The following is a 62,406-nucleotide window of genomic DNA, read 5'->3' as shown; positions in this document are numbered from 1 at the left end:
GGTAGCAACCTAGCTGCTTAGATTATAGTCAGTGAATTTAGATCACAATCGTACATTCAGTGTACATCTACGTCTGTAGCCGGAGCCATCGGCCCTGTTTTATGGTGGAAGCTAAAATGAGAGCTAAAAGTCTCTGGTCCTAAAATAAACAAGTCCTAAACAGTATTATTTTAAAGACTTCTTTAAAGTCATTCAGTTTTACTTCTAGAACATTTAGTACAAATTGCCCTTTGAATGGCAACGATTTCCTTTAACATCTCTGTGTCTATGATTTTCAACTGAAACACTGTGCTTTACACAGGCTCAGACAACAGCTTTCAGCTGATATTGAATGAGAGAGAGACTCTTGAGGCATTCAGGACTGGTACACTGCATTCTCATAAACTTTTAACTTCAGACTTTATCTACCATCTTTTTCAACTGTAGCCCATCTTAAGGCATCTTTTCCATGAATTACATGTATTGTAATTTAGACATAATATCCACTCAGAATGAGTCTCTGTTGCACTGAAACTGTGGCAGTTTCAGTCACAGCACATGCCAGATTTAGATAAGCAAACCCTCTTTTAAAATCAACATTAACAAGCCTTTGTTTAATCAAATGCCTTTTACACATTTTACATTTAGCAACTGTTAATCCTGTAACACTGCTTCTGTTTATTTTATCTTAAAGAAATAATAAGAATTATTCTAGGTCTTAATAACGTTGAAAATTTCATTTAAATTTTAGTTGTCAGGTTTTCAATTGCCATAATTTAATACCTGACTTCAATGTTTTCTCTAGGAGTTTATCAATCTGCTTCTATGATTCAACTTTTGAGGCTGCGCTCCCTGCTTGTGATAATTTTTTTGATTATCATTATAAATCATTCATTAGATTTGTCTCTCCATACCATCTAAAACCTTATCAAAGCGTTTCATTCAAGACACAATCATCCTTTTAGTGACCGGTACTTTTAAAATATTTTGCAACTCATTTAGTCTTATCCGTAATTTTACGTCAACCGGTACTTGTTATAGTTCTTTCCTTTCAAAAGGAATTCCTTACACTTAAATCTTTCAATCTTCTTACAACTTTCAAAAGTTCCAACTATCAACTTTATTTCTCCCTCATTTACTTTTACAGTCATACAGTGCGCATACAGTCACTGAATGACCCCGCTGACCGCAATAAAACACTCTCTGTTATTCTGCCTTTTATCTTTCTAACAGCTTCACCCTATTTTGCACTTCTGAAACATTGTGTTGTATTCAGGAAATGCAAACAGAGCCATTGATAAGCAGTTCTCTGTCTTTTCTTTTACAGTCCCAGTTGCAAATTCAATTTCAATAGCTGAAACAATCTTCATCATATTAACATTGATCTACTTTCTAACCCATATTAACACAGACTTTTCTCTAAATTTGTGTCATTTTGGCACTTTCTTTGTTTGGAGCCAGTCAAGTTATTGTTTATCTTTCCAATCACAATCAAACTTTTACAAAACATCATCTGCAAATCTCTGCAGCTGCTTACAGCATTTGCTCTCTTTTATCTCACTATTTATCAGGACTGTTCAGTTACCACCCTAGACTGAATGTCTGGCCTATCCTATTTCAGTCAGCATAACAGTCTATTGCATTGCAAATTGCATAGACGAATCATTCGTGTGCTAATCCCATCAGTCTGAGTGATACTGGGACTCGAAGAGCCATTAAAGACAAAAGGTGTGTCTTGGGGCTACTGGCTCGAGCCATTAACGACAATAGGGTGAATTATAATAGAGAAAACAGCCTGGCAGAAACTGTTGATACCATTATCCTAACCTAACCTTAAAATGCTAACTTCAATGTACTCAACTTTTACTGTTATACTGTATGTTGCAAACTAAATTAAACATTTAATAAATTTGTAATCCAACAATACAGTATTAAAACTTCAACGTGTCATTAATTTCATCAACACTGGTTTTAAAAGCTTATTCTTCTATCAAATGGTTAGTTTGCAGATTCAACTTAAATCACAAGATTGTATTACAATTATTCAGTCCCACTTATCTCTACTGTTTCACAGAAACCACAAGATTCTCTAAATCTTCTCAGTCTCTAAATTACACAGACAGCTATCCTAGCCGCTTGCACCTTCAACTCTTGTTACAAAAATATGGCAATCTATTCTTAAATACCCTTGTTTTCATAACATTAATACAATAAAGCACATTCACATCATTATTATTGGCAGAACATTAATTTTCATAAGCGACACGGAAAATCTAAATATTCTAAATGGGTTTCACAAAGTTTCTGATTAACTTTAGTCACACGTGTCTAGGGAAATTATCTCCAACCCATAATTTCCTTTATAAAACAATATATTTCCTTAAATGGCTTAATATCAACAAAATATCCAATCTTTGGACATTTTCTAATTTGATATTATCATCAACAACACTGATTACAAAACAAGTATACATTTAACATCCAGAAGCTGGTTTGAACAAGCAAGCGCTGTTGCTGTACTCCCAGCATAGCTGGACCCTTTAGGTTCAAAAGACAATCGTTTTACTTAATAAACATTCCTTATCTTTATATCATGTTAATCCCTGTTAATCATACTCAATGCCTTATTTTTATCTAAAACTCACTTTTCATACCATTTCAACTTAATTTACCTTAACAGGCGTTCATAAATAGTTCCATGAATTCTATCTCTTACAGTACATGCCAGTTCTTTCTGCATCGAACTCTGTTCTCTTTTTATCTGCTTCTTTTCCATTCAACAATTCACTGTTTGTAAATTCTATCAAGAAAAACGTTCTAAAAACATTCTATCTTTCCCTAAATGCTAATCCTTTCTGCATTTATTTTCGTTTTCTTCTATCTTCTTCAGTTCAACAAACTACTGTCTGTTCACAGTTTTACACTCATGAACAAAACTACAACAACCCTTTGTTTAACAATTTTCCGTTTCCCAATTTCATGCATGCATTTCTGGCTGTAATTTTTCCCCATTTTACAGAAAAACTGGTGTAGCCTATAAAATTTTGTTCAAGCTTGCTTTGAGATGACCCCATATTGGCTGATTTCTATCTCTTCTGGATTTTCCTTCGACGCGCGTCTAATAATCTGTTAAACGTCTTCAACAGATCCGATTTTGTCACCTCAAATCGGCAAGGTTTAGCAAATATGCTTCCAGTAATTACGGTCTACTCAATCTTTCCGTGAGCACTTTCTAGTGCTCGATTACAGAGATTTTGAGTAAAACTAATTAATCAGGTGTGGCTCTTCCGTCCGTGTGGCTCTTCCGTCCACGTGTGGCTCTTCCGTCCACTTACGAGCTAGTTTTCGGCATAAAATTTGACTTGACTTTTGTGTTTGTGAAGCTGCTTTGATACAATCTGTATTGTGAAAAGCGCTATACAAATATACTTGATTTGACAATCTCCCCCTCGAAAACCTTCTCTGCCCGTACCAAAGAGATAGTTCCAGCCACTATGGTTCACCCACAGTTGTATCAAATTACACCACACAAATTAAAATAATTTTACTGTCTCTTACCCGAGATGCTTTTACTGCCACCGAGTTCTTTCTGATTCCAGTGGGTTCCTCCTGGCCCTGATAGCAGTCTTGGCTCTTCTCTCTCAATTCGGCGAGGTAAGACTAAAGCCTTTTGTGCTTTAGGGTGATCAGTCCGTCAATACGCTTTCTCAGGGCCAGAAGAAACCTCATGGATCGCACTTCTGACACCAATTGTTGTGGCAAAAACAATAACTAACAAAACAGCATCAGGCATAAGAGACATCAGGATTCAAATTGTCCTTAAAAGATATTTATTTCTTGCAAGAAATGTTCCCAGTCTACCCACAGTCCAGCTGCAGGCAGAGTGAGACCCAGAGCAGAGGTTGACCAGCTACTTTATAGTGTTCTATTCAAAGGCTATCTCTTACAGCCCCCACTAAACAAAATAACAAAAGGGACCCCCCCTTGAACCCTCCCCAGCCCGGGGGTCTTCTCACCTCTGAAGTCTCACACACACCTTCCAGCTGTATCAGCATCATAAAAGAAACTCAAAATACATCCAAAGAACGCATGGCATTCATTTGCTAAATCATTGAAAATAAAATACAAAGAAAAGATAAATTTTTTCCACAACAATATCAACATTTATTAATACATTATTTAAATCAAAAGTTGTATTTGTTAATATTATTTAATGGAACCGAGCTATGAACTAAAAATGAGCAGCTTTATTTTGACTAATGTGGAAGATTTCTTTTACGTACCTGGAACCTAATTACCTGGGTAGTCTCCAGTTGACACCCAAGCGTACAGTCGACACTTAATTAAGTGTTATGTAACAAAGTTCGGGAGGAGCACGTTCAGGTAATCAACCAATCAACTCAAGAGGATGTAACGTCTCAAGGTTGAAGAAGATGAAGTTCCAGGCAAAAGATCCAAAATACTCAATATTTATTTAAACTGAAGAATATACAAAAAAGTGTGCGTGCACAGACAAAAGAGTGCTACCACAAACATTGACCGACAACCGAATGATGAACAGAGGGAACTTAAATACACAGACAGATGAACACAAGACAGGTGATGCAAATGATGATGATGATGAACAGGTGGGTAATTGAGGGAGTGAGTTCAGGTGTGGAAACAAGGAGGATTCTGGGAACTGTAGTGCAGACAGGACGATGACAGACGGTGAATGTGACATTACTCCCCCCTCCCGCAAGGCGCGTCCCGCGCCGAAGAAGGCAGCATACGGGAGGGGGGGTGGGCATCCTGGAGTCTGTGACGAGAAGGTGGAACAGGTTCAGAAGGACGGACTCCAGGATGGTGGCAGGACAGACAGAGGAGGAGGTGATCACGACGATGCAGACAGAAGATGGAACCAAGGCGGTGCAGGTTGAAGACAGGACCAAGGCGGTGCAGGTTGAGGATAAGGCCCTGGCGGTGCGGACCCTTTGGGTGGCCATGGCGATGCGGACCCTTCGGGTGGCCATGGCGGTGCGGACCCTTCGGGTGGCCTGGACGACATTGGGAACCGTGTCGGTGAGGCCTCCACGGTCCCCCCAGAGAACTTATAGCCCCCCCCCCCCCCCCCCAAATTTTCTTGGGGAAATTATCAGGCTCTGGCACTGGGCTGATGAGGCAGGGGCAAAAGCGGCTCTGGGCTGGACAGGACCAGTGACGAAGGCGGCTCTGGGCAGGACAGGACCAGCGGCGAAGAGGGCTCTGAGCTGGGCAGGACCAGCGGCGAAGAGGGCTCTGAGCTGGGCAGGACCAGCGGCGATGAGGGCTCCGTGCTGGGCAGCGATGAGGGCTCCGTGCTGGGCAGCGATGAGGGCTCCGTGCTGGGCAGCGATGAGGGCTCCGTGCTGGGCAGGACCAGCGAAGAAGAGGGCTCTGAGCTGGGCGGGACCAGCGATGAAGAGGGCTCTGAGCTGGGCGGAACCCGCGGTGAAGGCTCTGTGCTGGACGGGACCAGCGGCGAAGAGGGCTCTGAGCTGGACGGCACCAGCGGCGAAGAGGGCTCTGAGCTGGACGGAACCAGCGGCGAAGAGGGCTTTGAGCTGGACGGAACCAGCGGCGAAGAGAGCTTCAAGCTCGGCGGGATAAATGAAAACAAAAGTTCTGCGGGCATGACACTGTCAGTCTCTAGCTCAGCGGGCATGGCGCTCACAGTCTCAGGGGCGGCTGGCACGACGCATACTGCTTTGGCTTCGGCAGATCTGGCGTGAAGTGCGGGCTCGGCTGGACTGGCGTGAAGTGCAGGCTCGGCTGGACTGGCGTGAAGTGCAGGCTCGGCTGGACTGGCGTGAAGTTCAGACGGTGACATGGCGTGCCACGGGAGGAAGCTCTCCAGACAACTGGAGAAAGCCTCTCTCCAGTCCTGACCGGAGAGATCTGGAAGCTCCCTCGGGTCGACCTCCTTGGCCCCAAGCCGCTAACACGCCTTGATCGTCTCGTCATCCAGCGAGCAGGAGGCAGCAAGAGGAACAAACGCCCAGGTGAATTGGAACAGATCGCGGCTATCCTGAGCCAAAGCCGCGATCTGTCCAGCGAGCTCCCAGCTAGTGATGGAACATTTGAACAGAGGCGTCAGAGCGTGTGTCGAGAAAAAGTGGGCGTGCCAGATGAAGCCGCGATTCGAGGCTTGTGTTGTTAACGTGAAAATCACGTGACTAATGACAAACGAGGCCTCGGTTTGTGTGGATACGTCATCGGTTCGGTCTGAGTGTCGCTTCCGGATAAAAGGCGGTTCGAAACTCGCGCCTCCTTGTGGGTGTTGTCAGGAGTAGTAGAAGAAGTTGTAGTAGTGTCAGAGAGTCAGAGAGTTAGATGATAACTGTTGTGTCATATGTGAGGGCTGTATATTATTACATTATCAGGTTAGAATAGTTATAGTATATTATTATTATAGTAGGCCTAGCTATATTATAGTCTTGTTATATTAATTAGATAAGATTATTTGGATTGCTCTGGATTTTTGCATCTGGACTGGACTGCTTTTTGATTTGGATTGCCTTTTTGGATGTGTTTGCTTTTTGTGACTCTTCTTTTTCCTGGTAATGGAGCCAGCAAGAAAGAGGGAATCCTCCCCTGTCTGGGCTCAACAGAAGCATCAGTGTCCTCATTTGTACCACTGCCATTTTTACGTTCCCCTTTATCCCCTGTTCCTTGTGAAAGGATATTTTCCAAGGCTAGAGAGATTTTGTCCAAGAAGAGGAATCGTCTAAACCCCAACACACTTGAAATAATTCTGTTTCTCAATAAAAAATATATTGTAATCCTTCCTTTCGGACTAATCTGTTGCAGTTTACTTTAATCTGTTATCTATAATCTGCTAAATGAATAAATTTACTTTATTACACTCCCTCTAACATAAGCACTGCACTCAACACAGTGTCACTGTTGTTGTTCATACTGTCACTATCCAAAAAATGTATGAATAATTAATAAACTGTGTGTGTGACTCTGCACAAGTAAATTCAGACAGAGAAAGATACATATTTTATATTATACACAGTAATGGACAAATGTCTGATCATGTCTTTTTATTATTGCAAATGAAAGGTTACAGACATCAACAGTGAGTAGTATTTGTATTTATAAAAATATTTTTATAAAATATACATTTAAATAAAAATATACAAATAAATATAAATATTTATTTGTATATTTACATTACAAATAAATATTTTTATTTCTAAAAGTATTTTATAAAATATACATTTTTTTATTAAAAAATTTTTTTTTAATAAAATTAGGGAGGGAGGGGGCGTGGCTCTGAACACTGGTTCAGAATGAATTAATTTGTCTGCTATTTCTTTGCACAGTAGCTAGGTGTCACTAGTGAGCAATGCTGAATGAAGCTTCGAGTAATGAACCTTTGGCTGAAGCAATGGACTGCGAGGTCTCAGTGGTTCAGGAAGCCTCATTTTGCCATCACTACTCCCAGCTCATATTGTGGTCGGTCAATCTGTAACGTCTCAAGGTTGAAGAAGATGAAGTTCCAGGCAAAAGATCCAAAATACTCAATATTTATTTAAACTGAAGAATATACGAAACAGTGTGCGTGCACAGACAAAAGAGTGCTACCACAAACATTGACCGACAACTGAATGATGAACAGAGAGAACTTAAATACACAGACAGATGAACACAAGACAGGTGATGCAAATGATGATGATGATGAACAGGTGGGTAATTGAGGGAGTGAGTTCAGGTGTGGAAACAAGGAGGATTCTGGGAACTGTAGTGCAGACAGGACGATGACAGACGGTGAATGTGACAGAGGAAGCCAGTATAAATAAAGCTTTTCCTCATCTTCTGTCTCACGACAAGTTTCTCAGCATCCCTCCACCACCCCATCACCTCACACTCGGCTGGGTCTACCCCAGTAGGGGGAGTACTCTGGGTTCTGGTAAAATTCCGAGCTCGGAGCCCTCCCCTGGACAGCAAGCCAAATACGCATAATACTATTAGATTTCATGTACGTGTGAACTCGTGAAATAATCTTTATACTCTAGCTCTGCATCTACAGTCGATGTTGGAGAATTTCCCTTGTCTCATGTAAAAGTCTGAATGCAGTAATATCAAGCAGAAAATAGGTCACAAGGATAAGAGAATGGAAAAGTACCCAAAAACCTGTAGGAGGGATGCAGGTGGCAAAAAAGGAGTGGCAAAAAAGAAGAGATAGATATGAGGGTGCCCATTGGGCACCTAGCGATAAGAAAAAGGTATAAGACATGGGGACTGGGAATGGCAACTTTAGATGTCCAGATGGTCAGCTGGCATCTGTTGCTTGTCAATAAAGTTAATTCTTCTGAGACCTGGAACTTCGACTCTGTAAGATTTCTTTGAGACCCGAACCAAAAAAACTTTGCATTTGCCACAACATCGACAACTGGCTTCGAGTTTTCTAGCCCTAACTTGCTCCCCTAACTAACTTACTGCACAGCAATAATAACTGACAGACTTCAGACAATGCCTTCGAACATGCTTTAATCACGGCTGGAGGATCTCAGACAAATTTCAGAGAGAATCCCCCGCAAAAGGAATACATCAGGTTTTATAGGATAAAGACAGACACAACAATAAGATCAACGTGACTAACTCATGTCACCTTCTTTCAAAATGATTGGTTCAGTTTGTAAAAGCAAGCCCCCCTCTTTCACCCTCTGTTACTGGTGTGAGCAAAATGATCTCGAATCATCAGAAAAAAGAAAGAAAGGGTTCAGTTGATTACTGTTCAGTTCTCTTCAGTTGAAGAGTTCAGTTGATTACTCAATATGTCATGAGACAATTCAAGACAGTATATTTTTGATATTGTCATGGCCAGCACTTCAGAATTTTCAATGGACACAATATTCAGAGAACATTTTGGTACATTTTGTTCAAATGTTAGAGTGTTAGGCCTAAAAGGGAAGTAAGGTTTAGATGTTAGAATCATGGTTAGTTTAAAAGATAGTTTACTATCTTATCTATTAAAAATTCATCACACTAATATTAACGAATTTTAATAAATACTGTAACAAATGTATTGCTCATTGTTGCTAGTTCATGTTTATTGTTAAGTGTTATAATTTTTTTTATATCATATGGTAAATATGTAAATCAATTCAACCATCTGAACAGCCAGATAGAAATAAAGTAGGTCACGCCCACATTATATCATTAATATCAAATGATTAAAACATGTCTGGAATATATGATCTAATAATTATTCATGACACTTAAAACCTGCATCTAAAGAGTTTATGCTTGAGGAAGAAGGCAGGCTCTAGACTTTGTCACTGTCATTACGTAAACTACACTTCATTGAAATAAACAACGAAACCTTAGACAGAATAGAAACTAGAGAAGAATCCTTAGCTGACGTGTTTAATGACTGTTCCGGTAGAAGATGGTTTTATGAGTGTGATCATTATAAATACAGAACAATCTCTCAGCAACTCGCACGAAGCTCAAATCAGCATTGCTAGAAGGAACATCTCAAACCAAACCACCTCTAACCATTATTATGGAGTAAGTACTTTTCCAATACAAATATGAACAAATAGTCTAATGTAGGAATTTAAAGTGATTTACCAGACTAAACTCAAGATTGTGTAAAAATGTTGTGGATTAGTTGAAACTGTTGATTATCTGTCCCATGACTGCTGCGACATATTTGTATGTAAACCAAAACACAGCATTTGTAATTCTTCATTAATAGATCTTTATTTCTGAATGTGTCAGTAACTCTAGTCTAAAACAACGTCTTGAGAGGCTGGAGTGCCACTTCACCTGGGATCTGGAGTGCAGTACAAATGAACTCAAGGATTTACTGAGCAAGCTGAATTATGAGGACCAGGAAACATGCACTTGGCCGGTTCACTATTACAACCTGCTGGGCTACATCCATCAGACTCTTGGCTCCAACACAGAGGCAGTGAAGCACCTGCACAAAGCAGAAAGTGTGATCCAGGAGCAGGGAACAGAAGAGGCAGGAGTCTAGCTTCAGGTCAATAAAGCAAACCTGGCTTGGGTCTACTTCCATTTGGGAGAGATGGATAAGAGCAGAGGATATCTAGAAGAGGTGGAGAGGCTTCAGCGAATGTATCCTGCTCCACCTGAATGCACTTTACACCCTGAAGTCAGTGGAGAAAAGGCCTGGACGCTGGTGAAGTTTGACATGTCCAAGAAGCGCCAGGCGATTGATTACTTTAAGATGGCTTTAAAAGCAGAACCAGATAGGAAGGAATGGCACAAAGGACTTGCCATTGCCATGAACATGGAATTTGCACAGTCTGAATTCACTCTAGATGAGATTGTAGAGCAACTGAAAATTGCACATGAAAATGAACCAAATAGTTTGTTACTTTATTCTCATTATTTACTAAAACTGTGCAAACAGAAAAAGGTGTGCATTGAAAGGGAGATGCAAGGTTTACTAGAAAGATCTCTTGAAACTGAAACCCTGGAGGGTTTTCATGTTATTCTCCGGTATTATAGGGAACAAGATTCTTTAGATAAAGCTATTCGAATAGCAGAGAAGGCACATGAAAAGTTCCCCTCTTCAGTTAAAGCGTTGAAACAATTGGCAGACTGCTACAAATGGAAGGTTTACAACATGAACGACAGCGAGGAAAGGGAGACTTTGGCTAGGAAATCCATTAAGCTCTTTGAGGAGGATCTTAGATATTACCCTCACTCATACAAAGTAAAGAAAGACCTTGCATCGCTGCATTGTTACACACATGAAATTGAGAAGGCAGATGAGATTTACAAGAATCTCCTGTCAGAGGAAAATTATATTTCTCCTCATAGACAGCAGAACTTATTTTATAGTTATGCCCAACATCTAAATCATAATAAATCACAATCCAGAGATTCAGTCTTCTTTTACATGAAAGCAGCAGAAATACCAGTAATGACAGAATGCAAACAAAAGAGTATAAAAGTCCTTAAAAGCATTATGAGGAGGGGCAGAGACCCTCGCTGTATGGAAATTCAGCATTTTCTGGAGGGAATTGAAGCTTCTGATTAAAATGTGCTCTAACGCAACAGACAAGGTATGAACAATGTCCCAACGTCATACATCAATCCTCAAAAATCATTATGGAGGATCTTTAAATTTCACTCAATGCAGAAACCATAATGAAGAAATGGGACAACTATCTTAATTCCCAATCTCTAATCAATATACTCTATTCAGTGTTATATTTTGTTGTGTTAATGGACTGTAGATTCCAATATCTGTTCATTGTTTCCATTGATGTAAAAAAACCTTCTTGAATCATATGCTTATTGCATTTAGTTGTAACTATTGTTCACATATGAGACAGCAAACCCTTTCGCAACTGCTTTCCTTTGAGACTTTCATTTCTGAAATGTGGATATACAGATGTGTTGCTTAAAGTAGCTACATGTTTCAAATACAAGAATAAACATGTCTCTCTTTCATTTCTGATTAGTTTTTTAGTTTGTTGATAAGATTTACTTGACCTGCTCAGTTGATTTTGCAACTTTGTTTTCAGTGTGCAGTAACATACAAATTAAAACCTTTTTCTTACAGTGTCTTCACAAGTTGAGTACATTTTAAACATGATTTTTCTGTTTTCCATTTTCTTAAAGGGATACTCCACTTTTTTTCGGAAATATGCTCATTTTACAACTCCCCCAGAGTTAAACAGTTGAGTTTTACCGTTTTAGAATCCATTCAGCCGAACTCCGGGTCTGACGGTACCACTTTTAGCATAGCTTAGCATAGATCATTGATTCAGACGAGTCCAGTAGCATTTCTTTCAAAATGACCAAAGAGTTTCAATATTTTTCCTATTTAAAACTTGACTCTTCTGTAGTTAAACCGTGTACTAAGATCGACGGAAAATGAAAAGTTGCGATTTTCTAAGCCTATATGGCTAGGAACTACTCTCATTCCGGCGTAATAATCAAGGAACTGTGCGGCCGTACCATGGGTGCAGCAGGCGTAGTGATATGTGACAAGTGACAGTGAAGGCATTTATAATGTTACAAATGATTTATATTTCTAAACCAATGATGTTCTTTTAAACTTCCTATTCATTAAAGAATCCTAAAAAAACTGTTTCACAGTTTCCCCCCAAAAAAATCAGCACAACCGTTTTCAACAAGGTGAGCATTAGAGGCTTCTTTTAAAAACATTAAAATATTACAGACCCCAAACATTTGAATGGTAGTGTACATTATAAATACTTTGACCTGTGAATAAAGCAGTATACATGTAACTACTGGGCAAAGGACATCGTTCATTTGTCTGACCAGCCAATCAGATATCAGCTTTAGAGACACATTACAATATCAAATGAGTATCAAATATGAAACACTTTCTTTTTTTAGCAAACTCATTAAAATATTTGGAACAATGACCGAAGTTACTCTCAAGCACAAAATGTCACCTTTTTAAATCACCAATTTCTAAATAAAATCCTGTCTTTTGGCAGTAGAGCCGTGTGTTTGAGCATGTGTTTGTGGCAGTCCATCTGACGGATGAGAGCTTTGGATCAGAAACGCAGAATAAACTCTCATATAACCCTGTTTAATTCCAGAGGAGGCACTTTCAGGTTTCTTGACAGCAATATTGCTGTACTTTTCCGCTGCTTTAGAAATCTCCTGTACCTGGTTGTGAGTCAGTTTAAGCAAGAGCTCCCTCTAGTGCAGTGGATGATCACTCTCACAGCAGCCAGAATCACAGCACTGCAGATCAGAGAGACTCCACTGAGGAAGAATGTAGATGTGTAGGAGCCTGTCTGATCCAATAGCCAACCTGAGAGAGAGAAAGAGAGAGAGATTTCATAAAACACTCTGATTTAGTTAAATATACTGCAGGCACATACAAGTGAATAAGCAACTGTATGTGTAAACAGTAACTCCGTAACTACAGTAACTTGTGTGATTGATTCTTGGCATGTATTAGAAAATGAGAATCTGTCTGTGTGTTTGTGACCTCCAATAGGTGGGCTGATGAGGTAGGGGATGGCGTGGAGGAAGTAAACAACTCCCAGAGCTGAGGTCAGTTGAGTGGAGCTGACAGTGTCAGAGGTCACCACAGGAATAAGTGCCACGTAAGCTCCGTCAAAGTAGCCGTAGATGAGAGAAAAGGGGACGAGGAGGGAAAAACCACTCAGCAGAGGCAGAAAGAGACAGCTCAGCCCTTCTGACCCCACAGCCAGCATGTAACTCACCACCCTATATGGCCTCAAACACCTAAACATAAACACACACAGATACAGATCAAACCACAGAGTTAGATGGGAATCGTTAAGAATTATAGTAATAAACAGTTCCATTAACAGTATTTTTAGTACGTTCAAGGAATTAATAAAAAAAAGAGAAGATATTTTTAACAGTACGTAAATACATTTTTAGAATATGTGTTTGTTCAAGCTTCTAATGACATTTCAGTGCTTTTGTCTTTTTTCAGTCGTTGGTTGATAAAGTGAGATTAAGTACATAAAGTATATTTGTGCTAATTAATACATTTAAATATTGCAGGTTTGAGTAATAAACTGAGTTTGCATTTCACCGTTTTTATTCATTTTTAAGGAATACTGAATCTGTTTTTGTGCAAGTAAGATGAGTAAATGCATGTTTAAATGTATTTTGCAATTTCTCTCAAAATGGGAACAAGAAAAGTGTCGGTCAATAAATGGGAAAACAAAGTAACTTGCGTTACTTATTTGACAAAGTAACTCAGGTATTTTGTAGTAAATTTAAAAGCAATGGAAAATGGAAATAGATGGAAAATACTAGTTACTTGGGAAAAGTAATTGATTACTTGTAATGTGTTATCCCAGCACAGTACATTTAGTAGACATGAATGTGATTTTAAAGACAGATTACAGTACCACAAATTTAATTAAAAATTGCAAAATATTGCAATTTACGAGAAAATAAGAACAAAAATGTCACAACAACCGTACTTACTTTCTATCAGCAATCCATCCGAAAGTGATAGTTCCGACAATCCCTGACACTCCAAGTATGGACATGAGTAATGCTGCCTGTTGAGGGCTGACGCCTGCGCTCAGTGAATATGGTACAAGATACACAAATGGCACACTGCAACCGTATGCAAGGAACAGGAAGGACACCAACAGCAACAGGAAGTCTGGTATCAACAGGAAGGAATATTCTCTCAATACGGGTTTCCTTATGATAGACCATACATTTTCCTTGGACTCCTTCAGTATGTTTGTGTTTACCACCTTTGATTGTACCAGAGTGGTGTGGTTAGCGTTTGCTTCGGATTTTGATTCTGGGACAGCTGGCAAGTCATCTGATTGTATTAAAGCTGGGACTGAGATGTTCCATTCATCTGCGCTTCCGTTCACGGTCTCTGAGTCTTCAGAGAGATCCTGTCTATGGTTTAGCTTCTCACCGGAGTGTGTATGCTTTGCATCAGAGGGCCCTGACTTATCTGCCTCCATCTGTTCTTTTCCATCCCATGGCATATTGTCAGCTTGTTCTTTCCACCCTCTGTCTTTCATCATTTTATCCGTATCCATATGTTTTACCTCCATTGATCTCTGTTCCTGTGCACTCAATTCAACATTGAGGACTCCATCAGCAAGTTTCACATCCAGCAAATCAACCTTTTTGTTACCCTCCAAGTCCATCTCCTTCTGCCTCCCTCTTTGACCTTCCAAAGGCCTCATAAGGGCTCCACAGACACACAGGTGAGACACCAAACCCCCCAGAATGAGCAGCGCACCCCTCCAGGAGAAGAACTCAATGAGGAGTTGCACAGCCGGTGCTAGTATGAAGGTTCCAATGCCGCTGCCTGACATGGCGATCCCGTAAGCCAGCGCTTTTCTCTCGCTGAAGTAAGAACCCACCATGGCGATTGCAGGAGTGTAGCTGAGAGCAAATCCCAAACCTGTGCAGAAAATCAGGAAGGGTAGTATTCAAGACTACAGATATGCATGGCTAGTTTGTTGTAAATTAAAGGTACACTGTACAATGTTCAAAATTAACACAATTTAAAGAATGTGTCAATACAGCATCGATCTTTCTTTCAAAATGAGTTTTTGTCTTATCCTGATTTTCTATTATAAAAGAATATAAGCCTATAAGTGTTTATATTTTAGACATGACGGGATGGTTTTAACTGGAAATTGCGTTTATACATGTCGAGAACTGAGGGATTTGAAGAGTTGTAAAGTGACGCAGATTTGCTTTTTTTATTACTCAAAAGGTGAGTAAAGTAGGCTAATTTATTGAACAGATACTGCCATATTTAGATCATAACAAAGTTCATTAAATCATTATCTCTTGTGAAGGGTCGTTCCATTATGGTTGTTGCAGTGCTGTGCAGGAATTTATTTTCAAGGAAGTACTGTCTATTAATGGGTAAATCTACAGTAACGTCTTCAGCTAGTCAGCTTGAGATCATTTCCATCTAAACTGGTTAGATCTCTTAAACCTAGTAGTGAAGTTGCCTTTGGCAAATGCAAGCAGTTTTGATTTTTAACTGCTAGAGGGCCAAAAGTTACATAATGTACCCTTAAAGGGATAGTTCACCCAAATTTTTTAATTTGCTGTTAAAGGGTTAGTTCACCCAAAAATTAAAATTCTGTCAGTAATTACTCACCCTCATGTTGTTCCAACCCCGTAAGACCTTCGTTCATCTTCGGAACACAAATTAAGATATTTTTGATGAAATCTGAGCCATGTTTCACTCCTCCATAGGCTTCCAGTGTGACCGAAACTTGCTGGCCCAGAAAAGTTATTAAAGAGATCGTTAATATAGTCCAAGTGACTCCAGTGGCTCAATCTTAAGTATATCAAGCGACGAGAATACTTTTTGTGCGCAAAAACAAACAAAAATAACGACTTTATTCCACTATTAATTTCCTTCTCTCTGGACCTCTAGTTGGTTCGCGTAGTGTTTTTGCGCAGCGCGTCTGTGTTACACGTCACCACGTAGGCTCACTATTGGCCGACGCCGGTCATGTGTGTGTTGCGTGATGACGTGCAACACAGACGCGCAGCGCAAAAACACTACGAGGCCCAGAGAGAAGGAAATGAAAAGTGGAATAAAGTCGTTATTTTTGTTTGTTTTTGCGCACAAAAAGTATTCTCGTCGCATGATAAACTTAATGTAGTGCCACTGTAGTTACTTGGACTATTTTAACGATGTTTTAATAACTATTCTGGGCCGGTGAGTTTCGGTCACACTGGAAGCCTATGGAGGAGTCAAAATTCTGTCAGATTTCATCAAAAATATCTTAATTTGTGTTCCGAAGATGAACGAAAGACTTACATGGTTGGAACAACATGAGGGTGAGTAATTACTGACAGAATTTTCATTTTTGGGTGAACTAACCCTTTAATGTACTCACCCTCAGGCCATCCAAGATTTAAGTGACTATTTTTCTTCAGTAGAACTGTAAAGAAGATTTTTTAACTGAAACTGTATTATTCATATAATAGAAGTCAATGGGTGCATTCACTTGGAGATTAAAAAAAACATATGCAGACAAAACAAAATTAATACCCGCGGCTCCTGAGGATACATTGAGGTACATTGATTTTTCTTACGTAGCTCTGGAACCTAATTACCTGGGGCGTCTCCAGTTGACACCCAAGCGTCTACAGTCGACACTTAATAATCTTTTTACTCTAGCGCTGCGTCTACAGTCGACCACTGGCTTCGAGTTTTCTAACCCTAACTTGCTCCCCTGACTAACTTGCTGCGCAGCAATAATAACCGACAGACTTCAGACAATGCCTTCGAACATGCTTTAATCACAGCTGGAGGATCTCAGACAAATTTCAGAGAGAATCCCCCGCAAAAGGAATACATCAGGTTTTATAGGATAAAGACAGACACAACAATAAGATCAACATGACTAACTCATGTCACCTTCTTTCAATATGATTGGTTCAGTTTGTAAAAGCAAGCCCCCCTCTTTCACCCTCTGTTACTGGCGTGAGCAAAATGATCTCGAATCATCAGAAAAAATTAAGAAAATGGTTAAGAGTTCAGTTGATTACTCAATATGTCATGAGACAATTCAAGACAGTATATTTTTGATATTGTCATGGCCAGCACTTCAGAATTTTCAATGGACACACTATTCAGAGAACATTTTGGTACATTTTGTTCAAATGTTAGAGTGTTAGGCCTAAAAGGGAAGTGAGGTTTAGATCATGGTTAGTTTAAAAGATAGTTTACTATCTTATCTATTAAAAATCCACCACACTAACATTAACAAATCTTAATAAATACTGTAACAAATGTATATTGCTCATTGTTCATGTTAGTTCATGTTTATTGTAAAGTGTTACCAATTTTTTTATATAATATGGTAAATATGTAAATCAATTCAACCATCTGAATAGCCAGCTAGAAATAAAGTAGGTCACACCCACATTATATCATTAATATCAAATGATTAAAAAATGTCTGGAATATATGATCTAATAATTATCCATGACACTTAAAACCTGCATCTAAAGAGATTAGATGTTATTACATACACTTCATTGAAGTAAACAACGAAACCTTAGACAGAATAGAAACTAGAGAAGAATCCTTAGCTGACGTGTTTAATGACTGTTCCGGTAGATTAGAAGATGGTTTTATGAGTGTGATCATTATTAATACAGAACAATCTCTCAGCAACTCACACAAAGCTCAAATCAGCATTGCTAGAAGGAACATCTCAAACCAGACCACCTCTAACCATTATTATGGAGTAAGTACTTTTCCAATACAAATATGCAAATATCTAGTATGATGTAGGAATTTAAAGTGATTTACCAGACTAAACTTAAGATTGTGTAAAAATGTTGTGGCTTAGTTGAAATTGTTGATTATCTGTCCCATGACTGCTACGATATATTTGTATGTAGACCAAAACACAGCATTTGAAACTCTTCATTAATAGATCTTTATTTCTGAATGTGTCAGTAACTCTAGTTTAAAAGAACGTCTTGAGAGGCTGGAGTGCCACTTCACCTGGGATCTGGGGCAACATCGAAATGGGCTCCAGGGGATGAAGAGGAAAATGCAGAATGTGGAACAGGAAACATGCCCTTGGCCAGTTCACTATTACAACCTGCTGGGCTACATCCATCAGACTCTTGGCTCCAACACAGAGGCAGTGAAGCACCTGCACAAAGCAGAAAGTGTGATCCAGGAGCAGGGAACAGAAGAGGCAGGAGTCCAGCTTCAGGTCAATAAAGCAAACCTGGCTTGGGTCTACTTCCATTTGGGAGAGATGGATAAGAGCAAAGGATATCTAGAAGAGGTGGAGAGGCTTCAGCGAATGCATCCTGCTCCATCTGGATGCACTTTACACCCTGAAGTCAGTGGAGAAAAGGCCTGGACGCTGGTGAAGTTTAACAAGTCCAAGAAGCGCCAGGCGATTGATTACTTTAAAATGGCTTTAAAGGCAGAACCAGATAGGAAGGAATGGCACAAAGGACTTGCCATAGCCATGAACACTGCATATATATGGTCTGAATTCACTCCAGAGCTGGAGGCTGATATTCTAGAGCAGGTGAAAACCGCATCAGAGATAGACCCAAATGATTTGTTCCTTCAATACCTCTATATACTAAGAAAGTCTAAGGCGCAGGCCGAAATCAATGAGGAGGAGGTACAAAGTTTTCTAGAGAGAACCCTTAGTACCGGAAACTTGGATGGTTTGGTTTTTATTTTCGAATACTTTAGACTAATTTCCTTTGAGAAAGCTATTCAAGAGGGACAAAGGATTCGGAAAAAGTTCCCCACTTCCACTACAGTTTTGAAAATCTTGGCAGATGTATACAAATGTAAAGTGTACTCCATGAAGGAAGACAGTCAGGAAAGGCAGGCTTGGGCTCTGAAAGCCATTGAGCTCTTTGAGGAGGTTGTCAGAGATTATCCAGATTGTGTCAGAGGATGGATTTCTCTTGCATCACTACACTGTTACACACACAACACTGAGAGAGCCGATGAGATTTACCAGCAGCTTCTATCAGAGGAAGATGATCTCCCTCCTCATACCCAACAGTTACTTTACTATAGTTACTCGTGCCATCTATATTATAATAAACAGTCCAGAGATCAATATCAGCGTAGACGGCCCAGAGACCAATCGATCGACTATCACATGAAAGCAGCAGCAATCCAAAACATTTCACAAGACAGACAGAAGAGCATAATGCTTCTTAAAAAAACTGTTCAGAATGGCAGAAGCTCTCGCTGTGAGGAGATTTCCAAATTTCTAAAGATTGTTCTTAAAGATGAGTAAATATTCTCTTTATTTCACTTCATTTATGCAACATGATTAGCATAGCATAGCAACAGCTAGAAAAATCACTCAACCTAGATCCAATATCTCAATAGGTGTTAATCATTAAGTGTAAAGATGTGTCACATTTACCATTGTGTGGTGAATTTTCATGGGGGAAATCCAGTCATTTCAATAAGAATCCATGTGTTCAAAATAATTTGCAATAGGTTTAATTTGGTCAGATTTCACAATGGGTTCAAGTTGGTCATGTGGATTCACCGTGTTGACCAAGAGAAAGCTACTTGGCTTGAATGAGACTTCTGTACAAACTGTGCTTCATACATCTCTACACTATTGGAAATAAACTTTTGACCGTGAAATTTCACCAAATCTGACGACAGCTTAAATAAAGGTGGAAATGTATTTGTGTATTGTACATGCATCATAAATATGATTTCTTAATATGTTCTACATTTTTTATGTATTCATTTTTGCATGACTTATAACAGCTATTCATATAATACCAATAACAAGAAATATGGTACATTTTTTTTTTTTCACAGGTATATTATTTTTGTGGCTTTACATTTTTCATTAAGAGTATATTGACAGTAGTAGCTCATGTACAATTTTATCTGAAACAATTTATATTTAATAATTCTTTGACTTTTTCTGTATAGTGTAGTAAAGGTCTTTTTTTTAAACAACATTTTAAAATGGCATTTTATAGGGGACTTATCATATTTTATAACAAGGGCAATGACAAATTATCACAAAGTGTCACACTTCACCTTTATTCACACCCTGTATTTAAGACATTACAATATGAAGTACTACATATAAATAGATTCCCCTATATGTCTAATTGCCAGAATAATTGTATCAGCTGATAAAGGAGTTCTCTCTATCCAAGCATATGTCTCACTGTAAAACTGCAGCAATTTTCCATCCTATTGCCTGTAATAAAAGCACTTGTTAAATGGAACTTGTGACAAAGTTACTCAATAAATCTGTTTACTCCTTATGACTTCATTTCCGGTTTCTGTTCATCAAGGAAAGCGTAAACTGACTTTAAAAACACAATGAATCTGATGAAGAGAGAAATAGCTGGAGAATCAGCTGGAAATAATAAAATGTTTTAAAAACAGTGAAATTAACTTTGTAAACAGCAGCACATATTGAGAGTGAAACTGAATATAAATTTGTTGGTAACACTTTACAATAAGATTGCATTTGTTATCATTAGTTAACTTCATTAGTTGACATGAACTAACAATAAAGCATTCATAGTGAATATCAACATTTATTAATACATTATTTAAATCAAAAGTTGTATTTGTTAATATTATTTAATGGAACCGAGCTAACATGAACTAAAAATGAGCAGCTTTATTTTGACTATAATGTGGTAGATTTTTCTTACGTACCTGGAACCTAATTACCTGGGGTGTCTCCAATCGACACCCAAGCGTCTACAGTCGACACTTAATAATCTTTATACTCTAGCTCTGCGTCTAGTCGACAACTGGCTTCGAGTTTTCTAGCCCTGACTTGCTCCCCTGACTAACTTGCTGCACAGCAATAATAACTGACAGACTTCAGACAATGCCTTCGAACATGCTTTAATCACGGCTGGAGGATCTCAGACAAATTTCAGAGAGAATCCCCCGCAAAAGGAATATGTCACGGGGTGACTAAAAGCCGGAACTTTTCTTTTGTTGTTCCCCCTTCCTCCCCCCGGACGTCTTTCTGGAAACCCCGAGTCCGGTTCCGGTGGCTAGTGCGCATGAGCTCGAGACAGCTCACATTGATTACGAGAGATTGGCCGCACCTGTGGGAGAGAACAAAGACGCGAGTGATATGCGAGAGAAGGATATAAAAGCAGTGTTCTACGGGAGTGTGGTAATGTAAGCTGTGACGTTGATAATTCGTGGCGTGCGCTTTTCTTGGGAAAATTCGACAAGTGCAGTGTTGAGAGGACGTGCTCAGTCATCTGGCCAGCTTCTTCCAGTGAATCCGTGCATGTGGTGATGAATTATCAGCCGTGGAGTTGAAGAGGGAAGGATTATACATCGGAGCTACCCCCAGAAAGATAAGTGTTTCACTTTGTGGTGTGAGAAACAAGGCGACAGTAGAGGAACATCTTTGACTGTTATCAGGAATAAAGCTGTGTTGTTTCACTAGGTGCCCGCCATCGACCGGCATGGAAATATCTCGCTGGACTTGAGCATTGTTCTAGTTTTGGAGAATTGGAGTGATACTGCGGTGTCTGTTGAACTTTGCACGATTAATGAGTGATATTGCGGTGATTGCACGTGTGGGGCGGAGTACAGTGTTTGCAGCGAGGGAAAAAGTGCAACAACAACGTGTCGATGGACGGGGGATTCAAGCATCTAAGTTGAACGCAACTACAGTTTAAAGCGCTGTCTTCTATGCGAGCCACCACAGCCGAACGCCCATTGTGAGTACTCTTTCTCGAAGCTACATTGAACGTTCTGAATGTTTCCTCTCTTCATGCTGTTGCACTGATACCTATATGCTGAGCCGCCACAGTCTAAAGCGCTGTCTTCTATGCTGAGCCACTACAGTCTAAAGCGCTGTCTTCTATGCTGAGCCACCACAGCTGAACGCCCATTGTGAGTACTCTCTCTTGAAGTTACACTGAACGTTCTGAATGCCTCCTCTCTTTATGCTGCTGCATTGATGCTGAGCCATCGTCTAAAGCGCTGTCTTCTACGCTGAGTCACCACAGCTGAACGCCCATCGTGAGTACTCTCTCTTGAAGCTACATTGAACGTTCTGAATGTTTCCTCTCTTCATGCTGTTGCACTGATACCTATATGCTGAGCCACCACAGTCTAAAGCGCTGTCTTCTATGCTGAGCCACTACAGTCTAAAGCGCTGTCTTCTATGCTGAGCCACCACAGCTGAGCGCCCATTGTGAGTACTCTCTCTTGAAGTTACACTGAACGTTCTGAATGCCTCCTCTCTTTATGCTGCTGCATTGATGCTGAGCCATCGTCTAAAGCGCTGTCTTCTACGCTGAGTCACCACAGCTGAACGCCCATCGTGAGTACTCTCTCTTGAAGCTACATTGAACGTTCTGAATGTTTCCTCTCTTCATGCTGTTGCACTGATACCTATATGCTGAGCCACCACAGTCTAAAGCGCTGTCTTCTATGCTGAGCCACTACAGTCTAAAGCGCTGTCTTTTATGCTGAGCCACCACAGCTGAACGCCCATTGTGAGTACTCTCTCTTGAAGTTACACTGAACGTTCTGAATGCCTCCTCTCCTTATGCTGCTGCATTGATGCTGAGCCATCGTCTAAAGCGCTGTCTTCTACGCTGAGTCACCACAGCTGAACGCCCATCGTGAGTACTCTCTCTTGAAGCTACATTGAACGTTCTGAATGTTTCCTCTCTTCATGCTGTTGCACTGATACCTATATGCTGAGCCACCGTCTAAAGCGCTGTCTTCTATGCTGAGCCACCACAGTCTAAAGCGCTGTCTTCTATGCTGAGCCACCACAGTCTAAAGCGCTGTCTTCTATGCTGAGCCACCACAGTCTAAAGCGCTGTCTTCTATGCTGAGTCACCACAGCCGAACGCCCATTGTGAGTACTCTCTCTTGAAGTTACACTGAACGTTCTGAATGTTTCCTCTCTTCATGCTGTTGCATTGATACCTATATGCTGAGCCACCGTCTAAAGCGCTGTCTTCTATGCTGAGCCACTACAGTCTAAAGCGCTGTCTTCCATGCGAGTCACCACCGCGGACGCCCATTGTGAGTACTCTCTCTTGAAGTTATACGGAACGTTCTGAATGTTTCCTCTCTTTATGCTGTTGCATGGATGCCTATAAGCGGAGTCATCACAGTTTGAAGCGCTGCCTTCTATGCTGAGCTATCCCAGCTGAACGCCCCTGTGTCCGAGAGTCTTGCCTCCAGTACCATAGTCGCCCACCAACGGTCCTGACCTCAGCGTCCAGATACTTACCCCCCGTCCACATCCAGAGCAGCCTCCAGTTTTAGAATCATTTAAATAATAAAGTCTTTTAAATTGTTACTCTGTCGTCTGTCGTCTCTGGGCTGTGGGGTAGCTCCTCGGAAGGGCACTGCCAAGGGGTTAACGGGGAGGTCGGTCGGCGTGGTGCCACCGTATCACCGACCTGTGACATCTGGCGTAGTCGGCAGGATTGCCCATCTGAGTTGAGCACCCGTAGCTAAGAGATGGCGGATGAAGAGGGACTGGCCGCTAGACCCCAAGTTATGCCCGTTTTTATGGGAGCACCGTGGGCGCAGCGATTCGGGGGGCCTGGCTCGGAATTGAACTTATATGAGTGGAAGACTCAGACTGAATACCTGGCCGGGTTACAAGGGCTGAGCGAACTACAGAAACTGCAGTTTGTACTGGGGTCCCTCGAGGGGGAAGCCAAGAGAGAGGTCCAGGCCGCACCCAGAGCTGTTAGAGCTACTGCCAAGACAGTTTATGACTTTCTTACTGAACTATATGGGGACACCACTCCAGTCGCTGCGCTCCGGGCCCAGTTCTTTAATTTTCGGCAAGGACCCCGACAGAACCTCCGTGCTTATTCCTTGCGTCTCCGAGAGCAGTATACCCGGCTGAAGGAACGAGCGGATCATGGCTTGGGAGAAGAAGATACCTTATTACGAGATCAATTCCTGTTGGGGCTTCGTGACGGACCGATCCGTCAGAGCTTGCGGTTGCAACTTCGCCAGGACCCCACGTTGACTTTCGAAGCCCTTCGCCGCGAGGCTCTGGCCCAAGAAGCTGATCACGCTGAGACTCCTGATCCGCCCGCTTGCATGGCCGCGAGTGGGACCTGTCCCCCTACTGCTCCGACTGTGGTCGATTGGAAGCAGGAGCTACGAGCAGAGCTCATGAAAGACGTTAAGGAACAGATGGCTGAACTTTCTAAGACCTTGCTCGGTGAGCTCCAACGAGGCCGGCTTAGTGGGGTGCCTTTGCTCCGGGAGCGGTCTTACTCCGAGGGAAGTCGGGAGATGGGACGCCGACCGGGAAGACCAGGCCCAGCTCGGTTCCAGTGGGATGATCAAGGACGGCCAATTTGTAATCACTGTGGAGAGGTGGGACACATGAGTCGCCAGTGTGGTTCACGGCGTGGGTCGCAGGGGGGTTTTTAAGGTCACCGGCCACTGTGGGTCAAGTGGTCGGGACCCCTACAATCGACCCCCTTTCCTTGCCTGTTCCTAGAGACCAGTTAGTTGGACGCTGTCCGACGGTTGAAATCCAAGTCAACGGTACCAAACTTCAGTGTCTGGTCGATACTGGTTCACAAGTCACCTTGTTCGCAGAAAGCTTGTCTCGAGAACTCTTCCATGAATGTCGCAGCCCGGGGACCGAAGCACCCTGGCTTACCCTTAGAGGGGCGAATGGACTTGACATCCCGTATATCGGATACGTAGTGGCTGACTTTCAGATCAGAGGGGTTGGAGTCCAACAGAAGGGCATTGTCATCGTCCGGGACCAGTGTCTGGGAGCCCACCGAGCCCTTCTGGGCATGAATGTGATATCGGAGTGTTGGGAGGAGTTGTTCCGGAGTCGGCCCGCTCCGAGGCCCCCGTCAAAAGAAGCAAGAGAGTGGGAAGGTATAATCGCAGATTGTCAACGGATTTATAGTGCTCGAGCACAGTGGGATTGGGAGGAAACTGGACGAGTGGCCTGCAGGTATGCTCTTTCCGTTCCGGCTAGGAGTGAGGCGTTCGTCTGGGCTCGTCTGCCAGTCCGGTCAAGTAGGCCGGATGGCTGGGTTCTTGTGGAACCACACGGGGCGTGCCGGGCCGTCGAGGTTGCCCGTGGGCTTGCTGCCGTCCGCCGAGGCAGAGTAATTGTTAAAGTCAGGAACACCCGTCCTTATCCCGTCAGTCTCTACCGACATCAACAACTGGCTCGAGTAACGGCAGTGGAGCCTCAACAGGTACGGGAAAGCCGAGACGTATGCTTTAGCCGAGTGGATGCAGCAGTTGTGGAGGTGGCTATTGCACCTGAGGGCCAGCGAACGGGTCTGAGCGACACCGACGTGCCTGACCATCTGACCAGCGAAGCTCTACAGGGAGAGGGGCTGGAGGAGGAACAACAGCGTCAGCTCCAAGCTTTGTTGAACAAATGGCGGCATATATTCTCCACCCATGAAGAGGACTATGGATGCACGGGCATTGTGAGGCACCAGATCCCTACGGGGGACGCTGCACCCAGCCGGGAGCGTTATCGACCGGTCCCACCGACCTTATATTCCGAAGTTCGTACCCTGTTACAGGGGATGCTAGAGAGAGGCATCGTTCGCGAAAGCAGTAGCCCTTGGGCGGCTCCGATTGTCCTGGTCCAAAAGAAGAGCGGAGCGTGGAGATTCTGTGTAGATTATAGGAAACTGAATAGTGTGACCAAGAAGGACGCCTTCCCCCTGCCCCGGATCGAAGACTCGTTGACTAGTTTAACCAAAGCTGCCTGGTACTCCACGTTGGACCTTGCCAGTGGGTACTGGCAGGTCCAGGTAGAGGAGGGGGACCGGGAGAAGACCGCGTTTACGACCCCCTTTGGTCTCTTCGAGTGGGAACGGATGCCGTTCGGCCTTTGCAACGCCCCCGCCACCTTCCAGAGGCTGATGCAGCGGTGTCTGGGAGGTCAGTTGGTGGACTCCACGTTGGTATATCTGGACGACGTAATCGTCTTCTCCCCAGACTTTGCTAGCCATCTACTCCACCTGGAGCAAGTGTTCCAGGCCATGGAAAAATACGGGCTGAAGCTGCGGCCGGACAAGTGCCAGCTGTTTAGGCAAGAGGTCAAGTTCCTGGGCCATTGCGTCAGTGCGGTAGGAGTCTCCCCCGACCCAGAGAAAGTGAGGGCTGTACAGGAGTGGGAGCCTCCGAAGACGGTTCGACAGGTGCGGTCATTCCTGGGGTTTGTGGGCTATTATCGGCGCTTTATTCGAGACTTCTCCAAGATAGCCAAGCCATTAAATCAACTGCTTGTGGGCACGGCACGGTTGCGGGGTCGCGGCTCCCCTTCTGTGACCTGGAGCGATGTATGCGAAACAGCTTTTCGAAGTCTCCAACAACAACTGCTACAGGCCCCAATCCTGGCTTATGCTGACTTCTCGCTTCCATTCGTCCTGTATACCGACGCAAGCAATTTGGGGTTGGGTGCCGTACTGGCGCAACGACAACAGGGCGAGGAACGAGTGATCGCCTATGCCAGTCGGAGCCTCCACCCGGCGGAACGGAATGACTCCAACTATAGCTCCTTTAAAATCGAGCTACTGGCGATGAAGTGGGCCATGAGCGAAAAGTTCAAGGACTATCTGTGGGGAGCTAAGGTACAGGTGGTGACGGACAATAACCCCTTGGTACACTTGCGTACAGCAAAGTTGGGCGCAGTCGAGCAACGCTGGGTGGCTCAGTTGGCTAACTTTGACTATCAGATCCAGTATCGGCCAGGACGAGAACATGCTAACGCGGACGTATTGTCCAGGCTCCCGGTGCACCCTGGGGAGAACCTAGGCGAGGCCCCTCCGAGGGAGGGATTCCTGGTGGGAGTAGTGGAAGCCCCCGGAGCAGGTAACAACGATGTTCCCGAGAGTTGGGGCTGGGACCCTAAGCGTTGGAAGGAGCTGCAGGAGAGGGATGCTGATTTGATGGTCGTTCGGAAGTGGTTGGAGAAGGGCTCCCTATCGTGGGATGCGGGACAGACGGAGACGGTGAGGTTGCTTCGTGGGCACTGGGAGAGGCTCGGTTTAAAGGAAGGGGTGATCTGCCGGGCGTTCCAGGATCCTGTTACCCGTGAGCCGGTGTACCAGGTGGTAGTACCGGCAGGGCAGGTACAGCCGTTACTCCACGCCTACCATACCCAGATGGGCCATCAAGGCCAGGATAGGACTTTGTCGCTATTGAGGAGACATTTCTTCTGGGCTAGGATGGGAGCGACGGTGGGTGAGTTTGTCCGAGATTGTCCTCGCTGTCTGTTGTTTAAGGCCCGAAAGGAAGTGAAAGCCCCCCTTGTCCCAGTACGACCACGGGCACCGTTACATATGGTGGGGGTAGACTTCTTGACGTTGAGCCGGCCGGCTGACCCCTTTCAGAACATCTTGGTGGTCACAGACTTATTCACTAAGTATTCTTGGGCCATTCCCACTCCGGACCAGACGGCTACTACTACAGCTGCAGCCCTCTGGAGAGTCGTGTTCCAACCCTTTGGATGCCCAGAGGTCCTCCTGTCGGACCAGGGCCCAAATTTTGAGTCACGGGTGATCGCTGAATTGTGCCAACTTTACGGGTGCCGTAAGACCCACACTACCCCGTACCACCCCCAGGGAAATGGGGGGTGCGAGAGATTCAATCAGACCCTATTGAGTTTGCTGGGGACCTTAGAGGCGGACCAACAGAGCGCATGGGCGGAATGCCTCCCTTCCCTATTACAAGCGTATAACAATAGCATCCACAGCATCACAGGCTTCGCCCCCGCTTTCTTGATGTTTGGGAGGCACGTAAGGTTGCCCGTTGATCTCCTTTGGGGAACCGTACCGACAACAGGTACCCCGAATACTACTGAGTGGGTGGGTCGGCATCACCAACAGCTACACGCTGCCTACGAGAGAGTCACCGAACACCTAAGCAGGGCCGCAGCTAAGAGTAAGAGACTGTACGATCGTACTGCTAAAGAGGCCCCGTTGTTGCCGGGAGAGCGAGTAGTAGTGAGGGATAATCGACGTCAAGGAAAAGGGAAGTTGAGTGACCGGTGGGAGGCTACGCCTTATGTGGTGGACCGGCAAAAAGATCCAAATCAGCCGGTATACGTCCTCCGACCCGAGGGGAGGCTGGGTCCCGAAAGAGTGTTGCATCGTAACTTGCTTCGGCCCTGTCCCAATTATCCGGGACCTGCGAGGACGGTCCCTATGCCCCCTGGGATGCCTGAACCCTTAGGAATAGGCTGGGGGGTGATTCCTGAGGAACCAGAACCCGTAGCGGACCGTGGACCTTTACCATCCCCGCCATCACCACCCCGACGCTCACAGCGCGACCATCGGGGACAACCGCCGGTGAGGTATGGCGAGTGGATGTCTGGTCCGGGGTTCTAGGGACTAGAACCCATTGGTAGGGGGGGATGTCACGGGGTGACTAAAAGCCGGAACTTTTCTTTTGTTGTTCCCCCTTCCTCCCCCCGGACGTCTTTCTGGAAACCCCGAGTCCGGTTCCGGTGGCTAGTGCGCATGAGCTCGAGACAGCTCACATTGATTACGAGAGATTGGCCGCACCTGTGGGAGAGAACAAAGACGCGAGTGATATGCGAGAGAAGGATATAAAAGCAGTGTTCTACGGGAGTGTGGTAATGTAAGCTGTGACGTTGATAATTCGTGGCGTGCGCTTTTCTTGGGAAAATTCGACAAGTGCAGTGTTGAGAGGACGTGCTCAGTCATCTGGCCAGCTTCTTCCAGTGAATCCGTGCATGTGGTGATGAATTATCAGCCGTGGAGTTGAAGAGGGAAGGATTATACATCGGAGCTACCCCTAGAAAGATAAGTGTTTCACTTTGTGGTGTGAGAAACAAGGCGACAGTAGAGGAACATCTTTGACTGTTATCAGGAATAAAGCTGTGTTGTTTCACTAGATGCCCGCCATCGACCGGCATGGAAATATCTCGCTGGACTTGAGCATTGTTCTAGTTTTGGAGAATTGGAGTGATACTGCGGTGTCTGTTGAACTTTGCACGATTAATGAGTGATATTGCGGTGATTGCACGTGTGGGGCGGAGTACAGTGTTTGCAGCGAGGGAAAAAGTGCAACAACAACGTGTCGATGGACGGGGGATTCAAGCATCTAAGTTGAACGCAACTACAGTTTAAAGCGCTGTCTTCTATGCGAGCCACCACAGCCGAACGCCCATTGTGAGTACTCTTTCTCGAAGCTACATTGAACGTTCTGAATGTTTCCTCTCTTCATGCTGTTGCACTGATACCTATATGCTGAGCCGCCACAGTCTAAAGCGCTGTCTTCTATGCTGAGCCACTACAGTCTAAAGCGCTGTCTTCTATGCTGAGCCACCACAGCTGAACGCCCATTGTGAGTACTCTCTCTTGAAGTTACACTGAACGTTCTGAATGCCTCCTCTCTTTATGCTGCTGCATTGATGCTGAGCCATCGTCTAAAGCGCTGTCTTCTACGCTGAGTCACCACAGCTGAACGCCCATCGTGAGTACTCTCTCTTGAAGCTACATTGAACGTTCTGAATGTTTCCTCTCTTCATGCTGTTGCACTGATACCTATATGCTGAGCCACCACAGTCTAAAGCGCTGTCTTCTATGCTGAGCCACTACAGTCTAAAGCGCTGTCTTCTATGCTGAGCCACCACAGCTGAACGCCCATTGTGAGTACTCTCTCTTGAAGTTACACTGAACGTTCTGAATGCCTCCTCTCTTTATGCTGCTGCATTGATGCTGAGCCATCGTCTAAAGCGCTGTCTTCTACGCTGAGTCACCACAGCTGAACGCCCATCGTGAGTACTCTCTCTTGAAGCTACATTGAACGTTCTGAATGTTTCCTCTCTTCATGCTGTTGCACTGATACCTATATGCTGAGCCACCACAGTCTAAAGCGCTGTCTTCTATGCTGAGCCACTACAGTCTAAAGCGCTGTCTTTTATGCTGATCCACCACAGCTGAACGCCCATTGTGAGTACTCTCTCTTGAAGTTACACTGAACGTTCTGAATGCCTCCTCTCCTTATGCTGCTGCATTGATGCTGAGCCATCGTCTAAAGCGCTGTCTTCTACGCTGAGTCACCACAGCTGAACGCCCATCGTGAGTACTCTCTCTTGAAGCTACATTGAACGTTCTGAATGTTTCCTCTCTTCATGCTGTTGCACTGATACCTATATGCTGAGCCACCGTCTAAAGCGCTGTCTTCTATGCTGAGCCACCACAGTCTAAAGCGCTGTCTTCTATGCTGAGCCACCACAGTCTAAAGCGCTGTCTTCTATGCTGAGCCACCACAGTCTAAAGCGCTGTCTTCTATGCTGAGTCACCACAGCCGAACGCCCATTGTGAGTACTCTCTCTTGAAGTTACACTGAACGTTCTGAATGTTTCCTCTCTTCATGCTGTTGCATTGATACCTATATGCTGAGCCACCGTCTAAAGCGCTGTCTTCTATGCTGAGCCACTACAGTCTAAAGCGCTGTCTTCCATGCGAGTCACCACCGCGGACGCCCATTGTGAGTACTCTCTCTTGAAGTTATACGGAACGTTCTGAATGTTTCCTCTCTTTATGCTGTTGCATGGATGCCTATAAGCGGAGTCATCACAGTTTGAAGCGCTGCCTTCTATGCTGAGCTATCCCAGCTGAACGCCCCTGTGTCCGAGAGTCTTGCCTCCAGTACCATAGTCGCCCACCAACGGTCCTGACCTCAGCGTCCAGATACTTACCCCCCGTCCACATCCAGAGCAGCCTCCAGTTTTAGAATCATTTAAATAATAAAGTCTTTTAAATTGTTACTCTGTCGTCTGTCGTCTCTGGGCTGTGGGGTAGCTCCTCGGAAGGGCACTGCCAAGGGGTTAACGGGGAGGTCGGTCGGCGTGGTGCCACCGTATCACCGACCTGTGACAAATACATCAGGTTTTATAGGATAAAGACAGACACAACAATAATATCAACGTGACTAACTCATGTCACCTTCTTTCAATATGATTGGTTCAGTTTGTAAAAGCAAGCCCCCCTCTTTCACCCTCTGTTACTGGCTTCACGAGTTCACACTTACATATAATTTGAAGGGGTAAAGTTTAATGCGTATTTGGCGTGCTGTCCGGAGGGAGGGCTCCGAGCTCGGAGTTCGGCCCGAACCCAGAGTACTCCCCCCGTATGTAAGTGTTTAGGACTAGAAGCGTGGAGAAGGGGTGGTGGAGGGATGCTGCAAAAACTGTCAATGAAATGAGGTGAGACTGCTGAGTATATATACACCTCTTACCATTGATTGCTGAGTGCTCTCCACCTGTGTTAATTATCTGAACGTGCTCCTCCCGAACCTTGTTAATAAAACATCATTTCACGAGTTCACACTTACATAGAATTTGAAGGGGTAAAGTTTAATGCGCATTTGGCGTGCTGTCCGGAGGGAGGGCTCCGAGCTCGGAGTTCGGCCCGAACCCAGAGTACTCCCCCCAAAAGGCTAAAGAGCAGAGGACAGCCGCCGGACTAAAGACCCCCCAAATGAGTGCCGAGTTTGGCGGGCTGGCATCTCAAGAAGGGGCCTGGAAGCTTGAACGGGAAGGCCCGTAATTTTGGCTCACTGCCTGGACTGACTGACTCACTGTTGGTCTGAGAACGGGGAGCGGTTGTAGTTTACAGTGACAGATCGGGAGGATTTGCGCTTCCCGCTAAGCCCAAATGCTCGCTAGACAGAGAGGAAACAGAAAGGAGGAAAAATTAGAGCTTGCCCAAGAGATTCTCACACTGCATCGCTGGATGAAAGAGAAAACGTAAGTGCTCTACCGGGAAGGTTCTCACTCCGTCCGCTGTGAGACCAATACTCGCTTGACAGAAAGAGAAAACGTAAGTGCTCTACTGGGAAAGTTCTCACTCCGTCCGCTGAGAGACCAATGCTCGCTGGACGGAAAGGAAACAGGAAAATGAGTGCTTGCCCAGGAGATGTTCTCACACTGCATCGCTGGATGAAAGAGAAAAACGTAAGTGCTCTACTGGGAAAGTTCTCACTCCGTCCGCTGTGAGACCAATGCTCGCTGGACAGAAAGAGGAGACAGGAAAGAGGAGAGAGGGGATTAAGTGCTCTACCTTATTTTATTTTTATTTATTTTTATTTTTATTTTACCGGTTCGTCCTGATATAGCTTTGGAAAGCATCGGAGGACCATCTCCCAAGGGCTTGAATCTGCTGTTGGGAGAGGCCTTTTTGGGCTGCTGAAGTTGCTGCCCCGATGCGGAATGAGTGACTTGAAAAATTATTTGCTGGAAAGCCTGACTGTTGGAGAACAAATTTGAGGTGTTTCTCGAACCAAAATCGTGTCGCAGGTTTTTGGATTCATCTAAAAACAAGGGTTCCAGAGGAGATTTAGCCTGAGAACTTCTCCATTGCAGATATGGCAGAATCGACTGGTATGGTTGGATTTGCGAAGCGAGGTTAAAAATGTAGATGAAATTACCTTTTTTGGTTTGATCAGTCTTACTTTGATCAAATATGAAATGGTTTCGCCATCTGGTACTGATAAGTCTGAGATGGTGGGATGGATTTTTGGGTCAAATTTGGAAGTGATGGCAAGTTCCGAGCATCTAAGAAAACCAAAAAAGGCTAGGATAAGGCTAAGAGCATAGGAAACATCACTGCTGTGACTGTGGCGAAATTAGCCATAGAAAACCGAGCTCCTGCTGGAGCAGAGGAGACATCACTGCTGTGATAGTGGAGAAGATTAGCCGGAGTAAAAGAGCTCCAGAGGGAGCAGAGACATCACTGCTGTGACAGTGGAAAAATTAGCCATAGAAAACAGAGCTCCTGCTAGAGCAGAGGAGACATCACTGCTGTGGCAGTGGAGAAGATTAGCCAGAGTAAAAGAGCTCCTGTGGGAGCAGAGACGACATCAATGCTGTGGCAGTGGAGAAGATTAGCCAGAGTAAAAGAGCTCCAGTGGGAGCAGAGGAGACATCACTGCTGTGGCAGTGGAGATATTAGCCAGAGTAAAAGAGCTCCAGTGGGAGCAGAGGAAACATCACTGCTGTGGCAGTGGAGATATTAGCCAGAGTAAAAGAGCTCCAGTGGGAGCAGAGGAGACATCACTGCTGTGGCAGTGGAGAAGATTAGCCAGAGTAAAAGAGCTCCAGTGGGAGCAGAGGAAACATCACTGCTGTGGCAGTGGAGAAATTAGCCAGAGTAAAAGAGTTCCTGTGGGTGCAGAGGAGACATCACTGCTGTGGCAGTGGAGAAGATTAGCCAGAGTAAAAGAGCTCCTGCTGGAGCAGAGGAGACATCACTGCTGTGGCAGTGGAGAAGATTAGCCAGAGTAAAAGAGCTCCTGTGGGAGCAGAGACGACATCACTGCTGTGGCAGTGGAGAAGATTAGCCAGAGTAAAAGAGCTCCAGTGGGAGCAGAGGAGACATCACTGCTGTGGCAGTGGAGATATTAGCCAGAGTAAAAGAGCTCCAGTGGGAGCAGAGGAAACATCACTGCTGTGGCAGTGGAGATATTAGCCAGAGTAAAAGAGCTCCAGTGGGAGCAGAGGAGACATCACTGCTGTGGCAGTGGAGAAGATTAGCCAGAGTAAAAGAGCTCCAGTGGGAGCAGAGGAAACATCACTGCTGTGGCAGTGGAGAAATTAGCCAGAGTAAAAGAGTTCCTGTGGGTGCAGAGGAGACATCACTGCTGTGGCAGTGGAGAAGATTAGCCAGAGTAAAAGAGCTCCTGCTGGAGCAGAGGAGACATCACTGCTGTGGCAGTGGAGAAGATTAGCCAGAGTAAAAGAGCTCCAGTGGGAGCAGAGGAAACATCACTGCTGTGGCAGTGGAGAAGATTAGCCAGAGTAAAAGAGCTCCAGTGGGAGCAGAGGAGACATCACTGCTGTGGCAGTGGAGAAATTAGCCAGAGAAACGGAGCTCTAGTAGGAGCGGAGGAGACATTACTGTTGCAATATTAGAGAAATTAGCCAGAGAAATTGAGCTCCTCCATGACCAGAGGAGACATCACTGCTATGGCAGTGGATAAACTTACCTGGAGAACTGAGCTCCTGCGGTGTGTGGCTGAACAAAGGGAGGAGAGTGGCTTAGCTGGCAAAAGGAAGTGAGATGAAATCCTTGCAGGATTATGCACATTGAAGTTTAAGTGACCGAGCAAAGATAACCGTTCACGTTTAGAACAGTTTTGACTGTCTTAAGTTCATTTAGCGAAGTACAAAAGAGACGGCTTATGGTAAAAGACGAAGCTTTGCATAAATGTAGGCATCTTGCATTTATTTAATTGTGTTTCACTTAAGGATTACTAAACTCTTGGCGTGAAACACACTGTATATGTAGTTTTTTTTTTTTAAGATTCTACGCGATTTTGAAGATAAATTGCAGGACAGTGTTTAACGATAGGTTCTTAATGATTCTGTGAGCAACCTGCATATATCGTGCGACCTACTGTTTATGTATGACGGTAAATCATTGAAGCCTATAGAAACAGTTTAGAAACGTGTAACTGGCATGCCTGGCTCGTGACTCAAACAACAATGCCAAGCTCAACCAAGGACAGACACGAGAAGGGCCGAGCTGAGCACTCACTGAGTTGACCCAGCAGACATTGAGTAGGCTATGGACTGGCCGGGACTGAATCTGCGGCGCGGCTTACTTTGTCTGGCGGCCTGACGAAGAAAGAAGACCCTTCCCCTCGCGTGAAGAGGGCAGCATTGCCTTACTGACCATTTCTCTATGGCGGGCCGGGAATTATTGTATGGACCGGTGTAGATAATACGCGGAAGGAGATCGCGGATGTTTCGCCTGTGGTTATGATCCCGTTTGTTAAGCCTGACGCCCATGAAATTACACCAGATGATTGCAGCAGAGGTTCCTCAAAGACGAGAGATTATTCATCGGACGGGAATCGCTCGATTCGGACCTGTTAGGACGGTACTGCCGGGCTAAATGCTGCAAAAACTGTCAATGAAATGAGGTGAGACTGCTGAGTATATATACACCTCTTATTGCTGAGTGCTCTCCACCTGTGTTAATTATCTGAACGTGCTCCTCCCGAACCTTGTTAATAAAACATCATTTACTAAAAAAAATGGTTGAGAGTTCAGTTGATTACTCAATATGTCATGAGACAATTCAAGACAGTTTTTGATATTGTCATGGCCAGCACTTCAGAATTTTCAATGGACACACTATTCAGAGAACATTTTGGTACATTTTGTTCAAATGTTAGAGTGTTAGGCCTAAAAGGGAAGTAAGGTTTAGATGTTAGCATGGTTAGTTTAAAAGATAGTTTACTATCTTATCTATTAAAAATCCATCACACTAACATTAACAAATCTTAATAAATACTGTAACAAATGTATATTGCTCATTGTTCATGTTAGTTCATGTTTATTGTTAAGTGTTACCAATTTTTTTATATAATATGGTAAATATGTAAATCAATTCAACCATCTGAACAGCCAGATAGAAATAAAGTAGGTCACGCCCACATTATATCATTAATATCAAATTATTAAAAAATGTCTGGAATATATGATCTAATAATAACACTTAAAACCTGCATCTAAAGAGTTTATGCTTGAGGAAGAAGGCAGGCTCTAGACTTTGTCACTGTCATTACGTAAAATACACTTCATTGAAGTAAACAACGAAACCTTAGACAAAATAGAAGAGAAGACTCCTTAGCTGACGTGTTTAATGACTGTTCCGGTAGATTAGAAGAGGGTTTTATGAGTGTAATCATTATAAATACATAACAATCTCTCAGCAACTCGCACGAAGCTCAAATCAGCATTGCTAGAAGGAACATTTCAAACCAGACCACCTCTAACCATTATTATGGAGTAAGTACTTTTCCAATACAAATGTGAAAAAGTCTAGTCTAATGTAGGAATTTAAAGTGATTTACCAGACTAAACTCAAGATTGTGTAAAAATGTTGTGGCTTAGTTGAAACCGTTGATCATCTGTCCCATGACTGCTATGATATATTTGTATGTAAACCAAAACACAGCATTTGAAACTCTTCATTAATAGATCTTTATTTCTGAATGTGTCAGTAACTCTAGTCTAAAACAACGTCTTGAGAGGCTGGAGTGCCACTTCACCTGGGATCTGGAGTGCAGTACAAATGAACTCAAGGATTTACTGAGCAAGCTGAATTATGTGGACCAGGAAACATGCACTTGGCCGGTTCACTATTACAACCTGCTGGGCTACATCCATCAGACTCTTGGCTCCAACACAGAGGCAGTGAAGCACCTGCACAAAGCAGAAAGTGTGATCCAGGAGCAGGGAACAGAAGAGGCAGGAGTCCAGCTTCAGGTCAATAAAGCAAACCTGGCTTGGGTCTACTTCCATTTGGGAGAGATGGATAAGAGCAAAGGATATCTAGAAGAGGTGGAGAGGCTTCAGCGAATGCATCCTGCTCCACCTGGATGCACTTTACACCCTGAAGTCAGTGGAGAAAAGGCCTGGACGCTGGTGAAGTTTGACATGTCCATGAAGCGCCAGGCGATTGATTACTTTAAGATGGCTTTAAATGCAGAACCAGATAGGAAGGAATGGCACAAAGGACTTGCCATTGCCATGAACATGGAATTTGCACAGTCTGAATTCACTCTAGATGAGATTGTAGAGCAACTGAAAATTGCACATGAAAATGAACCAAATAGTTTGTTACTTTATTCTCATTATTTACTAAAACTGTGCAAACAGAAAAAGGTGTGCATTGAAAGGGAGATGCAAGGTTTACTAGAAAGATCTCTTGAAACTGAAAACCTGGAGAGTTTTCATGTTATTCTCCGGTATTATAGAGAACAAGATTCTTTAGATAAAGCTATTCGAATAGCAGAGAAGGTTCATGAAAAGTTCCCCTCTTCAGTTAAAGCGTTGAAACAATTGGCAGACTGCTACAAATGGAAGGTTTACAACATGAACGACAGCGAGGAAAGGGAGACTTTGGCTAGGAAATCCATTAAGCTCTTTGAGGAAGATCTTAGATATTACCCTCACTCATACAAAGTAAAGAAAGACCTTGCATCGCTGCATTGTTACACACATGAAATTGAGAAGGCAGATGAGATTTACAAGAATCTCCTGTCAGAGGAAAATTATATTTCTCCTCATAGACAGCAGAACTTATTTTATAGTTATGCCCAACATCTAAATCATAATAAATCACAATCCAGAGATTCAGTCTTCTTTTACATGAAAGCAGCAGAAATACCAGTAATGACAGAATGCAAACAAAAGAGTATAAAAGTCCTTAAAAGAATTATGAGGAGGGGCAGAGACCCTCGCTGTATGGAAATTCAGCATTTTCTGGAGGGAATTGAAGCTTCTGATTAAAATGTGCTCTAACGCAACAGACAAGGTATGAACAATGTCCCAACGTCATACATCAATCCTCAAAAATCATTATGGAGGATCTTTAAATTTCACTCAATGCAGAAACTATAATGAAGAAATGGGACAACTATCTTAATTACCAATCTCTAATCAATATACTCTATTCAGTGTTATATTTTGTTGTGTTAATGGACTGTAGATTCCAATATCTGTTCATTGTTTCCATTGATGTAAAAAAAACGTCTTGGATCATATGCTTATTGCATCTAGTTATAACTATTGTTCACATATGAGACAGAAAACCCTTTCGCAACTGCTTTCCTTTGAGACTTTCATTTCTGAAATGTGGATATACAGATGTGTTGCTTAAAGTAGCTACATGTTTCAAATACAAGAATAAACATGTCTCTCTTTCATTTCTGATTAGTTTTTTAGTTTGTTGATAAGATTTACTTGACCTGCTCAGTTGATTTTGCAACTTTGTTTTCAGTGTGCAGTAACATACAAATTAAAACCTTTTTCTTACAGTGTCTTCACAAGTTGAGTACATTTTAAACATGATTTTTCTGTTTTTCATTTTCTTAAGGGGACTTTGTATCTTGCCAGTGGAAAGGCTGAAGATACATTGTAATATTGAATGTTATTTACTGTAATCAGCACAGTTACAAGTCACTTTCAAATAAATGTGTATTGTTGAGAATCACAAGGTATTAAATGTATTTTCAAAAAATGTAAAAAAGAAATTAAAATGGTTTCCCTTCTTGTCAAAAACCCATAATTCCTATCAAAGGCACAATATTGTTCATGACCTTTATCTGAAATACAGGCTACCTGATACTGCTTACATATAGTATCTAATATTATTCTTGTTTCCTTGGTAATGATTTAGCCATATTTTTCAAGAGAGTCTTAAGTCCAAAGAAACCTCCGCTGATTGATGCAGAATTAGGAAAGCTCTATTTAACACATTTGGCATATTTAAAACATTACAACATTCTGCAGAATTCAAAACATTCCCAAAAAAATCAACATAGTAAATGTGGAAATAAAAGAAGCAGATTTGATTTCATCTGGGCCACGAGCTATATCATATTGATAGCAGCACTAAAATGAATAACACTTTTTTGACACTGAATAGGGTGACATTTGATTTGAGTGTTTTAAGGCCAATGAGCTTGACTGTTTGAAAACAGTAGTGCATGTAGCTGTATACACTACTATTCAAAAGGTTGGGATCACTTTTATTCAGCACAGGAACATTAAATTGATTACAAGTGACAGTGAAGGCATTTATAATGTTACAAATGATTTATATTTCTAAACCAATGATGTTCTTTTAAACTTCCTATTCATTAAAGAATACTAAAAAAACTGTTTCACAGTTTCCCCCCAAAAAAATCAGCACAACTGTTTTCAACAAGGTGAGCATTAGAGGCTTCTTTTAAAAACATTAAAATATTACAGACCCCAAACATTTGAATGGTAGTGTACATTATAAATACTTTGACCTGTGAATAAAGCAGTATACATGTAACTACTGGGCAAAGGACATCGTTCATTTGTCTGACCAGCCAATCAAATATCAGCTTTAGAGACACATTACAATATCAAATGAGTATCAAATATGAAACACTTTCTTTTTTAAGCAAACTCATTAAAATATTTGGAACAATGACCGAAGTTACTCTCAAGCACAAAATGTCACCTTTTTAAATCATCAATTTCTAAATAAAATCCTGTCTTTTGGCAGTAGAGCCGTGTGTTTGTGGCAGTCCATCTGACGGATGAGAGCTTTGGATCAGAAACGCAGAATAAACTCTCATATAACCCTGTTTAATTCCAGAGGAGGCACTTTCAGGTTTCTTGACAGCAATATTGCTGTACTTTTCCGCTGCTTTAGAAATCTCCTGTACCTGGTTGTGAGTCAGTTTAAGCAAGAGCTCCCTCTAGTGCAGCGGATGATCACTCTCACAGCAGCCAGAATCACAGCACTGCAGATCAGAGAGACTCCGCTGAGGAAGAATGTAGATGTGTAGGAGCCTGTCTGATCCAATAGCCAACCTGAGAAAGAGAGAGAGAGATTTCATAAAACACTCTGATTTAGTTAAATATACTGCAGGCACATATAAGTGAATAAGCAACTGTATGTGTAAACAGTAACTCCGTAACTACAGTAACTTGTGTGATTGATTCTTGGCATGTATTGGAAAGTTTGTGAGCGTGAAAGAGAGAGTGGGTAAATCTTCTCTGACCTCCAATAGGTGGGCTGATGAGGTAGGGGATGGCGTGGAGGAAGTAAACAACTCCCAGAGCTGAGGTCAGTTGAGTGGAGCTGACAGTGTCAGAGGTCACCACAGGAATAAGTGCCACGTAAGCTCCGTCAAAGTAGCCGTAGATGAGAGAAAAGGGGACGAGGAGGGAAAAACCACTCAGCAGAGGCAGAAAGAGACAGCTCAGCCCTTCTGACCCCACAGCCAGCATGTAACTCACCACCCTATATGGCCTCAAACACCTAAACATAAACACACACAGATACAGATCAAACCACAGAGTTAGATGGGAATTGTTAAGAATTACAGTAATAAACAGTTCCATTAACAGTATTTTTAGTACGTTCAAGGAATTAATAAAAAAAAGAGAAGATATTTTTAACAATACGTAAATACATTTTTAGAATATGTGTTTGTTCAAGCTTCTAATGACATTTCAGTGCTTTTGTCCTTTTTCAGTCGTTGGTTGATAAAGTGAGATTAAGTACATAAAGTATATTTGAGCTAATTAATACATTTAAATATTGCAGGTTTGAGTAATAAACTGAGTTTGCATTTCACCGTTTTTATTCATTTTTAAGGAATACTGAATCTGTTTTTGTGCAAGTCAGATGAGTAAATGCATGTTTAAATGTATTTTGCAATTTCTCTCAAAATGGGAACAAGAAAAGTGTCAGTCAATAAATGGGAAAACAAAGTAACTTGCGTTACTTATTTGACAAAGTAACTCAGGTATTTTGTAGTAAATTTAAAAGCAATGGAAAATGGAAATAGATGGAAAATACTAGTTACTTGGGAAAAGTAATTGATTACTTGTAATGTGTTATCCCAGCACAGTACATTAGTAGACATCAATGTGATTTTAAAGACAGATTACAGTACCACAAATTTAATTAAAAATTGCAAAATATTGCAATTTACGAGAAAATAAGAACAAAAATTTCACAACAACCGTACTTACTTTCTATCAGCAATCCATCCGAAAGTGATAGTTCCGACAATCCCTGACACTCCAAGTATGGACATGAGTAATGCTGCCTGTTGAGGGCTGACGCCTGCGCTCAGTGAATATGGTACAAGATACACAAATGGCACACTGCAACCGTATGCAAGGAACAGGAAGGACACCAACAGCAACAGGAAGTCTGGTATCAACAGGAAGGAATATTCTCTCAATACGGGTTTCCTTATGATAGACCATACATTTTCCTTGGACTCCTTCAGTATGTTTGTGTTTACCACCTTTGATTGTACCAGAGTGGTGTGGTTAGCGTTTGCTTCGGATTTTGATTCTGGGACAGCTGGCAAGTCATCTGATTGTATTAAAGCTGGGACTGAGATGTTCCATTCATCTGCGCTTCCGTTCACGGTCTCTGAGTCTTCAGAGAGATCCTGTCTATGGTTTAGCTTCTCACCGGAGTGTGTATGCTTTGCATCAGAGGGCCCTGACTTATCTGCCTCCATCTGTTCTTTTCCATCCCATGGCATATTGTCAGCTTGTTCTTTCCACCCTCTGTCTTTCATCATTTTATCCGTATCCATATGTTTTACCTCCATTGATCTCTGTTCCTGTGCACTCAATTCAACACTGAGGACTCCATCAGCAAGTTTCACATCCAGCAAATCAACCTTTTTGTTACCCTCCAAGTCCATCTCCTTCTGCCTCCCTCTTTGACCTTCCAAAGGCCTCATAAGAGCTCCACAGACACACAGGTGAGACACCAAACCCCCCAGAATGAGCAGCGCACCCCTCCAGGAGAAGAACTCAATGAGGAGTTGCACAGCCGGTGCTAGTATGAAGGTTCCAATACCGCTGCCTGACATGGCGATCCCGTAAGCCAGCGCTTTTCTCTCGCTGAAGTAAGAACCCACCATGGCGATTGCAGGAGTGTAGCTGAGAGCAAATCCCAAACCTGTGCAGAAAATCAGGAAGGCTAGTATTCAAGACTACAGATATGCATGGCTAGTTTGTTGTAAATTAAAGGTACACCATGTACACTATGTTCAAAATGAACAAAATTTAAAGAATGTGTCAATACATCATCAATCTTTCTTTCAAAACGAGTTTTTGTCTTATCCTGATTTTCTATTATAAAAGAATATAAGCCTATTATAAGTGTTTATATTTTTGACATGATGGGATGGTTTTCACGGTAAATTGCACTTATGCATGTCGAGAACTGAGGGATTTGAAATGTTGTAAAGTGACGCAGATTTGCCGTTTTTATTACTCAAAAGGTGAGTAAAGTAGGCTATTTTATTGAACAGATACTGCCATATTTAGATCATAACAAAGTTCATTAAATCATTATCTTTTGTGAGGGGTCATTATGGTTGCTGGAATTTATTTTCAAGGAAGTACTGTCTATTAATGGGTAAATCTACAGTAACGTCTTCAGCTAGTCAGCTTGAGATCCTTTCCATCTAAACTGGTTAGATCTCTTAAACCTAGTAGTGAAGTTGCCTTTGGCAAATGCAAGCAGTTTTGATTTTTAACTGCTAGAGGGCCAAAAGTTACATAATGTAAAGGGATAGTTCACCCAAACATTTTAATTTGCTGTTAATTTACTCACCCTCAGGCCATCCAAGATTTAAGTGACTTTTTTTCTTCAGTAGAACTGTAAAGAAGATTTTTAAAGGAACATGCCGACTTTTTGGGACTTTAGCTTATTCACCGTATCCCCCAGAGTTAGATAAGTCCATACATACCCTTTTCATCTCCGTACGTGCCGTAACTATGTCTGACGCACCCGCCCCTAGCCTAGCTTAGCACAAAGACTGGAGGTAAACGGCTCCAGCTAGCATATTGCTCCCAATAAGTGACAAAAGAACGCCAACATTTTCCTGTTTACATGTTGTGATTTGTATAGTCACAGCGTGTACAAATAACAAGGTCACATGAAACACAGCCATCTTCTAGTGGCAGTGCTTCGCCTTCTGAGAATATAGTTCCCAGTATGTATATGGTTCAGACTATACAAATCACAACATGTAAATAGGAAATTGTTGGCGTTATTTTGTCACTTATTGGGAGCAGTATGCTAGCTGGAGCTGTTTACCTCCAGTCTTTGTGCTAAGCTAGGCTAGCGGTAGGTGCGTCAGACAGAGTTATGGCACGTACGGAGATGAAAAGGGTATGTATGGACTTATCTAACTCTGGGGGATACGGTGAATAAGCTAAAGTCCCAAAAAGTCGGCGTGTTCCTTTAACTGAAACTGTGGTCCTCTGTGATTCATATAATAGAAGTCAATGGGTGCATTCACTTGGGGATAAAATCCTGAGGATACATTGAGGTCTTAAAAAGCGAAATGATCGCTCTATGCAAGAAACTGAACATTATTTTACACATTTTTTACCTATAATCCACAGCTTTGGCAAACGGTCCTGAGCGTGTTAGCGACAGTGTCGCATAAACATTTATATTTTTGCTTGATTCATTAAAATGTTTGCAATTCACAACACACTTTATACGCCTTTGACTTTTATTTACATTAATAAATTAAAATGAATACATAATCATTTCTACATGAAATCATAATTTAACAGCGCTCAGCTCACATGCGAGGTCGCATACGTCATTATGCAACAGAAAGCTCGCGCTCCAGACCGCTTGACCGTTTGCCAAGGCTGTGGATAAGAGGTAAAAAATAGTTTTAAATAATGATCAGTTCTTGCATAGACCAATCATTTTGCTTAAGAAGACCTCAATGTACTGTCAGGAGTCGCGGGTGTTCATTTTGATTTGTCGGCATATGTTTTGTTTTGTTTTTATCTCAAAGTGACGGCACACATTGACTTCCATTATATGAATCACCAAGGACCACAGTTTCAGCTAAAAATCTTCTTTACATCTTGGATGGCCTGAGGGTGAGTAAATTAACAGCAATTTTCATTACCTTAACATAATAGTTACAGGGGAAAATGCACATGATTATCAGTGTTGTTAAAATATAACTCTCTGTTCGAGATTGAAATATTGAGAATGTTGTGTATGCTGCTGTGTGTGCAATATGTATCAGTGTAGTTGAAATATAACTCTCTGTTCGAGTTTGAAATATTGAGAATGTTGTGTATGCTGCTGTGTGTGCAATATGTATCAAACCTGTAAGAACACCCAGTGTAAGATACAGGAACTCTACGCTAGTGGCCAGTGAGCTGAGCACCAGCCCAGCAGAGGAAAGAAGTCCACCAATCATGACAGCTATACGAGAAGAGAGGCGGTTCCCTATATAACTACCCAGTGGTGCTATAAAGAGAGAAAGAGAAAAAGAATGAGGTGGATTGCATGATAGTGGAAGTTGGTATTATTTTATGACTGATAACCGATTAATGGACAATATTAAAATTCAGTACATGTTGTACTCACATCTTGCATCTATAAATAAAAAAATAAAAAAATACTACACTGTATAATTTTAAAAGCCACAAGTGAATTTACAGTATGACAAAAATATATTTTTGTTTACATTTAAGAGTGTTATTAAATTATTTAATTTCCACTTTAAATGATAGTTAGATTACAGTAATCTAAATGTAAAAAGAGGGGAAATGAGCATTCACAATTAAATATTGACTGATAAATATACATTATCAACCTATACCAATAAAAAAAAAAATTATATCAGCCCACCAACTGATAAGGAACAGATAAATTATTCATCATGCAGAAACATTATTTTTATATATATAAAAAGTATAAAGTGTTAGGTAAAAATAGCTCCTTAAAATCCCTTTTTACAATTAGTATTAACATATGTGACTTTTTTTTTATTAAACCCTACCATTTGTGTGCATTTATATGGGTGTTTATCCTCATGATTAATGAATATTGTGTATGTATGCATCACAATTGATATGACAAAATAATCTAACTGCTTGTAAAGAAACAGTGGAAAAATAAATACCAAAAGATACACCCAAAACCCCCACATAAATAATAAAATGTGTTTCTGTGAATATTCTTTCTCACTGGCAGCCAGATAAATCTGGTTTAGTGTGGACTATGCACTGTAAAACTGTAAACACAGATTTTTTTTTTTTTTAAACAAAGTTCTCCTAAAATCAATATAGTTGAGCTGCTACCTCTAAGTCACAGAGTTTTGCTATAGGGCGAACACTAGAGGATTTTTTTTCGTTTGCCTTATACGGGTCTTACCACACAACATTGTAGTGCAGTCCAGCAGAGAATGAATCCATGCAGTTGCAGAATAATCTCTGGAAAAGTATGACTGGAATTCCACAAAAAAGATGGAAACACACCTGCAACCAGAATGAAAATGGACAGTTTTGAGGAAGCAATATGCTAAAGGTCATCTGTTGCTTACTGCAACATTCATTTTAGTTCTTTTAAGTACAACATTTTCAATCAACATCCAAAACGGGGTATTTTTCCTGGGGTAGTTATCCTGCTTATTGAATGATTCATCTTGGTTGAGTTTAAAGGCCATTTCCACAGCATTTAGTTTAATTTAGTCTCACATTAAAGATGATCTATTATGCTTCATAACATTTTCAACTTCCTTTAATGTGTAATGTTGCTGTTTGGGCATGAAAAATGTCTGCAAAGTTACAAAGCACAAAGTCCACTCCAGAGGGAGTTATTGTCTATATCAGTAAGCACTGTTTCTGATCTCCCTGAAATGCTTCGACTGTCTTGTGTTTTCTTCTAGGAACATACACGTTACAATATTCCTCATTTAAATAATTCCCGCTAAAAGGCGAGGCGTGGTGGAGTTGCCTTAGTACTGTGTTGAAACTCGCTGTTATGGTGAGGGGCGTGCCATTTCTGAAACATGTTGGAAGCAGTTGACCAATCACAACACACTTGTCCAGCTGACCAATCAGAGCACATTACGCTTTTGGAAGGAGGGGCTTCATAGAGACAGAAACTAAAAAGAGCGTTACTGACAGACTGGGAAGAGAGGTGCTGCAACAATGTAAAAAAAAAAATATATTATAATGTGTTTCAAGCATTAAAAACCTATTCTAGTAGACTCCAAAAACAAAATCAAGAGTAATATGGCCTCTTTAAACTGACAAAACAGAGGTGATGTGAGGGTATCACCTTGATTTCTGGTAAGCAAAGAAGTGCATATAAAAAAACGTGTCTGTGGGGAGTCATGAACTGACCTAGTGACCGCACGTGTGCAAACTGTGGTGAGGAAACATCCAGCCACAATCACCCAGCCCCATCCGCCATCCGGAGTGGCCGCTGAATGTGAGTTTTTTTCAGTCATCTCTAGTCCTCTCTTCATCCTCTCCCTCACTCTCTCACTCCTTTCAGCCTCTTGTTTCCTCTTCTGTCCAGTTTCAGCTGGTTTTGTTCTCTCCGGCTCTGTTTGGGACTTATTTACTTGCTGTTTTTCTCTCATTACTTCTGTTCCTTCTCGCTTTCATCTATGAGGAGCTTTTAAATGCCATCAAGTAAAATCTGCACCAGAAACAGAATTTTTTTCAAATGACATTGTCGTGGTTTGGATTGAATACTAAATGTCTCTGAGATTTAAAAAAAAATTGAGACAGAAAATTAACATTCTTGTCATCATTTACTCACCCTTGTGTGAACACACAACTCAGGAGTTACCACTCTATGACTGACTGGTTAGTGAGTGAGTGACCTGGCAAAGAAATAAGAGCAAAATTGTCCTAGGCTGAGTCTATCCTACATATACACTCTGAGATGCTTTCCATGATACAGACAGTGACCAAGTTACTACACACACTAGTCTGATTCAAAGGGAGACGAGGAACAGTGTGTCTATCAATGCCAAGAAAGAGGGCCAAAAACTACTTCATGGGGCAATAGCAGTTACTTATTGCAAAAATTTGTAAACATGAAACAAAGCTTCATTCAATCAACCAACTCCTGACAGTAACCATTACCAGATTTAGATTTTGTCCTGGACTCACCTCAATCTATGTCTGGTAAACCAGATCACAGTCAGACCTGATGCAATGACTTGAAGTCTTTAAATGAAAGACTTAACAGGCCGCCTCACTGATGGAAGTCTTCTGCATGAAAAAAGGTCACAATAACAAATTCAACTTTTTAAAAGAATATGTTCTTTTGACCTTTCTGTTCATAAAAAAAAAAAAAAAAAAACTATTACAGTTTCCACAAAAATATTAAGCAGCTGTTTTCATCTGACATTATACAATGCTATAGTTACAATGATCAATAAATAAAGGAATGTACTTTGCACTATCCTGTAAGTGAAACAAAATAATTAGCCATTGAAAAGTTGTAACCAGTAGAGGTCAGAAGAGTGAACATGTAAAAATCATCATTCTGGATCAATGTAGGTACAAGCTCAAATAATTATGAATTAGCACATGAGTAATAACAGTTAAGTAGCCTACAATCACTTAGGAAGTTTTTCTAAACATACACACAACAAAATACATGACTTAGCTTTCGAAGTGGTCAAAAAGAAGCGCACTTACTCTGAAACATATTTCCCAGTGTACAGAATCTGGAACAGACGAGGGACAAAAACAACCACTGCTCTCCTCCAAAGTGTGGTACACATTGGCGCACATGGCTCTGCATCACTGCGCGGGGTGCGCGCGCGCTTGGACAGATCAGCAGGGCGGAAACTACAGCCAGGCAACGTGAGGTGGAAGTAGAGGGGGCTGCTTGGTCTAATCTACAGTTAACTGCTGTCCTGGGTAGGATATTTGCCATGGTTCCCTCTCACCCCACCCTGTGTGCAAATTATTATTATACAGTGACTTTCAGGGGGGGTTCACTGTTTTAATGGAATTTCAATAAGAAGTTTTCAGGACACAATAGATTGAAGTTCGTTCAAACTCTCTTTTGGTCAAACTCTGGAAGCTTGTGTCCGCTACGGGATATAACAATTTAAAGGATAATTTCGACTTTTTATCTCACAATTCTGACTTTTTATCTCACAATTTATAAAGTCAGAATTGCGAGCTATGTTAAGTCCAATTATGAGGGGGAAAAGACTGACTTTTTCCTCAGAATTGCGAGTAGATATCTCACAATTCCGACTTTATAACTCGCAATTGTATCACGCAATTTTTTTTTTTTTTTTATCTTGTGAAATATAACTAAGTAAAAAATAATAATAATGATAAAAAAAACGTTCAATGAGATATATCTAAAATGTAAATCTATAATAGGCTACAGTTCTAGTAGTGTTTGTTTTGCCCGATGATCCTAAAAAAGAGTTCGAGTACTGTTACCTCATCAGAGAAAAGTGTATGAAAGTGTTTAAGAGCTAGGTGAATACGCCCTGAATGAATTGTAAACTAACTTTTGTGGTTACTGAAGTGTTTGAAAACCCAAGGGAAACATATATTTATATGTAAAAGAAAGAAAGTTAAAAAAGTGTATTTCTAAGCCCCCGCCCTCACCGTTTGTTTTGAGTTCGTGGGGTTCAATCGCAAGCTTAACTGAGGGGGATCAGACAGGAGATAACAGAAGAACAGCGATTTGCTCATGCATATTACCCTAGGGGTAAAGGTGATCACTCATTTGCTGTTGAAAAACATTTATCTGGGAAGTTTGAGAGGGGGTAGTGAATGGTTTAATTGTTCTTTTTGTCCTCGTTCCTTCTCTCGGGTTCAGTTTAGTTTAGGCCTACTTTACTAAGTTATTAAAAATGTATATGATCAAGTGTTAAGACAAAATAAACGAAGAAAAGTCGGAGAGATTGACTCAAAGATGACTTTCACAAACCTGTGCATTTGTTAAAGTGCAAGCATTTAAAATGGGTGACTGAATAATTGAAAAGAACATAAAAGTAGCCATTTCTAGGTGGGTTAGTTCACCCAAAAATACAAATTCTGTAATTGTTTACTTACTCTCAAATTGTTGCAAACCTGTATAAATGTCTTTGTTCTGCTGTACACAAAGGAAAATATATGGAAGAATGTTTGTAACCAAGCAGATCTCAGGCCCCATTGACCATAGTATATTCTCCCTACTATGATAGTCAGTGGGGCACGGGATCTGTTTAGTTTCCAACATTCTTTCAAATATCTTCCTTTTTGTGCACAGCAGAACAAAGACATTTGTAACACTTTACAATACGGGTGCACTAATATGCATTAATTCATGGATAACTAATGCACAGATAATCATGTGTTAATGTATGACTCATGAAGAACTAAACCATTAATTAATGATTACTGCATCAGCAACTAATAAAGATTATATGGTTAATATATCGCGCCACATCCAGTGTAGTATCACTGACTATAATGGATGTTCTTTTGTCTTTGTCTAGTCTAGACACAGTGTTATGAAATAGCAGTGCTCAGCCGCATGTTCTGTGTGTACCACGACCTCAAGCTTAACCTGACATATTCCTGTGCCATGAACAACAAGGTTCGGACTCAGTGAAATCTTGGTTGTAGATGGTTGGAAATTGAAATCCATGGCTTAGTGTGGATGTCAAAACCAAAATGGCATATTACTTAACAATTAGTTAATAGTCATGTGCCTCAACAAGTAAAGTCATAACATAATGATACATTTGCAAATCATTAGTTAATGATTAATTAAAGCAGACAATTCGAAGTTGAAGTACATGACTTCAACCCATTGTGGTGATTAACGCATTAATTTACACTGTTAGTTAATAAAATACGTTATTAAGGAATTAATACATTATGACACATTTAATTAATAACAATATCATATATTACTTAATCTATTAATCATTTAGAATCTTTATTAGTTACTGATGCAGTAATCATTAATTAATGAGTCATACATTAACACATTATTATCTGTGCATTAGTTAAGCATGAATTAATGCATATTAGTGCACCCGTATTGTAAAGTGTTACCAAGACATTTATACATGAGGGTGTATATAACTTGAGGTTGAATAAATTATGATAGAATTTTCATTTTTGGGTGAACTATCCCTTTAAGAGACATTAAGCAATTCATACTGAATAAAATCCACAAAATGCATTTTTTGTTTTCAAACTTTTATTCTTTTTTAAAAATGTCCTTTCTTGAGTCTATGCATAATAGCATCAATCACACAGATATCAAGTCTCTCATGTCTTCTAAATAAAGCCGTACATTTCAACACAGGCTTTAAAGACACTTTGAGAGGTGAAAAACAAAGATAAGAATATTTACATGTTTGTACAATCTGATCAAACAGCACAAAGTATCCATTAGAGTAGCATCAAACAAGCAACGCAAAGGATCATGTGTTTAAAATTGTCAGTAGGAATCAAAAGAAAACACAGACACAGAATTCACTCTGCATAACAGCATTACTGCCAACAGTGGCAAACAGGACATGAGCAGCTAGTTTCTCAGAGACACATGACTCCATCAACCAAGCAGCTTTCAGCAAAACAACATTCAGAGCAACTGACTCCATTCAGAGGAAAAGAACACTAAGATGACCTCTCAACTACCTTCTGCGATACCGATTAATGCACATACAGTCTGTGGTGCTGCTTCTTCAGTATATAAAACTGCTGTAACTGGCAGCTAGTTTCGCTGCTTACTGGTAAACTTACCAGTAAGTTACAGTTACTTCAAACCTTACCAATCTCTCAGGGACTCACCCGTGTTTGCAAAACGAAGCTGTATTTTAGATCTAATACACTATAGATGACAGCTTTTGTTAGGTGTATCTAATATCTAGAAATATACAGCGCAATTACACAGGCTCGCACACTTTGAAGCATGTTCACACTTGTATCTTACTAGGATTGGGTGGCAAGGACAATTTGTTAACAATACCATAAATGTACAATCTTCATGAATGTTAATCATCCATATGGCATACCACTGCTGTCATATAGTGTTTGGTAAACAAACAAACAAGCAAACAGAGCATCCAAATCAAGAATGAAAATAATTTAATGCCAAATATACAAGGCCAACCAAAGCAATAACTAAATATTATAAAGCAATACGAAATTTTGAAGGCGATTATAACCCCAAAACAAAACAAAACAAAACAAAACACCTAGATAGGTATTTTCTGAAAAAGAAAATATTGCAGTTGGCATGAGGTCCCAAAAATCGAATTAGAAATCAGTAAAAAGAAAAGCCACAAGTTAAAAGAAGAGAGCGATCACATAGAAGGCCATGAGATACAGAAGGACGACTGAAGAACAGAATATAACTAGTAAGGGTGTAGTGTTTATATTTTTGATTACATATAGAATTTCATCTTAACATTATAATGCTAGGTGACTTTTGGGAGAAGTAATGATGTGCATGGCCTGGTAAAACAGGAATGCTTGTATTGGCAGGCTTTCTGGTTTGACTCCTCCCCTTTTCAGTTTGGCACTACAATGGAAACACAATGGGTGAGTCTTTGAACTGTCTAAACAGGTTTGATATTTGAATGGTGAAGAAAGGGGGGTTGTGGGTAATTGCTGTCATACTGACTTAATCCTTCTGTTTTGTCATCTCTCTGCTACTTTGAATACTGTTAGTGCTGTTTTTCAAACCATAGATGCGAGGAAGGCAACCAAAGAGGAAGTATATGCATATGACTATGTGCAATCTGACAAAGATGAACGAAGTAGTTTTGGTTTGGATACGAAAAAGAATAGGAAAAGGCAGGATGGAAAAAGAAGAGGCAAAGCTGGGCAAAGGAGGACAAAAAATATGGGATGTTAGGGGAACTTGTTATCTGAAGTGTCAAATTGGCCACTTGGTCCCACAGAATTCCCTCTCAGAACTAAAAGTGAGACACCCTGAGCTTTCTGTGAATCCTTTTCAAATTAAAGGCTTCATGTGAATCAGCGCTAATATATTTATTTAAAAAGTGAACAGAGAACTGATTCTTAACTGAACTGTTTAAAATGACTGTTTTGCATAAACCCATGGAAAACTGTTAACTGTAGCAAAGAGGAAGAGTGAAAGGAGTTGCAACCGGAAAAGGTTGCTCTAAGCTGTACAGATAACAGTGTCAACGTCTTTTCTTTACTTAGAGGATCTGTATCCCAAACAGCCGGGACACATTCCTGACACAGCATCTGATGCTTAAATCTGAATTAAAATAGGGTGTTAACCATCATTTGGGTCTGCTGGTGGCTGGTCAGGAACAGCAAAACTTTAAACAGCAGGTTTTGGCCATCAGTAAACTCTCCCTGTTCACTACACAATGATATTTACAAACAGTACAAAAGGAGAACAACAAAAGGAAAACAAATTAACAATTAGATTCCGTTAGTCGTCAGTCTGAGGGAGACTGTTGCTCATAAAAATATTCGATAAAATCTTATTTTAAGGGTTATTTACAGGTTAATTAGTATAGTGGCTTTTTTCAAATTTTCCAGTGTTCCCAGTATTCCAGCGTTCCTGTTGGAGCTTCTTTGTTGAAGTCTTGAAGCAGCTTCTGGATAATCAGAGATGAGGATTCCTTTCCTTTATGCGTCTTCAGAAGACTTCAGCAGTTCTAGAAAAGCGCCAACGGCTCCAAAGTATCCCTGAAACGCACATACACACATATGAGTGTGCATATAAACAAACAATATATTTGGTTATTTTGGCTTTTTTCCACACAAAATTATAAAAACTGTTTTCAACATTGATAATAATAAGAATTGTTTCTTGAGCACCAAATCAACATGGCTGCTATACAATTTGCCAGCAAAATAATGTTACATTTTAAAATGTATTTAAAAAAAACAAAACAAAAAAAACTTATTTTAAATTGTAATAAATTAATATTTCACAGTATTATGGTTTTACTGTATTTCTGATCAAATAAGTGCAGACTTTGTGAGCATAAGAGATTTCTTTCAAAAACATTACAATAATCTAACTAACCCCAAACATTTGAAATTAAATGTAATACAGTAAAGCAATACAGTAAAACTTAATGAAGACAAAATTACCTCATGTTCCAGGAAAAGGGCCCTCAGCTGGCCCTTAGACCAGAAGTCCATAGCATAGGCAAGAAGCTTTGTTGACACTGTGTTTATACGCAGAAAGTTCCCCACAAAAACAACCCGTTCGATTTTCTACAGGACAAAACACAATCACATCACATAGTTATGACCATAGAATCTGTGGATGTTTTTCACATTTTTTTCCACTCATTTTGAAAGAAAATCTACAGAATTTCGTTAAACAGATTTAATCATGGTAAAATTACTTCAACTGAGTGCCAAGTACTACATTCTTTCTGCTGAATTTCCAGCAGGTTGATTCCGGCAGCATTTCTTCTTCACCAGCAGAGGGAGTCCTGACACAAGCAATTCCTTTTATGGACTGTTTATAGTAGGTGCTTAAATCTATGTTTTTGACAAATTCAAAGTTTTTGCCATCATCAACTTGTCATAGATACTAACTAATGTGATAAAAGTCCTGTATTCTCCAGGTATTGTTGGGAGTCACTGCTCTGATGGTGTTCTGTACACCCTGAAAGCCCTGTACAATGCTGCTTGATCACCAGGCTACAAGGCAACACTGTAGAGAAGCCCAGAGTGGCCAGACAGACGCTCACAGCTGCTGCTGACTGGGCGCAGATACACACACACACACACACACACACACACACACACCTCGTTGACTGCACACATGCGTGCGATGGAGCCAATGTTGTTGGTTATGGTGACGAGTGTTGCTCGGGCCAAATCCTCTTTAGAAATACTGTCCCTCTTCTCTTTGCTCATCATGTGACCAAAACTATAACAAAAACACAAGCACATATTTATGTACCTAACAGACACCCACAGAAAGCACTGCAACCAAGTCTGTGTAGATTTTGGAGTTTATTGCTGAAGTAATAAACAATTATATATAATATCTATAATTAAAATAATACATTATTAAATATAATTAAAAATATATAATGAACACCAAGAATTGTATTTGATATATACACATTACAGTTCAAAATAGGTATGCAAGAAAGTCTCTTTCTTAAAGTCTCTTATGTTATTCAAGGCATTTATTTAATTAAAAATACTGTAAAAACAGAATTATTGTGAAATATTATTACAATTTAAAATAACTTTTCTATTATATTATATATGAGTATATTTTAAAATGTAATTTATTCCTGTGATGGCGGCAGTTTATTACTCCAGTCTTCAGTGTCACATTATCCTTCAGACATCATTGCTTAATATTTGAGTTTAGAAAGTAAAAAAACAAACAAACAGCATTTATTTGAAATCTTTTGTAATATTATAAATGTCTTTACTGTTACTTTTGAGCAATGTAATGCATCCTTGCTAAATAAAAGCATTTTTCAAAAATAGTCAATTTACTGATGGCAAATTTTTGAAAAGTAATGTATATTAAAATAACTAAGGAATGGGGACTCATACTGTACATTTGTGTCACATGAAACAGGCAGGCCTACATGCAAGACCCCATAGAATCACATTTCACTCGTGGACCTTTGTCACCTGACACCACAGACACAGTGTCTTCTGTACCTTGAAGCCACCGCAGACCCCTGTAGGCCGAAGCGCTGGTAGTCCCCTCCATAGATGTCCTTCACCAGTTTGTCCACATTGGTGCTGTCCCCTTTGCTGGCCATTTCAAGGGCCTCTTCAAATGTCTCACAACCCGTCAACAGGCAACACAACCCCAAAAACGTCCCTCCTCCAAGACTACAGGAGAAAAAGAGTGAGAAAGGAACATTGAGGGTCAAAACATGGTTACCGGCTACATCTGAAGCATTCACACACGCAGACATTTTTGACCTATGTGCCTATGGCCAAGGGTCTCAAACATCCCAGATTACAGTATGTGGTCATTGCAACAAAAAGCAAGGACTAGTTCACATATTATAAATGTTAAAAGTTTGGAATAATTAAGATTTCTGAAAAAAGTCTCTCATGTTCACCATGGCTGCATTTACTTAAAAACCCATTAAAACAATAATGTTGTAAAATATAAAAAATATCTATTTTAATACATTTTAAAATGTTATTTATTCCTATGATGGCAAAGCTGAATTTATAGCATAATTACTCCAATCTTCAGAGTCACATGATTCTTCAGAAATGATCAATGTTGAAAACCGTTGTTGCTTAATTTGTGGAAACTGTGATACATTTTCATTCAAAGGTTTGGGGTAAGATTTATTTTAAATCAATTAATATTTGTATGCAGCAAGGATGCATTACATTGATCAAAAGTGATATTTAAAAACTTTACATAAGATTTCTATTTCAATGAATGATTCTGAAGGATCATGTGACTCTGAAGACTAAAGCAATGGCTGCTCAAAATTCAGCTTTGCCATCGTAGGAATAATTTACATTTTAATGTAATTTAATTTAATATTACTGTTTTGTTGATCAAATAAATGCAGCCTTGGTGAGCATAAGAGACCTTTTCAAAATCATAAAAAAAAAAAAATCTTACTTCCAAACATTTGACCTGAAGTGTAAATGAATGTGCTAAATGTTCAGAATTACTAAACGGAATTTTTAGTAAAAGTGACAGGGAAATACACAGGGATTTGTAAAACGTTGAAGAGTGTAAGTAATAGCTCCTGATCCTCCTGCAAGTGTGACAGATTTGCACAAGCGCTTTTACTTCTGCTGACAAATCTCCCTCCTGTCAGTCACTCCTGAAAGGCTGTTCCATTCTGGTACAACCACATTTAAAATGAACTTGACTACCTACTCTGTTGTCAATCACAGATTTGTTATCTTCTGAAGATGTCTCATGTTTCAAAGGGAAAAATTATGCTTCTAACAGGCTTTGATTCTGTGTCAATGAGAGATGAGGAAACAATCAGGTTCACGTGTTTAGAAAATAGCCAATGGTAAACTCATATTTCAAGCTGGATGTTTCTCAGCAAAAGTTGCTGAACTTTTCTTACTGAAAAGACAGAATAAGCAAAGAGCGTTTTTCAGAGAATATCTAATAAATTACAACCAGTAATGTAGTGTTTATTATTATTATTATTATTATTGTTAGCTTGTTATTTGGTACTACAAGCTTTTTCAGCCATTATCAACAATTACTCTTTAAAAAACATCCCTGTGTGAATTTCTAAAAAAAAAAACAAAAAAAAAAAACAAGTTTAATCACAGTTATTGAGAGTGAGTAACACATTTGAAGGGGTTTCTGCTACATGGTGCACGTTGCTCAGCTGTGCTGACCTGGTGCCTGTCACACGTTTGTAGTTGTCCTTGGAGTACACCGCCAGAATACTGACGCCCGAGCCAATGTTGACCAGCAACATGGGAAAAAGGTTGTCAAGACAACAGGATCTCTTGATGCAGTTCTGTGTGTCGGAGGGGTTCTCAAAGTAATAGCATTCAGGATGACCGTTAAAACCGACCGAGTCTATGTACAGCAGCCCCTGGATCAGACAGTCCAGCTCATCCAACTTCAGCAGCTCTAGGTCTGCCATCTACAAAGAAAAAAATAAACAATTTATGGCTACTCACTGCTCTGCATGCAATAGACTTATCCCTTAAATGTAATTCTTGATGATACATTGTTTATTAATTAAAAAACATCAGGCTTCGACTTTCCATTGAGCAGTTTGGACCAAAATAAGATGCTTAATGTGTTTATGGGTCAGCTTAAAACTAACACGCCCTAAAGTAACATTAAAAAATAGTTACAAAAGATTTCTATAGAAATAAAGGTTATTTCAAATTGTAATAATTTATATTTGTTACTGTTTTTACTGTATTTTTGATTAAATAACTGCAGCCTTGTTCAGCATAAGATATTTTCAAATCATACAGTACTGGTCAAAAGTTATGAAACATTACTATTTTTAATGTTTTTGAAAGAAGTCTCTTATGCTCATCAAGTCTACATTTATTCGATCCAAAATAGAGAAAAACCCCCAGTAATTATGGTCATATATTATTACAATTTAAAATAACTGTTTTCCATTTTTATATACTTTAAGATTCCTGTAACAGTAAAGCTGAATTTTCAGCATTGCTCCAGTCTTCAGTGTCACATGATCCTTTAGAAAGCATTCTAATATGCTGATTTATTATCAATTTTGAAACAGTTGTGCTGCTTAATAATTATTTATAACCTGTGATACTTTTTTCAGGATTTTTGAAGAATAAAAAGTTTTAAAAAAGAACAGCATTTATTTAAAAGCATTTATTGAAATCTTTTGTAACAAAATACACAACTGTTCAATATTTTTTCTTTCTTTTTAAAAAAAGAAATGAATATTTAATTCAGCAAGGATGTGTTCAATTCATAAAAAGTGATAGTAAAGATTTATATTCTTAGAAAAGATTTCTATTTTGTAGACCCCATTGTTGAATTATTGTGTTTTGTTTTAGATATACATTTAAATATATTTAAAATATTAAATATATATATTTTTTATATGTCTGACAGGGTAAAAAAAAGTTAGGACCCAGGAGTTCCTTTTGCAATCTTCAAGCAATCTTTTGCAGATTGCTTGGTTTCTATTGTCTTTGGCATGACGCAGTAACCTGACTGTGAAATCTCATTGGTCCAAAATCCTACCCCACATAACTGTATATTAAACATTTGATTTTATTGTCAAAACCGTTTGAAAGCTCAACTGCGGCCATCTCCATACCGTTCTGAAGTCATTCTCAAACTTGTACGCCCCGCCTCCGGTGGCGCACAGTGTGGTATGCAGGCTGGAGAAGTGCTTATCTCTGCCCATCTGTATGAATCTATGCATGGCGGCGGTGGGGAAGCGGATGAAGTGCAGGTTCCCTGTGCGACCGCAGATGGTCAGGTTGCGCAGCTCCAGGTGCACATCACGGACGCCGGTTTTGCCGTAGGCTGTGTTGGAGGTGAGGTACCTGCGTATGCTCTTCAGATTCTCCACCTCCTCCTGCTCCTCCTCTGCGGTGATGTCTTTTGGCTCGAAGTAAACAAGCTTTACTAAAGTACCACCAATATCCATCCCAAACCATGGAAAGGCTAGAAAGAGACAATGAGACTGAGATTAATGTCATTGTGTTCCAAAGATTAAGAAAGTGGACAAACTGGATTGGCAACTAAAAACAACAACAACAGATCCACTACATAATAAAGGTCAGTTAAAACATTTTAAGAACAATATTTCTGCTTTAATGTATTTTGTGATCAAAAATACAGTACTGTGCAAAAGTCTTAGGCATGTTAATACACCCCCCCCCCCCCCCCCCCCCTAAAAAGGTTTTAAGTCAATTATTTAGATCTTTTGCCGTAGTGTGTCAGCAGGAAATATCAGTTTACATTTCCAAACATTATTTTTGCCATTAATTGTAATAATCCAGTGAGATTTCTGTATGCACAAGGAGTCTGACAACAGCCAGGATGATCTGATCTCACCATCATCGAGTCCGTCTGTGATTACATGAAGAAACAGAAAAAACTGAGACAAACTAAATCCCGAAGAACTGCGGGAACGTCTCCAAGATGCTTGAAGAAACCTTCCTGCAAAGCTAGGAAATTTACTGTTTTGGAAATGTTAACTGATATTTCCTACTGACACACTACAGCAAAATATATAAATAACTGACTTAAAACCATTTTTTGGGGGGATATTAACATGCCTAAGACTTTTGCACAGTACTGTATATGCAGCCTTGGAGAACATGAGAGACGTCTTTCAAAAAAAAGAAGCAAACTTTTGAATGCAAGTAAACTAATTCAAACATAACTAGCTGGCCAACTAAAGAGGCAGTGATGAGCAACACTGCAGCAACTAATGAGGAGTCAAGGCAGTTACCATGGCAACAGCTATGAGGCTGCAAATGGCTGTTCTAGGATGCTTAGAAGCAGAACCAGTACAAACGTTCACAGATTCCCACGTCTGTTTCTATCATTTCGAAATAAATGTACAAGATCAGCAGACAGAAATCTCAAACAAGCAGAGAGAGCAAAGTCTTATCTTATCAGATATTAATAGGTACATTATTACTGATATGACTCTTACATCAGACGTCCACTGGGCTGAACCCAGAGAAGTCAGGAAAAATTTGGGCAGGTCAGGGACACACAGATCTGAACCTGAATAACCTGGTAGATGCAGACCAATCTGTGCTCCTCATTTGTTCTATCAGATTTATGACTGACCTGCCACATTGTCAGCTGGTGTTGCACAGATGACCTGTCTTTGACCAGAATGCTCTCTGCTACAAAATCATCTCAAATGACCCTCACGCTTCCTTTCCCCCCTAATATAGATGTGGGCGTATGCTGGGAGGTTTATTTTGGACATCACTCTTATTTCAAAGCATGCAAATCAAGTGGACAAGAGCCCAACTAAATAAATATCCACATGCTTTGCTTTCATAGTTTTAAAAACACAGTTGTACAAAGGAAAACGCATGCTAAATCGCGCTTAACCGATTTGGATTATTGCGATTATCTTTTATGCGCAGCTTGTCAGTGACGTACGGCTCTGTGATCCGTAGTAAATGTTGCTCCATCTGAAAGCACTGCGAGTTTGAGTCGCTTATAACGTGCATTTGAAAAAGCAACACGCGTCAAACATCTTTCCAAACATGAGAAGCATTTATGAACCTATTTGGCATATTTGGAGTTTCTGCGTAAGAGCGCCCTCTGGCTTTCAGATGGAGCAGCATTTACGACCGATCAGCCGTGCTGCACTGACAAGCTGCGCATAAAATAATCGCAGCCTTTGCCAAATCGAGTGCAGTTTCATTTCGATGAATCGTGCAGCCCTACTAGCCAGGAATGAACAATGTTGCTTCTTCATTAAACTGAATGACCTGAGCCAGAAGCAGCAGGTGAACGGGGTGTGACAGGCGTGTGACATAATGACATCAAACAACTCATGTGGGTGAGAGGTCTGTTTACATCCCCCAGTCAGCAGAGGCATGGAAAGGGAGAGAGACTAAGAGAGAGAGAGAGAAAATTGGCAGGCAAGTGTGTCCATGTGAGACGCTGGGAAAGGCGGAATAGTGGCGAGAGAGAGAATGTGACCGAGTGAAGGAGAGGGACTAACATGGTAGGCGAGCAAAGTGAGTGTCCATGTGAAAGAGGACCATGTGAAATACTTCAGAATACTGTATATCTTGTAAGAATACTTTTTAACACCATTAACATGGGTTGAGTATAAATAAAAGAACAATACAAAATCAACTGCAACAACAAAGGTGTTACCACACACACAAAAGTTGGCTGAAGCTGAGGAATGTAGACAAGCTGGCCTGGCATGCTGTCTGACACAACTAAGACTCGCTGAACTACATAAGCACTGTAAAAAGCAGTCACTTTTCTGCAGCCGTTACCTTTGGCAAAACAAATTCCTGACATAAATTCACTTTGTTCTAAAACATTTTTGCACTTCAGTAAATAGCACAGAAAAAAAAATCTAATCCATTTATAGTGTTGCAATCACCAGAATATGCTGCAAGTATAACTTTTCTAAAACTGTCAGAGCAATTCTAAGGAAGCAAGATATTTTACATTACACAAGGATGAGGTGATGTCTTACCTGGCTTCTTTGAACACTTTAACTTCATCCTGCTGGTAGCCCTAATACATTCAAGTGCCCAACACAAAAGCCCAACCAGTAGGAAAGCCCACAAACAGACAGAAATTAGAAGTTCAGTTTGGCTTGTAATGGCATTATAACTACGCTCTCAAAGTTGAATTCTTGTCGTCGTTTAGCAAAAGTGAATAAATACAGAGAAATTCTTATTACTGAAGGATGGGGGCGTTTCTGTCTGTCCCTTTAACGCGGCCACGCGAAGACAAAAGTCAAGCGCTGATTGGTCGAAGCGCGTCGAGCCTTTACATCAGGAGTGATTTCAACACACCTCCTGACTTCACACCGACCAATCAGAGAGCGAGAAGAACAGTCTCAAAGGTTTCATCAAAACAAAAGACACTCTTCGGTGTACAGGTCAGACACAGAATAGAAATAATGACAGTTTGTTCAAAGGTTGGGAGCTGAGAATCAGTTTTTTTTAATAGATACCGCAACCAAATGATTTTCCTGCACGTTCGAGAAGCGTTAAAGCACTTGAACGTCATCCTTTAGCTGATATGAACTGAAAGTATTAAAATAATCTGACAGTGATTCTTGCATTACTTTTTATTACTATTTTGCAAGTAACATCAAATGAAAATAAACCCATTAAAGTATTTTGACCATTGGCCATTCCTACAGTACTTTTCAATGATACTGATCCACAGCGAGACCAGTGACTCGGTTCATTCGGTTCTTTTTATTGAAACAAAACACTTATGAATCAGTCGGAGCGGTTACTGATTTATCTGACTTATTTAATGCACCGACAATTATTACATTCGCATTGCCCCACTCCAAATGACCCAACTACTGTTACTGTGTTATACTTAAAAGTATGTCAACATACATGAACGGTAGTAAATTTATTTGTAGTAACGTTATGTATATCTTACAATTTGGCAACGTACTTTTGAGCGAACTGAACGAAAAAAAAGAATTGCACTTTCTCCCCCAAACAGTCCATCAAATGTAACCTAGCCTAGGCTACTACATAAAGGAATAGATTTATTAAGATTTCCATTTCCACTTTGGACCCTTATTCAGTTGAGTTTACCTGAGGTAAAATTGTGAGGGTTAACTGAAATCGATGACATCTGTAAATCTAAATGCCAGTATTAGCTCAAAAATAGGGCAAAGTAATATATTGTGCCATTACACTGGCAACATTTCAATTTAATTGCGACAAATTCCATTGCTCTCGCAATAATGTGTTAAATATTGACTCGAACACGTCCTTACCAAGTGGTCTGTGTGTATCTTTAGAGCATCACTTATCAGACATTGAGGAAATCATGTAACGTTACAGATATTATCTAAAAAACACTGAAGGTGTCTGTAACTATAAACTTACGCGGTCTGTTTTTCTTTGCCGACTCCAATCGCCTCCACAGCCGACACCTTTTCGCCGGAGAGCCGTTGGTTTGAGGGTCGTGGTTAAGAAGATGGTGGTAATTATCGTCCGTCGGACTGTACGGGCTACAGCTCCCGTTGCTCAGCTGTCGCCGGATTGGCTTGTTGTGCATGTTTGTGTAGCAAGGACCAGAACCTTTCTGATCCATCGCTGATTTGGCCTTATCCATATTTCAATGCACAGCAAATGTCAACAGCGTACGACTCTTGTAAGCCTCAAAACACACACAGAAATGCGCGCTGATGAATGTGCCGCGCTCTCGATAAAAAGCGCGTGGCTAATAATGACCTACAACCAATGCACGGATTTAATCTAAAAAACGACAATTACAACAACTGCAGCAATAATAAAATCGCGTGTTTACAAGTGTCGAATACAAAACGATTAGAGCAATACACCAACACGCGCTGCGGTCTAGGTCATTGTCGGTCATATTTCCATAGTCCTGGCGCTGCGGCAGATACCCCCGTCAAACAACCGGCTCATGACGTCACCAGCAATGGCTCGAGCCAGTTTACGGCTCAGTGCATGCAGAGCATTGCGACATGCGCGCACGTACACACACAACCATCTTCTAATATTATCGCAAGCAAAAGCTCAAAGTACAAAACGATCTTTCCTCACAAGTCAACTGATAAGGTCTTTAAATACCTCCTTTTCAAAGTGTACCTGCGCCACTTCTGTTGTGTTGATTATACGCCTGCCCATCTATCTATCTATCTATCTATCTATCTATCTATCTATCTATCTATCTATCTATCTATCTATCTAAGTTGAAAGCGATTTCTCTCAGCATGGATGGGTGTGGGGTGAATGAGGTCAAAGGGGAGTTTCAGTATGGTGGTTCTCGGGTGTCTAGCAAGTATCGTGGAGGTGTAAGAAAGGACATTGGGAAGACAGAGAAGATGGAGGGTTCTTTTTAACCAAATGCACACGTGCAGGCTAATTATTCCAGTCGTTTAAAATAAACCCGGCTAGTTTTAAATCTCTC

The 62,406-nt window shown here is 41.0% G+C and overlaps 5 protein-coding genes across 7 annotated transcripts; 2 read left to right on the top strand and 3 right to left on the bottom strand.

Moving 5' to 3' along the window:
• Window positions 1-12,040: 12,040 nt before the first annotated feature.
• On the bottom strand, window positions 12,041-14,886 carry LOC311280681 (monocarboxylate transporter 12-B-like). The gene is made up of 3 exons (XM_084393008.1): window positions 13,942-14,886; window positions 12,962-13,221; window positions 12,041-12,781 (listed from the first exon to the last, which is right to left on the bottom strand). The coding sequence occupies exons 1-3, from the start codon at window positions 14,853-14,855 to the stop codon at window positions 12,645-12,647; spliced, it is 1,311 nt and encodes a 436-aa protein (XP_084249134.1). The 5' UTR covers window positions 14,856-14,886; the 3' UTR covers window positions 12,041-12,644.
• A 2,826-nt stretch (window positions 14,887-17,712) lies between these two features.
• LOC311281338 (interferon-induced protein with tetratricopeptide repeats 1-like) lies at window positions 17,713-19,330 on the top strand (the record flags this gene model as incomplete). Its single annotated transcript, XM_084394181.1, has 2 exons — window positions 17,713-17,717; window positions 17,933-19,330. The coding sequence occupies 2 exons, from the start codon at window positions 17,713-17,715 to the stop codon at window positions 19,257-19,259; spliced, it is 1,332 nt and encodes a 443-aa protein (XP_084250307.1). The 3' UTR covers window positions 19,260-19,330.
• A 15,550-nt stretch (window positions 19,331-34,880) lies between these two features.
• Window positions 34,881-37,996, top strand: LOC311281297 (interferon-induced protein with tetratricopeptide repeats 1-like). Of its 2 annotated transcripts, none has more exons than XM_084394133.1 (2): window positions 34,881-34,921; window positions 36,008-37,996. In XM_084394133.1, the coding sequence occupies exons 1-2, from the start codon at window positions 34,917-34,919 to the stop codon at window positions 37,296-37,298; spliced, it is 1,296 nt and encodes a 431-aa protein (XP_084250259.1). In that variant the 5' UTR covers window positions 34,881-34,916; the 3' UTR covers window positions 37,299-37,996. The 2 variants fall into 2 exon arrangements, with proteins under 2 accessions (XP_084250259.1, XP_084250260.1); XM_084394134.1 differs by lacking the exon at window positions 34,881-34,921 and adding an exon at window positions 35,767-35,792.
• A 242-nt stretch (window positions 37,997-38,238) lies between these two features.
• On the bottom strand, window positions 38,239-47,116 carry slc16a12a (solute carrier family 16 member 12a). Its single transcript, XM_084394132.1, has 9 exons — window positions 47,013-47,116; window positions 46,479-46,580; window positions 46,123-46,186; window positions 45,699-45,999; window positions 44,725-44,828; window positions 43,672-43,815; window positions 40,530-41,481; window positions 39,551-39,810; window positions 38,239-39,359 (listed from the first exon to the last, which is right to left on the bottom strand). The coding sequence occupies exons 4-9, from the start codon at window positions 45,938-45,940 to the stop codon at window positions 39,223-39,225; spliced, it is 1,839 nt and encodes a 612-aa protein (XP_084250258.1). The 5' UTR covers window positions 45,941-45,999; window positions 46,123-46,186; window positions 46,479-46,580; window positions 47,013-47,116; the 3' UTR covers window positions 38,239-39,222.
• A 3,007-nt stretch (window positions 47,117-50,123) lies between these two features.
• Window positions 50,124-61,894, bottom strand: pank1a (pantothenate kinase 1a). 2 transcript variants are annotated; one of them, XM_084393661.1, is made up of 7 exons: window positions 61,356-61,894; window positions 57,086-57,438; window positions 55,659-55,912; window positions 53,976-54,152; window positions 53,094-53,217; window positions 52,425-52,550; window positions 50,124-52,013 (listed from the first exon to the last, which is right to left on the bottom strand). In XM_084393661.1, exons 1-7 carry the CDS (start codon window positions 61,582-61,584, stop codon window positions 51,954-51,956), a joined length of 1,323 nt encoding a protein of 440 aa, XP_084249787.1. In that variant the 5' UTR covers window positions 61,585-61,894; the 3' UTR covers window positions 50,124-51,953. The 2 variants fall into 2 exon arrangements, with proteins under 2 accessions (XP_084249787.1, XP_084249788.1); XM_084393662.1 differs by lacking the exon at window positions 61,356-61,894 and adding an exon at window positions 59,966-60,176.
• Window positions 61,895-62,406: the final 512 nt, after the last annotated feature.

This window comes from Rutilus rutilus, assembly GCF_951802725.1.
Source record: "Rutilus rutilus genome assembly, chromosome: 21".
Taxonomy (NCBI): Eukaryota; Metazoa; Chordata; class Actinopteri; order Cypriniformes; family Leuciscidae; genus Rutilus; species Rutilus rutilus.
The sequence above is the reverse complement of the archived record's forward strand: the minus strand, read 5'-3'. Positions and strand labels throughout refer to the sequence as shown.

What these genes read in the sequence shown, in the direction of transcription:
- pank1a (XM_084393661.1), bottom strand. Translation starts at nt 61,584, where the DNA reads ATGGATAAGGCCAAATCAGCGATGGATCAGAAAGGTTCTGGTCCTTGC. An exon ending in TTGAGAATGACTTCAGAACG is followed by an intron (nt 55,913 to 57,085) that starts GTATGGAGATGG and finishes TTTTCTTTGTAG; the next exon opens with ATGGCAGACCTAGAGCTGCT. An exon ending in AAACGTGTGACAGGCACCAG is followed by an intron (nt 54,153 to 55,658) that starts GTCAGCACAGCT and finishes TTTCTCCTGTAG; the next exon opens with TCTTGGAGGAGGGACGTTTT.
- LOC311280681 (XM_084393008.1), bottom strand. Translation starts at nt 14,855, where the DNA reads ATGGTGGGTTCTTACTTCAGCGAGAGAAAAGCGCTGGCTTACGGGATC. An exon ending in GGATGGATTGCTGATAGAAA is followed by an intron (nt 13,222 to 13,941) that starts GTAAGTACGGTT and finishes GTTTATGTTTAG; the next exon opens with GTGTTTGAGGCCATATAGGG. An exon ending in CATCAGCCCACCTATTGGAG is followed by an intron (nt 12,782 to 12,961) that starts GTCACAAACACA and finishes TCTCTCTCTCAG; the next exon opens with GTTGGCTATTGGATCAGACA.
- slc16a12a (XM_084394132.1), bottom strand. Translation starts at nt 45,940, where the DNA reads ATGAGAGAAAAACAGCAAGTAAATAAGTCCCAAACAGAGCCGGAGAGA. An exon ending in TACACTGGGTGTTCTTACAG is followed by an intron (nt 41,482 to 43,671) that starts GTTTGATACATA and finishes TTTTCTGCACAG; the next exon opens with GTTTGGGATTTGCTCTCAGC. An exon ending in GGATGGATTGCTGATAGAAA is followed by an intron (nt 39,811 to 40,529) that starts GTAAGTACGGTT and finishes GTTTATGTTTAG; the next exon opens with GTGTTTGAGGCCATATAGGG.